Here is a 72,089-nt window from a genome sequence, read left to right on the forward strand (position 1 = left end):
TTATCCACGCTGTTCCCTCCTCCTCCAATGACGTTCCCCCGGAATGTAGCTTGAAGGGCTCTTTCTCAACATTAAATCTCAAATCAAATGTCACTTGCTCAGAGAGCATTCTCTTATGACACAGTGTCCTAAGTGCCCTCTCAATTCTATCCTATGACATTATTCTGTTTTATTATGCATAAGGCACTTATGACTATCTGGAAATAGTCTTATGTCTCTCTTCATTTGAATGCAAACTATTGGAAAGCAAAATATTTATGATTCTTGCTTGTTGTAGCCTGTAGGTTAGCCTGTTATGCTTTTGTGGATACTGGCAGAGGACTAAATACTTCTGGGTCAGAAGCAAAGGATTTTATTAATTATGACACATCAAGCACCTTGAGTTTCATCTTGAGTCAATTCCTCATGCTCCCTCACCCCCAAGTGAGTGCCAGGCAGAGAAGCACAGGTGAATGCTATAGGAGCAGAGAGCTTACCTTACACATAAGAAAAGATCAGCTTGGGGAGTCCAGTGCTTTTACAGTGAGCCATTAGCAAACTTGCTCTTTGTACGTTGCAAATAAAACTGAGGAATAGTTGTATAAGGAGCTGTCAGAAATGAACTTGAATTTAACATGAGTATGTCATCCCAACAACTACTTTCATTAATCTGGCCAACAGAGGCTGGAAACAAATCCATATAATGTCTTATACAGCATCTAACTAAGGCTCCTATCAACGGTACTCCAAAATGAGCAAAATGAGGCCAGCCAGATGAGGCCAAACTGAAGCAATGATTTCACCACACCTTCCTCCCCACACTTAGGTCTAAGACACAGCGAATTGTGTGTAAATCTAAAATTGACTGAGCAGAAAATCAGTTTCAACTTTGCTATGGTGTGAATGTTTGTGTCCCCCCTAAATTCATATGTTGAAATCCTAACCCCCAAAGATGATGGCAATAGGAGTTGGGGCCTTCAAATGGTGCTTCGTCATGGAGTGGAGCCCTGAGGAATGAGATTAGTGCTTTATAAAAGGGGCTCCAGAGAGACCCCTTGCCCGTCCGCTATGTGAGAACACAGTGAGAGGTCTGCAGTCCTCAACTTGAAAGTGGCTCCTCACCCAACCATGCCAGCACCCTGGTCTCAAACTTCCAGCCTCCAGCACCGTGAGTAAATTTCTGCTGTTTCTAAACCATCCAGCCTGTGATATTTTGTTTTAGAAGCCAAAACAGGCTAAGATAAAACCCCCATGCCCTTCGAACAGACTGTCTTCAAGGAGGTTATGTCTCTCTGGTTGACCTGAGATTGCTGTTAGAGGAAGTAAATTATAAATTATAAAAAAATCTAAAATCGAATTTTAAAAATATTAGTTAAATAATTAACAGAAATTTTACCTTAGCAAAATCAATTGGGTTCTAAAGAATATCTAATAATTAAAGAACATCTATCCTAAGATAAATTATACCATATTTTTAGTTATCGAACTTGTATAAAAGACCCTGAAAATTAAGCTTTTGGGTAATCATTTAATCCATACTACCAAGAAAGTTAAAAGTGCATTTTGCTTTTCCACAGTTGGAGGGGGTTACCCTGAGTGTATTATGCCAATTCTGTAACATGTGCATGTGAGAGATAAGGAGGGAGAGACAGAGAGAGAACAGAAACACACAAATAAAGTTTTCTGAGAAGTAAATCTAATGGAATCCCAAGTCCACTCAATTTACTTTAAGCCTTTCTTCAGAGGGTTTACATTTATAAAAATTATAATTGCTTATTTATTTAGAATAATAGGCATGCTAATTGTTTTACTATTCTTGTTAGATCTCATATAAATAAGGGCACTATTAAATATAGTGCATGCATAATACAGGAACAGAATTAGAAGTTTGCGAAGAATTAACTGGCTCTCTGATGAGAAGCATATATATATGTCTATGTACATACTTTTATTATAAATTTCACTAGTGTAAAGAAAGTATACCATAAAATTTGCAAATGATAATAAAACATTTATTGTGCTTTATTATAACTTCGTAAGTCATTTGATTCCCAGAGAATACTTTCATTGATTTTTGTTAAATGCTGTGCCCAAGTCCAAGCAGGAGTTGCAATTGACAAATGAGTAAATTAGTGACGTGAATGTTGTTTGATAGTTTCCTTTATACTAAGGAGTAATATGAAAATGAAAAGTAAATACAGATGTTGAAATGTATCTCACTTGTTAATAATGTAAACAACCTTCAAATACCGGGAGAATATTTCCTTAATTGTTTATGCTGTTCAAAATACAACAGCTATAGATAAACACATTTTAAAGTTTAGGCTTAATTAAACATAGCTTCTTAATATTTTCTTTATCACACTTTAAGTGTAGATAATTAGCAAAACACTAAATCAAGTCTGATTTATACTATTTATCTATTTCTGAGTGTATACACTGACGTCGAGGTTGATTTCTAGATATGCAGCTGATGTGACTGAATGCAAAGTTGAGAAGAAATGCACATTAATACATCATTTGAAGGTATTCTATCACGTAGACTGAAAAGGTGTAAACCTCAAGAGCATAAATACCTTTAAAATGCACTAAACAGTTAAGGAGCAACAAGACACAGCTATTCATTAGCTTTTACTTTAACATAATTATTCAATTTTAACTTTAAATTATATAATTTTTAATAATGGCTGTATTTAACAACCAATTCACAAAAATTCCTGAAAATTTAACAATCAGCTCTCCCAAAGTGGTACAAGCCAGCTCCAGCACACCACTGAACAGAATGAAGACAAATAGAAAAATACATTGCAAACAACTGTAGTAATAGTAATTGTGATGGGGTGGGGGTATTGAGGAGAAAATGTTGTCTTTAAATATTTGAAAAAGTTTATGAAAAGGAACTGTCCTGATTCTGAGTCTAGGGATTTGTTATTCAATTAATGATGCAATTTGAGAGAGATTATCTTCAATTTAATATAGGAAACAACTAAGAAAATTTAATCGTTACAATGCACTGTGAACAGCTGGTTTTACCTGTGAATTGTAGAGAGCTTGGAAGTCTCTCCTGTACTTTCTATACTTCCAACAAGAAAAAAGCTGAACAAATTGGCACCAATAACTTCTCTTGGATACATCAGAGAACCAAATTCACATAATAAACCACCATCACAAAATCTAGAAAGACAGAGAAATCTAGAGAATCATAGTGAGATCTGCTTACCTGGGGCAGAAGTCACTGGAGCCCTAAATTGGTAGGACACTTACATGGTAATTTGGTGGATAAAAATGAAAGTAGGAAACTACTGATGGCTGCAATCTTAGAAGGATTCCAACACTTTTGTGAGGTTTTCCTCCATGAACCCACCAGGTTCTCACAAATGAAAAAAAAAGTGAAAATCCCCTACATCTCTGGCACGGGGAGGAGGAGACTAATATTGTGGAATATACTCAGAGCTTTCTCCATAACAAGAGCCTGCTCTCTGAGGAAACGACCACAGCCTTATCCCAGCTGTAGGAAATGAATCTTCATCCTCCAGCACAGTCCAGCCTTCCTATCTCACCTAAGGGGGCAGTGGAAAGAGGAAGCTGTATGATGGGAGAAAAATTGATAAAAGTAACAGTCCAGAGACACAGACCCATTAAAAGGCTGAGATTTAATCATAAGATTATAGATCCCACCCTCACCCAAAATTTACCATCTCAACTATAGGGCTCCAATATAATAACTGCTGAAAGGTACAGCTTATTTCTGAGGAGGACTAGAGAAGCCCAAAGTCAAGAGGGGAGATTGAAACAGGGACACTAAAGAAATTTGAAGTCTATGGCAACTACAGCTATGGCAAACATTAAAGAAAGCCAAACACCAAGCCAGATTGACATAAAATCTTCTCACACTAAAGGTCAATTTAATTCATTTCCTATTGCCTGTTACAACGTTTCTTAGCTTTCAACCAAAAATTAAAAAGTCTAGCAAAAGATAAGAAAAAACAATCGGAATAGACAAAGCCAGCATCAGAACAAGATTAAGACATGACATAGATGCTAATTTATCAGACAGGGAATTTAAAACAACTGTGATTGATATGTTAAGGGTTCTAGTGCATGTTGACCATGTGCAATGACAAATGGGTAATATGAGCAAAGACATGTAAAGAAGCAAGAAAAAATGGTAGAAATCAAAAACTCTGAAACATAATGAAAAATATCTTTGATGATCTTAGTAGAACTGCATGTGGTGATGAAAAATTCAGTGAGCTTGATGAGAGGACCATAGAAACTCCCAAACTGGAATGCAAGAAAAAGAAATATAATAACCCAGTATATTCAATAATTGTGAGACAATATTCAAAGGTATAACATACACATCAAATCTAACAACATATAAAAAGAATTTTACACCATGATCAAATGGGATTTATTCCAGGAATGCAAGGCTGATTCAACATTTAGAATTTGATCAATGTAATTCACCACATTAACAGGCCTAAAGTAGAAAAAGCATAAGATAATATCAATTGATGTAGAAAAATCATTTGACAAAATCTAACATCTCTTCAAAGTAAAAACTCTCAGGAAACAATAAATAGGTGGTGATTTCCTGAATTTGATTAAAAAGTTTACAAAAACCTACAATTAACATCATGCATAATGAAGTGAAATTGGATATTGTCCTACTAAGACAGAGAAGAAGAAAGGGATGCCCTTCTCACTAGCCTCGTTCAGGATAATAGAGAAAGTTTTATCTGGTGAAAGAAGACAAGAAAATGAAAGAAGGTGTACAGATTGAAAGAAAGACATGAAACTTTAAAAAAAAATTCACAGGTGACATGATTGTCTATGTAGGACATTCCAAAGAATTGACAAAAAACTGTGGAAACTAATAAGCTAGGTCACGTGAAACAAGGTTAATATAAAACATCAACGGACTTCTTAAACACAAACAATGAAGAATTCAAATTTGACATGTTAAAAAACAATGCCATTTACAATAGCACCAAGAAAAATGAATATTTAGGTATAAGTCTATAAATTATTTACAAACTATATATATAGAAAAAGACAAAATTCTGATAAAACAAAACTTAAAATCATTTAAATAAAGGGAGAGTTCTTCTATGTTTATGGATTGAAAGATTCAACACTGCCAATTGCTTCCAACTTGATCTATAGATTCAATGTAATTCCAACCAAAGTTGAAGCAAGATATTTTGTAGAAATTGACACACCGATTCTATAGTTTATACGGAAAGTGGAAAGACCCAGACTAACCAACACAATACCGAAGAACAAAGTTGGAGGACTCACATTACCTGATTTGAAGACTTACTCTAAAACTACTGTGATCAACACAGGATTTTACTGGAAAGAGAGTAGACACATATTTCAATGGGACACAATAGAAGCCCAGAAAGAGCCCACATAAATATCAGTAACCAAGCTTTGATGAAACATCAAAAACAATTTGATTGATACTCGATATTCTTTTCAACAAATGGTAGTGGGAAAATTGGATGTCTACATGCAGAAACACCAAAAACATCTAGATATAGATTTTACATTTTCACAAAAAATAATTCAAAATGGATCAAAGACGTAATTGTAAAATGCAAAATTATAAAGCTTCTAGAAGAAAACATAGGATAAAATCTGTATTACAATGAGTTTGGTAATACAACACCAAATGAGCAGGCCATAAAAAAATGAATTGATATTTATAAATTTGTTAAAACTAAAAATTTCTGCTCTGCATATAACGCTATTAAAGGTAAGCCATAAGTTGAGAAAGTAAATTTGCAAAATACATATCTGAAGAAGAACATATATCAAAAATGTACAAATATCTCTTAAGACCCAATAAAAAATTTTCAAAGAATAATTAAAAATGGACAAAAGATATAAACATATACTTCATCAAAGATAATATAGATGATAATTAAGCATAGTAAAAGATATTGGACATTACTTGTCATAATGAAAAATTCAAATTAAAACAATCAGATAGCACTACACGATTATTAGGGTGGTTAATGTCCTAAAAGTTGACAATGGCAAATGCTATTGAGAATGAAGAGCAAGAGAAACTCATTCATTGCTACTAGAAATGCAAAATGGTCCAGCAACTTTGGAAGACAATTTGGCAGTTTCTTACAAAGCAAAAAATGATTTTATCATATGATCCAGAAACTGTACTCTTAGGTATTTACTCAACTGATTTTTAACTTTCTGCTCACACAAAAACCTGCACCAGAATGTTTATAGATTTTTTCATAATCAACAAAAACTGGAAGCAACCAAGATATTTTTCAATAAGTGAATTACTAAACAAACTGGCACATTTGTACAATGTATTTTCATTGTATAGTGAATTATTATTTTATTATAAGTGAACTATTTTGTCATATATTGAAATATTATTTTTGTTGTAAAATTATTATTCAGCAATAAATAATGAACGATCAAGCTGCACAATGATCCAAATGAATTTTAAATGTCTATTGCTAAGTAAAATAAACCAGTCTGGAAAGGCTAGACACTGCATGATGCCAATTATAACCTGTAAAGAGAAAACTATAGGTTCCAAGGAGCAGTAATTGTCAGGGGTTGTGAGGAGGGTTTAAAAAGGTGAAACACAGGGAATTTTAAAGAAACAATTCTCTATGACATAACACGATGCATTTTCCAAAACCCATAGAAACTTATAGTACAAAGAATGGACCTTGATATATGATTTCTCAAAAATCATTTAGGAAGTTACGGGATTCTAGGATGGAATTCAGAATGTGACAAAACAATCCAACTGTATTATTATGAAACAGCATCTTTAAATTAGGTGGCAGAGAGAGGGGAGACTTCCAATCTATATAACTTTGGAAATGAGTGGAGTGTGTAAATCCAAAGGCAAAGGAAGTGAGTATAAACACTGCACTCTCATTGGCAAAGTTTTTTCTCATAAGAGTAAGGGTTAACAATTCTGATACTGCTGAAAAGTATACTGGAATGAACAGTTAGGAAAATGGATGGCAGGAGGTTGAAGCTATGTTTCTCACTGGTGGAGTAGAAATTTACACTTAAGTGGGAGTCAGCAGTTAGAATGATCCATGTGGTTGTGGATTAGTATGACATCAGTATGAAGTCACTTTTAGCTTAATGTAAATGCAAATGATTACATATAGAAATTTTAATAGACATGCTTTTACACACGGGTTACTAAACAAACATATATTTCCTTTCTGTCAGCTGGTAGGGCCTAGAAGCAATGGCACCCCAGGAGCGATGAGCATACCAAACACCCAGATCTTGGTTTCTAATACCATTCTTCCATAAAAAGAAGCAGTGCTCCTTGTAGAAATATCTGATCTAGGACAGGATCGAGGAACATACAAAATGAGCGTGGAGCATCTTGTAGTGCCAAAAAGTAAGGAACTGTTAAACACACACACACACACACACACACACACACACACATAACTATGAGGGTATGTCAAAGGGAGGAAGGAACCAACTGAAGCATGCATAATGCTGGAACAATTTGAGCAACAAAATAACTAAAAGAGTATTGTGTTATAACTCAAAGCACAAAATGAATATCAGTTAGTCCATACTGATACAAATAAGTAGTTGAATAAATAAATGAGTAAATGAAGGACAATAGACAAATCTCCCATTCAGAATTCCAAATAATGTGTATGATACTCTACCTTAAAAGGGATGGAACGTACCTCCCCACTCCTTAAGTCTGGCCTGCATATAGTGACTTCCTTCTACAGAATACAGTATATAAAGGGGGAAGGAAAGAACAATTTTACAGTGAAAAAACCTGACAAATACCACTGAGATTGGTGATCAAGATCAACATCGACAGTGAGCTGTCATGTCAATAGAGTGTACCCTTAATATGATGTGATGAAAATGACATTTCGCTCTGTAGTCTTCTCTCAAAAACTGCATGATCCCTTTATAATCGTAAGAAAAATGTCAAACAAATCCCGATTGAGGGAGACTCTACAAAATATTTTACCAGTACGCCTCAAAACTGTCAAGGTCATCAAACAGAAGGAAAGTTGGAGAAACTGTCATAGCGAAGAGGAGCCCCAGGAGACATGACAACCAAGAGTGAGGTAGTGTTCTGTATGGGATCCTGAACAGAAAAAGGACATTAGGGTGTAGCCAAAGGAGATTTGAATAAACTGTGGACTTCAGTCAACAACATTGTACCGTTATTGCTTCATTTATTGTAAAAATTGCACCATACTATTGAACGATGGTAACAATGGGGAAAATTGAGTGTAGGGTATGAGAAGTCTCTGTACTAGCTTCACAATTTTTCTATACATCTAGAACAGTTCTAAAATAAAAGTTTATTAAAAAAAAAACCACAGTACTATACTCTTAAGTTCCCCAATATCAAAAATGTTCAAGTAGAGGGTGGATGATTATAGGTTGGGCAATTTCCTGAAATCAATCAAACTTGGACTAATTTCCTCATATAAAATATTTCTTATTGTATTACAAAGTAAGGTCTGCCTTTTACATACCTGAGGCTCAGGAGAGTTTATTTGACTCAGTGTATAAAATGCTGACGTCTCTATCCTTGCCTTCTAGGAACTCACAATATAGAAAAATAAGATATTTAAAGAAAATTCACTAAAACTTTAATACCTGTGATAGGGGCACACTAAGTTTGCAATATGGACAAAATGGAGAACTGAGTCCAGCTTTGGGGGATCAGGGAGGCTTTCTGCAAGAGATGGTTCCAGATTTGACTCTCAAAAACCGGTAGTAACTATTTAGCCTAAGAAGGGAAGAAAAAGCATCCTAGAAAAGAAATCAGGAGGGCAAAAATAGCGAGTAGTGAAAGAGCATTCAAGTAGATAGAAGGCATGGCGTTGATGGACTATTAGATCCCCGGATGGTTCTGAAGGAGTAGGGAAGTGTCAGTGTGTGGTGGGCTCCATCTGTCCTGTTAAATAATTTGTATTTTATCTCTAAATTCAAGCTGATTTGCTCTTTAAGTGTGTGAGTTAACTCTTCCTGTCCTCCAGTATAGCTTTTTTTCTAAAAGTTGTTATAAAAATCAAAATAAGTATTTTTCCCCATTCTCATTTGATGCAATTGTTTAGCATGAACATTTTAGGATAGAGTTTGACTAACATCTGGATATTATTCCAAATTTGCCTTCAGGGATGCATTTCAGAATGGCTGCTATGAAGAATAAGCATGTAAATTTTCTCATTTGAAAGAACACACTAGATTTGGCTTTCCCCAAATAGAGACCAAATCAGGGCACACTAGAGTTAAGCAGATGTCACTTATTCATTAAACATTGTCTCAACCACTTTCTCCAAGAACAAATGAATGTGGAAAGTTGTTTCTCATACATATATTTCATCCTTTTAAAACTCTTTAAGCGACAGTGTGTTTACTCATAGATAGTTTTGAAATCTTTCAGGCATTGATTTCTACTTATTTGCACAGAATGCTAAAGACAGTAAGAAAGTCCTTGAACAATAACTGAAATACAAGCTGCTGATTTTGTAATCCAGAAAAGTTTATATAGACAATAGGTTCTCATCACACTGGCTTGCTTCCTATTACTTTTCTCCATGTGTTCAAATAAACGTTCAATGCATAGCTCTTTTTCTAATTGTAATTTCTTAATTAAGTTAACAGAGACAAGCACTGTGAATGTGTATCTCACGGTGTGAAGAAAATATCACCCACCAAGTAACACATCCCCTACTGAGGTGATTAAATTAACAGAACTGTAATTAAATGAACAGGAACTGTTGGTTTCAGAAGCTTTCTCTTGCACAGTATATCAGAAAGTGATTAAAGGTCCTCTTAAGTAGGCACTGTAGCCTCAATTAGTATTGAATAAACTCTATAGTAAAAGTTATTTTGTCAACTTTATTTACATAACTGTAACTGCTATAGAAAACTTCTTACAAAACATCTAAGATGTATACTCAGAAATGAGCCATGTTCACTGATGTCAAAGCGAAAACATATTTATATCACCTGCCAGCAACAGTTGCTCTATGATCTGTGTAAAACTTTTTGAGGTTCTTGAATATTTGACAATAGATATATTTTCCAAAATGACTATCTTTTATAGTTTTGCAAAATACTGTGCTTAACTATGACTCTTTTGTGATAACAGTTCACTGAGGGGAGGTTATAGAGTTGTATTTATGGAAGTTTATAGAGTTTACATAATGGATTAAATCATAGCCATTCCAGTAAAAAGAATGAGGATGCTGATTGATTGAGAGCATAGATTACTGTGAAAAATATCTGGGTTCAAGTATTGGCTCTGCTAACTTTTTCTGTTAAGACCTTATTGGAGATGAGCATTTATAAACAACCCCTCAGTGTGTTTTCCAAGTGGTACACTCCTATCTAAGGTGGCCTAGATTTTTGTTAGAAACAAAGATGTTGCCACAAGTCATTCCTCACTGTGAGCAGCCAATGGAAACAGAGGTCTCTACTTTTGCATACCCTGTGTCTGTTGTCCTCTGTCTCTCACTGGTCTTCCAGACTTGTGATTATTCTATTAGTTAAGAGTATATTGAGTTTGCCATTACTCAAGTGCGCAAACATTGGTAAATCTCATAATCTATCTGAACCTTGTGTTCTCTGCATGTAAAACTGAATAACCATTATGTCTTAATTTGGGTTACCACTTCCCAAAAAAACAAATCATGAAGGGGACTGTGGCCCAGGAATTTTATTTAAGAGGAGATTACAGGAAACAGGAATGAGGAGTAAGGAGAGTGAAACAAGGAATAGGAAACAACCAATAGAAAATATCATATGCAAAGGGAGTTCAGCTCCACAAGACTTCTAAGGAACTTACAGAATTTCTCCTAGAATTGTCCATCTGTGGAATGGGACGCTGGGAATGTATCTACTAAATTTGCTTCCCTCCTTAGTTAAATCCCACTAAGCTGAAAAACAATGTGTGCTGAAGGGAGAAACTGTCAGTGTGCATCCGAGCTCCTAGGAAAGGCCCACAGTAGCAGTCATTTTTATTGCTGTTATTATAGTGATGCTCATTTTTATTATTCTGCAATGAACTACATGCTTTGACACAGTTTATCTTTACTCATTCTCTCAGATAAATTAAAAATGAAAGACTTTTAATCTGCTGGTTTATAACCTATCTCACATATGGACTGTGCAGGATGTGAAGGAATGGTTATAGTTTATATCTCTTTCTTATCTCCTGCTAATGGTCATTTAAAAACCTAACAATTCTCCTTTAACTCCCACTTCTAATTGGCTGTGGTAATCGTCTGCATTAAATTAGTCTCATTAACTTTGAATATCATTATATATTCTGCTTGTCAAAATACCTAACAATACCATTCAATACCTAAGGAAGCCCTGTTATTACTGAATAAAGTGCTCCTTCCCTGTCACTCTCTCTTCCTTTCTCTCTCCCTTCCTCCTTCACTTCCTCTTCTATCTCCCTTCCACCCAGCACACTTGTGCTGTCTTGTATAATTCCTAACTATGCTATCATTGCATAAGCGCTGTTCTCTGTAGTCTTATATTTTCTACTTCCAGCTTTGTGCTATTTTATCATTTTTTCCCTTTTCCCTCTCACATAGTACAATCTCAGTCACATGTTCTTTTGTGTTATTTTTCCTCTATCATCTTTTACTTCATTCTTTCATTCAACTGTATTCCACATATCTTGCGAGGTAGTTTTATCCATGAAATATGGAAGAGTCAATCTCTACTTATATTCTTTTCCTTCTTTTTTCTTGGACAAGTAGATCAATTGTTAACACACTTTTTTTTGCTTTTACTTCTAGTATTCTTATAACATTTGCAACACTTCTTATATACTGAAAGGAAAGTATTTACATATGATTTATTTGAAACAAGCATGGGACAAAATTTGTATATATATATGTAAAACAGCAAAAAAAAGAAAAAAGACAATTACTACAAAGTTTATGAATGTTTTAGGTTAATACACGAGACTTTATTTGCACATATCTATTCCAGTGTTCTTGTTTTATTTTTATCCTCTATTGCATTTATTTATTTCTTTATGTTTTTTTATATTTATGATATATGACATACAAAACAAAATATTCAAATCTAAACTATACAATTTTGTGGATTTGTATTTCACATCCATGTTAACACAATTCTGAGTGAGAAAACATATACTTTGTATTTTTTATAATTTTTAAATTGTGGATATATAAAACATAAATTATTGCATAGTAATATAAACATTTTTTCAACACTTATGATTCTAATGCAATCTTGATCATTTAAAAATTTATTCCAAATTTATGTTCCAGATTAATAGTTTTTCATATTATACTTCCATTTAATTTTGACCACTAACAGTCATTTACACATTTTGTATCATGTCTTTCCTTTCAGATTCAAGGAATGTGGAAAGCCCTTTTTAAAAGTTATTTTCAAGATTGGTGTGAAGATGGTGGCATAAGCAGACACTGAACTCACCTCCTCCAGTGGACACAACCAATTTACAACTATTCTTGGAACAATAACCCTGTGAGAGAACAGAAAACTGGATAAAAAAGACTCCCCCCCAACAAGAGACAGTCCTGACTGAGGTGAAAGAGGCATAAATTCCTTCCTAAAGAGAAAAAAATGCCACCTCACAAGCCACAGCACTTCATGGCCAGCCGGGAGCAATCCAAAGTTGTGCAATATTCCCTGGATGAGTGGGGGACCTGAGCGGGGGAAGTGTTACCATTGTAAGCATCTTTTGGAATCAGAACAACTGAGATGAGTCTCATAATGTCTGGCTTTGCTGGCTACTAACAACAATGGGAAATAGCCCCAGAAAAGCTTATCAGACATAAGGGAAAAAAGCCAGCTTTTAAAAGGCACACACACAAATTCACCCATTTCAGAAAGCAGCCTAAAATCGCCAGAAAGAAAGTTGCACAGTCCTTTGGTGAAAAGAGACTCACCTGTTAGTCTCTGGGTGCATCTTGGTGAGACGTGAGACCTCTCCAGGGACTGAGACATTGGCAGCAGCCATTATTGTGACCTAGTACAGGGATACTGACACAGACACTGGCAGTTGCCTTTGGACTTCTTCCCCTGACCTGTTAGTCCATGGTCTGCCCTACCCACTAGAGCACCAATTTCATCCAGCACAGCCAGGGTATGCAACCTGCCCTAGGGACTGGCCCCACCCAACAGCAAGCCCTCAGACAGCTTGTGGGCCTGCATATACTGAGAGGCTGGATCCTCTGCAGTCAGGTAAACAGGTTCACCTTTGAGGAGAAGGGCATGCATAAGCAGTGGGTTGAGCATGTGGGGCATTGGTGGATTATGTGGGGCTTCTGGAGTGAAGTGACTGGGTCTGCTTCAGGATGTCAGTGCTCACTCACAGGGCAGGACTGTGTTGACAGGTGTGTGACCTTACAGGTGGTGGGGCTCATCAGCTGCAGCAGACTTGTGCTGTTCAAACAGCCACATAGGGGATCAGTCCCACCTTCCAAAGCCTGAAACAACTGGATGGTCTCATGCCTGGGGCTGGCCCCAATCAACTGCAATCCTAAGAGACTGACAAGAGCCTTGCAGGTTGGAGGCCTACAAAAATTGTAAGCCCCTGAGCTGAACAACTAGCTACACTGGGGACCTACACACTTAAGAGAAAAATTGCAACTGGAATGTGCTATTAGACCTTGCAGCCAACTGTGCTGGGGCTCCCCACACCCAATAATGTGACTGAAGGGTTTATAGCTGCCACACACAGCTGAGCATTACAACCAGCCAGCTATGGGGAAAGCCTAGCTTCCCTGGGAAACTACAGCAAGAACAACCTTGCCTCCACAGAAGGAGACATGTAGCCCACACAGGGGACACCCCTGGAACACTTGGTACTGGTGAAAAGAGGGAAGAACACTGCTGGGCCTCATAGGGCATCTCTTACTTAAGGCCACCCCCCACACCGAGATCAGGAGACATACCTGACCTTCCTAATACATACATATAAGCACAGAGAAAGAGACAAAATGAGGAGGCAAAGCAATACCTTCCAAGTATGGGAACAGGACAAACTCCAGGAAACGAACTAACTAAACAGAGATAAACAATCTACCTGACAGAGAATTCAAACAAAAAGTCATGAGGATGCTCACTGATCTTGGGAAAAGAATAGATGAACTCAGTGAGAACTTCAACAAACTATTAGAAAATATATAAAAGAACCAATCATAAATGAAGAATATAATACTTGAAATGAAAAATTCACTAGAGGGACTCAGCAGCAGAGTAGATGATACAGAAGAACGGATCAGTGAGCTGGATGAAAGACTACAGGAAATCACCCAAGCTGAACAGATAAAAGAGAAAAGAATAAAAAAGAATGAGCACAGTCTAAGGGAGCTATGGGACAACATCAATCAAACCAACATTCATATTATAGGTGTCCCAGAAGGAGAAGAGAGAGACAAAGAGGCAGAGAATCTATTTGAGGAAATAGCTAAAAACTTTCCTAACCTAAAGGAGGAAACAGACATTTAGGTACAGAAATCACAGAAAGCACCAAATAAGATAAACCCAAAGAGGCCCACACCAAGACATATTATAATTAAAAAGTCAAGAATTAAAGATAAATAGAGAATCCTAAAAGACACAAGAGAAAGGCAATAAGTTACATAAAAAGGAAACTCTATAAGGCTATCAGCTGACTTCTCAGCAGAAACTTTATAGGCTGGGAGGGAGTGGCAGGATATATTTAAAGTGGTAAAAGGTAAAAACCTGTAGTCAAGAATACCCTATCCAGCAAGGTTATCATTCAGAATGGAAGGAGAGATAAAGAGCTTCCCAGACAAGCAAAAATCTAAGAAGTTTATTACCAAGAAACCAATTTTACAAGAAATGATAAAGGGATGTATATAAGTGGGAAAAAGAAGACCACAAACAAGAATAAGAAAATTATCAAAAAAAAGCAATAAAACCACTGGTAAAGGCAAAAAATGCAGTAAAGGTAGCATATCAACCACCAATGAAGATAATATGAAGGTCAAAAGACAAACGTACTAAAATTACCTATTTTCATGACAAGAGGATAACACATGCACACCCACACACAAAAGAGGTTAGATATGATATCAAAAACAAAATGTGAAAGGAGGGGAGTAAAAGAATAGAGCTTTTAGAAAGAGGTCAAACTAAAGAAACTGTTAACTTACTATAGGTTGCTATATCTGTAGGTTATTATATTTGACCATCATGGTAATCACAAACCAGAAACCTATGATAAATACACAAAAAATTAAAAGAAAGGACTCCAAACATAATACTAAAGAAAGCCATCAAACCACAAGGGAAGGGAGCAAGAGAAAAAGAAAGGAACAGAGAAGAACTAAAACTCTCAGAGAAAGTAACAAAATGGCAATAATACATACTTATCAAAAGCTACTTTCAATGACAATGGACTAAATGGTCTAGTCAAAAGACATAGGCTGACCAATTGGCTAAAAAACAAAGATCCACTTATATGCTGAATATAAGAGACACACTGCAGATCTAGAGACACTTACAAACTGAAAGTGAAGGGATGAAATGTTATTCCACGCAAATGGCAATGAAAAGAAAGCTGGGGTAACAAGATTTACATCAGACAGAATAGACTTTAAAAGAAAAACTGTAAGAACAGACAAAGAAGGGCACTCCATAATGATAAAAGGAACAATAGAACAAGAGGATATAACACTTTTAAATATCTATGCACCCAACATAGGAGCACCTACCTATATAAAGCCATTATTAACAGACATAAAATGAGAAATAGATAGTAACACAATAATAGAAGGTGACTTTAACACGCCACTTACATCAATGGATAGATCACCCAAACGGAAGATTAATAAGGAAACGTTGGCCTTTAATGACACACGACCAGAAGGACTTAGTAGATATATACAGAACATTCCACCCAAAACCACAGAATACGTTTTCTTTTCAAATGCACATGGAACATTCTCCAGGACTGATCGTATATTAGGCCATAAAACAAGTCTCAATAAATTTAAGAAGACTGAAATAATACCAAGCATCATTTCTGACCATGATGGTATGAAACTAGAAATCAACTACAAAATCAGAAAAGCCACAAATATGTGGAGATTAAACAAAATTCAATGGAACAACAATTGGGTAAATGAAGAAATCAAAGGAAAAATTTAAAAAATCTGGAGACAAATTAAAATGAAAATACTACAAGCCAAAATTTATGCAATACAGCAAAAGCAGGTCTAAGAGAGACATTTATGGCAATACAGGCCTATCTCAATAATCCAGAAAAATTCCAAATAAACAATCTAAGAGTGTGCCTAAAGGAACTGGCAAAAGAAGGAAAAACAAAGCCCAAAATTAGAAGGAAGGAAATAATAAATATCAGAGCAGAAAGAAATGAAATAGAGCATAAAAAACAATAGAAAAAATCAATGAAACCAAGAGCTGGGTCTTTGAAAGATAAACAAAATTGAAAGACATTTAGCCGGACTCACCAAGAAAAAAAAGAGAGAAGGTTCAAATAAATCAATTCAGAAATGAATGAGGAAAAATTACTATGGACACTTCAGAAATAATGCTACAAAATGCTATACACCAACAGATTGCATAAACTAGAGGAAATGGATAAATCCTTAGAAAACACAACCTTCCAGAACTGAATCAAGAAAAAATAGAAAATTTGGATAGACCAAGCACCAATAAGGAGACCAAAAGAGAATTCAAAAACCTCCCAAGAAAAAAGAGTCCAGGACCAGATGGCTTCCCTAGTGAATTCTACCAAACATTCAAAGAAGACTAATAACTATCTTCTCAAACTCTTCCAAAAAATTGAAGATGAGTGGAAGCTTCCTAACTCATTCTACAAAGCCAACATTATCCTGATACCAAAACCAGACAAGGACAACACGGAAAAAGAAAATTACAGGCCAATTTCACTGATGAACATCAAAGGAAAAAATCCTCAACAAAATACTAGCAAACCGAATACAACAATACATTAAATAAATCATACATCATGATCAAGTGGCTTTTATTTCAGGGAAGCAGAGCTGGTGCAACACCCACAAAGCAATCAACATGATGGAGCACATTAACAAAATGAGGAATAAATATCACATGATCTTCTCGATAGATGCAGAGAAAGCATGTGACAAGATACAACATCCATTTATAATAAAAACTCTGAGTAAATGGGTATAGAAGGAAAACACCTCAACATAATATAGGCCAAATATGACAAACCCACAGCTAATATCATTTTCAATGGAGAAAAACTGAAAGCTATCCCTCTAAGAAGAGGAACCAGAGAAGGATGCCCACTTTCACCACTCTTATTTAACAGAGTATTAGAAGTCTTAGCCAGAACAACCAGGCAAGAAAAAGACATAAAAGGGATCTAAATTGGAAAGGAAGAAGTGAAACCGTCACTGTTTTCAGATGATGTGATTTTATATATAGAAAATCCTAAAGAATCCAATAAAAAAAACTCAGAATCATAAATGAATATGGTCGAGTTGTAGGATACAAAATCAAAATACAAAGATCAGTTGCATTTCTATACACTAACAATGAAGTAGAAGAAAGGGAAACTAAGACTACAACTTCATTTACAATTGCAACAAAAAGAATAAAATACTTGTGAATAAAATTAACCAAAGAGGTGAAAGATCTGTACACAGAAAACTATAAAATATTGTTGAAAGAAATTGAAAAGATATAAAGAAATGGAAAGTTATTCTGTGCTCTTGGATTGGAAGAATTAACATAGTTAAAATGTTCATACTTCCTAAAGCAATCTACTCATTCAATACAATCCCTATGAAAGTTCCAACAATATTTTTCACAGAAATAGAACAAAGAATCCGAAAATTTATATGGAACAACAAAAGACCCCAAATAGCCAAAGGAATCCTGACAAAACAGAAGAAAGTCGGAGGTATCACACTCCCTGATTTCAAAATATACTACAAAGCTATAGTAACCAAAACAGCATGGTACTGGCACCAAAACAGACACACAGATCAATGGAACAGAATTGAGAGCCCAGAAATAAACCCAAACATCTATGGACAGCTAATTTTTGACAAGGGAGCTAAGAACACACAATGGAGAAAAGAAAGTCTCCTCAATAAATGGTATTGGGAAAATGAGATAGCCACATGCTAAAGAATGAAAGTAGACCATTATCTTACATCTCACACAAAAAATAACTCAAAGTGGATTAAAATCTTGAATGTAAGACCTGAAACCATGAAACTTCTAGAAGAAAACATAGGCAGTATGCTCTTCGACATCAGTCTTAGCAGCATATTTTCAAGTACCATGTCTGACTGGGCAAGGGAAGCAAAAGAAAAAAATAAACAAATGGGACTACATCAAACCAAAACTCTTCTGCACAGCAAAGGAAACCATAAACAAAACAAAAAGACAACCTAACAATTGGGAGAAGATATTTGCAAACCGTATATCTGATAAGGGGTTAATATCCAAAATATACAAAGAACTCATACAACTCAACAACCAAAAAATAACATTCCAAGTAAAAAATGGGCAAAAGATCTGAACAGACATTTCTCCAAGGAAGATATACACATGGTCAACAGGGACAAGAAAAGATGTTCAATATCTTTAACTATGAGGGAAATGCAAATCAAAACTACAGTGAGATATCACCTCACTCCAGTCAGAATGGCTATGATTAACAAAACAGGAAATAAGTGTTGGAGAGGATATGGAGAGAAGGGAACTCTCATATACTGCTGGTGGGAGTGCAAACTGGTGCAGCCACTCTGTAAAACAGTATGGAGATTCCTCAAAACTGAAGAATAGAACTATCATATGATCCAACTATTCCACTTCCGGGTATTTATCCAAGAACTATGAAAACACGAATGTATAAAGATACATGCACCCCTATGTTCATTGCAGCATTATTCACAACAGTCAAGACTTGGAAGCAACCTAGGTGCCCATTAAGGGATGACTAGATAAAGAAGATGTGGTATATATATATATATGTAGATAGATAGATAGATAGATAGATACACACAATGGAATACTACTCAGCCATAACCAAACAATGAAATCTGGCTATTTGGACAACATCACCGGACCTTGAGGGTGTTATGCTAAGTGAAATAAATCAGAGGGAGAAAGTCAAATACCATATGATCTCACTCATAAGTAGAAGATAAAAACAACAACAAACAATCAGGTAGAGACAGATTGGATTGGTGGTTAACACAGGGGAAGAAGGGTGGGAGGATGGCAAAAGAGGTCATTAGGCACATGTGCGTGGTGATGAACAGTAATTAGTCTTTGGGTGGTGAACGTGTTGTAATCTATGCAGAAATCAAAATATAATGATGTACACCTGAAATTTATATAATGTTATAAACCAATATTACTGCAAAAAAAGTTCTTTTCATTGAAAATACTCAATGCTAAATTTTAAACACAACAATACAAAACTCTTTGCTATGAACATTCATTCATACATACACAACAAAAGTAAATTGCTTATGATAGGAATGTTTGCATTTATTGATTAGAAAATTTTAAATATCTTCACTTTCTTCTGTAGAATATATTAGAAATGATGTTATTAAATAATGATACATATAATCTTGCTAGCTTTTATACAAGATGATCTTTCTAAAAATCCCACCTAATCTAATTTTACCGCTTAAAAACTTTTATTGTTACTTCCTTGCCCACAGAAAAAAATCCATTCTTGTCATTGCATCCAAAATAACTTTTGGTCTGGCCCTCAAACTAGACTTTTTGTCTTCTCAAATCTCAGTCCAACAAATGCACCTAACTTCCCAACTAAAATAAAAACTTTTCAGTTTTCAGCATGTCCTATGTTTTTTTCTTTATATATGTTTACAATTCATTTGCTGCTCCTTTGGCCAAAAATCTGCTTTTTTCTTTCTCTCTCTCTCTCTCACCTCTTTTTGCTCTGCCTGAATATAAGATCCAGCCTAAGGGTTAAAATCTCTGAAGCCATCCTCAGACAACTCAATCTTCCACTTTTGTCTGAGCACCTGTGTTATACACTACCTGCCTCAATTGAACACGGATAACATTAAAGTGTAATAATTTATTATTACACTGATGGTCATTTCCAAGACAATACGAGATAACTAAGGGGAAATACAGCATTCTTTTCATCTGCGTATTCTTAGATGTTGTTGGAATGCAGTGTTTTGGCCAAGTAAAAGAAAAAATGAACACTTCCCTGGGTATTAGTGAATTAGGCTGATGTTTCCCAGTGTTATTTTTTGGCAGAATTGCCTCCATGGAATGTGTGTTTCCTACTTGATTTTCTGGGTAATTTTGAAGAAAGTGTGTATTTAACCATGAAATTGTTTGTCACAAAAAAAAAATCCCTCATCTAAAGTGGGTCATAATAAAACTCAGTATTTTAAAGATGAAAGAAGCAGATTGGAGCTGGAGCATTTCTTGCATAACATTCACTTATGGACTTGTTTTCTAAGTACTTGAATTAATACAAAATGTCCCAAATGATAGGAGATCAGGTTCTCTACATTAGCTAATCCTTTGTGAAGTAACAACAAGTCCAAATGTCATTGAGTTCAAATCAAAGACCTCAGATATTTGGTGAAATACTGAAAAAGGAGAGCTGCTTTGATATGCTAATGAATCAACGTGTTATTCATGAAGTGTCGCTCACCCTGGACGCTGATATCAACTCTAGTAGAGAAAACAGTTATTATACTTTGTTTCATTTAATTTCCCTGCTTTACTTGAAAAGTGATATGAATGAAGAGAATGCTAATCTCTGTTTTTGGAAAACCAAATCTTCAGGGGAATAATAGATCTTTTTTTTTTCTTAGACCCATTTAAGATTTCTAAATGATATATTACTGTTCACAGAAGTATGTGTTTCCATTCCTAGCATGAGCTTTTGCTCCACACATGAGCCAATTTTATTAATGAATGAATTCAATGCTATACTGTAGACCAATTTTTACTAATAGATGCAATTTATTGAATGCCTTTTATAGTAGATATTTTGTGTGCATTAACTCCAATAATAAGAACAATTCTTAGAAAAGCAAGACTCAAACAGTATACACAATTTCCTATAGTCACACACATGAAAATGAGTGGACAAAGGATTTAAACTCATTTTTCCCTTGTGCCGGTGGCCACGTTCTTTCAACATCGTTGTGTTAGTTGGAATGGGCTAACTTTTACTGTAGAATCAAACAAGTGTCCAATCTCAGTAACGTAGCAAAAGATAAGTTTATGTCTTGCTCATGTTTTATGTCCTATGAAGGTTAACAGAGGGACTCTGCTGAGCAGTATGACAGATTTCCTGCATCACCACGGCATTGGGCAGAGAAGGTGGCAAAAGGCACTCTGGTCTTTCAAGTTTCCCCACGTAAGGAGCACATTTCTGTTTACATGGCATCGACCAAAGCAATTCCCATGGTTACTACAAACTCTGAAGAGTGCTGGAGAGTTCAACTTTTCCATTAGCCTGGAAAAACAGAGCTGTAAATATTTGTTAAACAGTATTGATGACTGCTGCGTCATGTTATACCCCAAATGCATTCAGAATCTTGCCCTATTGTTAGCATAAATAGTTCAATAGCCACATATATTTTTCTTCTTTATAAATTTGACAGAAATAAAACATCTGATAAGAAATAGTGTGTGAAAGAAAACGTACGTGTGATATACATTTCCAACACTCCCTAGTAGTGGTCTTTGAATTCTCTGTTCCAGTTTTCCTATTTTATCCCCCCTTTCTTTTGTCCCTTTTTTACAAGTGAAAATTATTTCTTATTCTATGTTCTCCACATTCCAAATAATGCTGACAATGTGTTGCCACATTTACTTCTCTAAAGCTCTGCTTATTCATTTCACTCCTATGTGCATAACCTTCAAAAGTGTCTCATTCATAATATGATTGGTTTGAGTGAGGACTACAAGCCAGGCACATGCTTAATACTCCTGATTCTTGTCAATTTGGCACTAGCGCTCCTGTTGGTGGTAAATATGTCTTCTGAAATCCTGTGGTTTGTCAATAAGAGATGTTCATGTGCAATTTGCAAGGTAGAGTGAAGAAGAGGTAGTATTCTTGAATACTCTTTGTAGTCACACACAGTGGCTTACTCAGACACTGCAGTCCCTATTCACTGCTCCATGAACTCTTGTCATAGTCGAGGCAAATTTCACAAAAACTCCGGATTCCACCTTACCGTCCCAATTTGGTTGGCAAATGGATCCACATTCCCAGACTCTGTACTCTCTAGCTTTTATATTTTCACTGATGTTTGAGGCTGGAATGTTTAGCTGTTGTTTCTCTGATAACTTTACCCACCCTTTTGCAAATTTGTCTCACTTCTCTGCTCACATTCCTGCGGATCCCTCATTCCTTTCTCAGGAACCTATAATACATGTTTTCCACACCAATCACAAATTGGTACAACAGATACAACTCTTCAGCCAGCATGCGTGGTCTTCCATATTCAGGTGTAACTATATTCTCTATTTGTTTCTTACACTTCTCCTTAAGCAAGATATGTTCAAAATAGAATATTCACTGTGCAAAAATCATATCTTACTCTACCCTGCACCACGGTTGTGGTTATTGGTCCTTCTCTGATGATGATTTTCCTACTTACATTTCTATTTATAGAAATCTTACTAATTTTTCATGAGTTATTTTAAATGCTACCTTATTCTGGATATTTCCATAATCACTTAAGATAGAGGTAATAGCTCTCTTTAGCTATTCATAAGGCATCTCACATTCCTTCTTTACCTTTGCATTATCACATTAACATTGTCCTTAAAATAATCATGTCTATATTTGGTAAGAATAAAAATGGGGACTGGGTGTAATATTTCTTGTTTTAATTCTTTTGCTTTTCTAGATTTGTTGTTGTTGGGCTGAGACTTTGGTAGTTGTTGTCACAGTGATTTAGAGTTCTGATAAATTAAAATAATTTCTCAGATAATAAAATAATTTTTATGTGACTTGTCACTTGTATGACTTATTCCCAATCAAGAAAAATATTGTGGCAATATTTTTTTAATTATTTGTATTGCAATTATTTGTAAAAGAGGAGAAAACAAACATTAAACACATTCAGCCTTTTTATAAGATCTGGAGCAAATTCTAAACTTAAAATTATGTTTTTGGAGTATAATGAGTCCTTCCTATCTTTTAATGAAAGCGACACTTTACAGATCTTAGTTTAGTGGCCTCCATAGTATTTGACACTGGTGATCAATTAATCCTTCCCAAGAGACTCTTTCCTTTATTCAATAACAAGCCTTTGGTTGTTCATTTCCAATCTCCTTTGCTAGAATCCATGTTAGGCCTTCAAATCTCAGTCATCAGTTTTCTCATTTTATTCTCTTTCCCTCATAACACTAATGATTTTGGTGATCATTTATCCATACTCTGATAGTACTAGGCTTTATTTGCCTCCATTCTCCCAATATATATAATTTGATGACTCAAATCCCATGAAGGTCATGCAGACACCTTAAATTCAAAAGGTCCATGTTGAGCTCCAGATGTGTACCTACTCCAGCCTTACTTATTTTAGTAAGGAGCCTCAACATACATAGTTGTAAAATCCAGTTGTACGAAGGAATCCACCTTGGTATATTTTTCCCACTCTTCCAAAATAGCTAATGACTTCCAGAATCTTATAAATTTTACCTTATAAATATTTCTTGAAATTGTCCATTTTCTTCCACTTATAGTAGAAACACCCTAGTTTCTCCTGGAATACCACAATAGTCTCTGTTTTTTCCCGTATCTATCCTTACCTCCTTTCAATACATTATTCAACAAGCAATGTCTTATGAAAATGCAAATTTAAATAGGTCCCAGATCTGTAGATGACGTTTTGATTTTATTAATGGAAAACCTGAATTGGTGTCATGACCTTCCAGTTTCTTTATGATCCTTGCTTTCCAAAATTTGCCTGATCCCTTATCAGCTTTGCATGTCTTCCGTTCTCTCATCGCATTTCAGTATCATTGTTTTAAGAAAAAGTCTTGTTTATTTCAGCATCTCAGCACTGTGTTTACTATGTTTTGACTTCTACAGATCCTCAATATCAACTTTATCTATCTTTACCAGCTAGCATCCAATTTTACTCTGGGTGCTATTTTCCCTGAACTTATTTCAGGGCAGCTGTCCTTGACTACCTCCTTCCCACTGAGTCAGAGCTCTAGACTTTTGACACATGGACACATGAAGCATTTTGCATTGGTTATTCACAGCAATATAACAATGGAATTAGTGTATTTTTTATAATAATCTGCATCCTGGATGACATTGCACATACCATGAGGAGAGAAATCTTGGCAGTCTCAGTCATCACGATAACCCTCAGGATAAGCAAACTCTCTTGTACTTGGTGGGAAGTCATTATATGTCTGCCAAGCACATGTTGAAAGTCAGTGCATCTGGTAGTATTTGAATATGTAGAAATTCTTTCTCATTTCCAGGCATTTCCAAAGTAGATTGAAAGTTGAGGTAACTGGTCTGTAGGGAGCAATCTTCATATAAGCTACCATTCAAAACTAATTAAAATTAAGTTAATCAACTGTCTTAAACTTCAACAACTGACCACAGAAGACATTTATTTTTATTTGGCAAATTTCTTGGAAAAGTTTTGAGTTTGAAAGTATAAGATGGCCACACTGGTGGTTAAATACACAACATATAGGAGATATTATCTTGTCCATTTTTCTCTCCCTAGGGTTTTTTCCCAAAGTTGATGTTTACTAAAAAATCCTTTTTTTCTTGGTAATGATCACATCGGTTTTGAAAGATCATAAGGGTTTGAAAATTGTTATTACAAAGAGGTGAAAAAGAGTCCTTTGATGGCTATCTGATTTAAGACACTATTGTTGAGTTGCAATTTGTGAATAGAAGAATAAGCTTCTAACAACCTGACGTACCAAAGGACAGAAAATAACTACGGAGTACAGAAAATATATATTTTTTTACATCTGAAAACCCTGGGGAGTAAATAAAAACAGTGAGATTTGAAAGGGATTTGAAATATGCAGAAACTGCCCAGGATAGTTTAAGTTTCTCATTTTTGTGGTTTTGTCTACAGAACACCTGCAGTCAGGGTGAGGGAAGGTAAATCACTAACAGGAAGATGGTCCATCTCACTGAAAAGCCTAAGGAAAGTTGTCCAAGGCACAAGGGTCACAGAAGAGTGAGGGGCAATTCCATAAAGGAGAAATCCTGAGAAAGGGCAGCCTCATATCCATTATATAAACTTTGATCAAGTCTTTGGATGACTCCTGAACAAAATGTACCCGAGGCAGCAGAAAGCAGACTAAATGAAGATCTGCGCTGCAACCGACTGCAGGTGTGACAGTTGCTAGTTTGAATCAAATCAAGCTAATTTCGAGCTAAAACAAAACATAAACACTCTTTAGAAGACTAGAACAGAATCCACAGTACCCACAAAATAACATTCATAATATCCAGGAAGCAATCCAAAATTATCTGATGTACAAAGAACCAGGATAATTTGGCCGAAACTCAAGGGGAAGAAAAACAGCAGTTAACAGGGACCAACCCTGAGATAGACTTGATGTTGGAAATAAAAGAAAATAAATTTAAAAGATAAAAAAAAAATCTCGTCACAAAAATAGAAAACATAAAAAAGAATAAAATAAAAAAGTAAAATGAGAAAAAGCATCTAAAATAAAAATTAGTAGATGTGGTAGTAACATAATTTAGATAGAAGAAAAATATATTAAATTTAAAGAGAGATCAATAGAAAGGAGAGAATTTTTAAAAAGTTAAAAACATGAACCTAGCCTCAGCTATAGATAATAATATTGAAAGTTACATGAAATACATAAAGTTACAAGTAAAAGAAGTTCAATGAAATCCAAACATAATAAATATGGAGGAACTCACACATAGGCATATCACAGTCAAACTGTTGTAAGCCAAAGATAAAGAGAAAACTTTGAAGGCAGCCAGAGACAAAACAATCCATTACGTACTGGGAAAAAAGGATGTCCTGGGCCAAGGATTACTCATCAGAAACCCTGGAGGCCAGAATACATTGGTACAACATATTTAAAATGCAAAAGAAAAACCCAAAATAAGACAAAACCAAAACATGTCAATCTATAATTATGTATCCATATACCCAGGGTGAATATCTCTCAAAATGAAGGTATAGTAAACACATTTTCAGATAAGAGAAATGAAGTCAATACCAGATTTGCATTAAAAAATATGCCAAAGAAGGTTCTTCATGCTGAGGGAAAATAATAACAAAGGATACTCAAATTTCCAAAAACAAATAAATATTGGAAATGGCAAACATAAACAAACATAAAATAGGATTTTTTCTAATTTAGTTACAATATATATATCCTTTAAAGCAAAAATAATACTATTGATTTGTGCATTTACAATGTATGTAGAAGCAATACATTTTACAATTATAATATAAAGCTTGTGTGGGTAAACACACATACAAGGTTGCAAGTTCTCCTACCTTTAAAGTGAAGGATGAGATATTAAGTTCGAATACACTGTGAAAATTTATACATGTATATTGTCTTCTCCTTAGCAACCATTAAAAATTTAATGCCAAGAAGCATAACTGAAAAATCCAATTAATATATTAAATTGGAATTCTAAAAAAATTCAAATAATCCAAAAAAATACAGGAAAAGGATAAGAAAGAAATAAAAAAAAAAGAAGACACTACTGATAGAAGACAGACACTAACACGGTAGAGTGAAATCTGATAATATCAACAATTACACTAAATGTTAGGGGTCCAAATATTCAAATTAAAAAGCAGAGCTAATCAGCATGAATAAACACGCAAGACCCAACTATAGGCTTTCTACTAAAAATGCACTTTAAATATAAATACACAGCTGAGTTTAAAGTAACTAGATGGAAAAAAAAATATACCATGTAAACCATACGCATGAAAAAGTCAAGGTGACTATATTATTACCAGTTATAATAGATATCAAGGCAATTATCAAAAATAAGAAGGGTATACCGTAATGATAAAAGGGCCTGTTCACCAGGAAAACATAACAATCATAAATGTGAAAATATCTAATAACAAGGCATCAAAATACATGAAGCAAAAATTGATAAAATTAAGCAATAAAGAATTCTATAGTCCAAACAGGAGATTCAATGTACATCTTGAAGCATCTTGTAACAACTAAACAAAAATAATCCATATATTTATAAAAGATCTGAACATTATTGATCACCTTGACCATTTGATATTTTTAGAGCTCCAACAACAAATAGAGAAGATTATGTATTTTTTTCTACTTTTTGTGTTCAATTTCCAAAGATAAGCTATGTTCTGGATGCACCATTAAACAAGTCACATCTAATTTAAAAGGATTAAAATCATATAGAGCATGATCTTTGACCACATCATTATTAAATTATAAATGCATAACAAAAGCATATCTGGGAAAACTTCAAATATGTTGAAATTATACAATCCATAGGTGAAAGAATAAATTAATAAGGTATATTTAAAACTAAATAATATTTAAGTACATACATATATAAAAATCATTGGATGGAGTTAAAACTGTTCCTTTGAAAGAATGTCTAAGATTAATGACGTAAGTTTCCACCTTAAGCGTGTACATAAAAAAATAGTTTAGAACTTAAAGAGATAATACATATAACGAAACAGGGTTTAGATCAGCAATTGAATGATAGTTTAGCATTCAAATGTCAATCAAACCGTTCATATCTACAAAAAGGCTTGGTGGCATTTTGAACAAGATAGCATAAAATTGGGGAAAACTGACATTAAAAAAATATTGAATCATCCTACAATGAACATGGCTCAGCTCTCTACTTATTTGTAGTTTATTTCTTTCAGCACCGTTTTTAGTTTCTACATACAGATCTTGCATCAAATTCATTATTAATAACTTTGATTTTTTTGGTGGTATTGTATTTTTTTTTAAAATTTCAGATTCCAGTAGTTTATTAATGACTTACAAGAATGCAGTTAAGGGGCTGGCCCAGTGGTGTAGTGGTCGAGTTCGCACACTCTGCTTTGGCCGCCGGGGGTTCACAGGTTCGGATCCTGGTGCAGACCTCCACATAGCTCATCAAGCCATGCTGTGGCAGTGTCCCACAATCTTACAAAAATAGAAAAGAATACAGTTGAATGCTTTATACTGACCTTTTATCCTATAACCTAGTTAAACGCACTTATGCGTTTCAGAAGTTCGTTGTTCTTTTGCAGATTCTCTGGCATTTTCAATGTAGACGATCATGTCATTTTCAAATAAGGACAGATTTTATTTTATTCCTTTCCATTCAGTATCCCACTTATTTATTTATGCTTTATTGTACCAGCTAGGATTTACATTATGATGTGGTACAGGAGTGGTGAGAGAGGACCTCTTTGCCTAATTCCAGATCTTAGGTGAAAAGTACTTAGTTTCTCATAATTATGATGTTAGCTGTAGATAGTTTGTAGGTACACTGTGTGAGATTGAAGGACTTTCCTTATATTACTACTAAATAGATAATCATGGCCTTTGTAGCCAGAAAAGGTAAAAATATATTTTGGGGATAATTGAGGGCATTCAAGTATTCACTGGACACTGGATAATATTTGGAAATCATTTTTAAATTGTTAGGTGTGGTTTTGACAATTTTTCATTATTTGCTGATGATTATTACTCATATACTTTATGATGAACATTCTTATGATTCATATATGGTTCAGGCAAAATTTCTGTAAGATATTAAAAATGGATTATCAAAGTGATGTGTATATGAGTGTTTTTTTTTTCTTTACGGAGATTGGACAATCGCCTCCGAGAGAGCGCTGCCATGTTTTATTTATTTATTTATTTGCTAAAAATGATTGGTCCTGAGCTAACATCTGTGCCAGTCTTCCTCTACTTTACACATGTGTTGCTGCCAACAAGTGGTATAGGTCTGCAGCTGGAATCTGAACCCACAAACGTGGGCTGTGAAAGCAAAGTTTCCCAAAGTTAACCACTAGACCACAGGGCCGGCCCCTGTCTCATTTTCATTTTTTTTTTTTTGTATATTTGGTCATTTTCAATCAAAAATATAAAGATATCTGTGCATCTGCTAGAGTATCATAACTGTACTCTATGCTATTTTAGACACATGTATTTTGTTAGTAATCTCTAAACTCTCCAATGGAACATTTTACTGAGTTAGCTCTATTTATGATGTTTGAAACACTGCACGTTATAACACTCAATTCCTCTTTACAAATACATTTCACAACTAATTTCCAGAGAAATCCTTGCTGAGGTATGTTTGTACTTTTAAATATAAACAGTAAATTCTAAACATAAGAAGTTACCTTTAATTTCTAGATTTTGATATATGTGTGTGTGTGTACATATGCATATATAGTATGTATACATATGTATGTATAAAAATATATCTATTAATAATTTTATTTACCTTTTTTAATGTGTAAAACAGGGATAATAAAAACTCCCTGTTGAGGTGAGGTCAAACCGTAGAGATCTGAATTACAGTTCAGGAAATGAGGAGCAGCACGTGATAAGAATGGAGACAAGGAAACTAGTTCAGTCAAACCGTGGTTGTGTGAGGGGAAATCAGAAACAAAAGTCAGGAAATCAGTGTCTGTCATATCAAATATCATTTTCTATCAAAAAACGTGTTCAAATTACATCAAAGAAAGAAAGTTTTAAAACTTGTCTTGAGATTGTTATAGGTTAAAAAACTCCTAGGCAGAGGAGATTGTCTGTATGCAACAAATATGCATCCTTCCACAACTTATATTTATTGCATAGTACCTTTCATTCTGAAGTGCTTCACAAATTGATTTACAAACTCTGTGTACTGCAATCATTTTTATTTTTGAAATACACCTCATCCATTATGCATACATATATGGCATTTCATGAATTTCAGGATATGGCATAGTAATCCCCAAATATCACTTTGAGTTTGAAACCCTATTTTATGGCTTCATGAAAACAACATAACAAATTGCTTACCCTGGTTTCCGTGACAAATCTGTCTTTTCAGTAAGTGGAGCTCTAATTGAAATGTACACTTCAACTTGCAGAAAATAAAAAACAAGAGATATCAACTGGGGGCTCGTGAATGGGTGATGCATTAGTTAGCACAAAATTTACTGGGTTACCACTGTGTATAGAAAAGCTATTTAGGTGTTATATGGGGGAAATAAAAAGTGCAGCCTCTGGCCTAGATGATCATACAAATTAATTTGCACAGACAAAACATATACACATCTAGATTTCAGTATTTTCTTTGAGTAGCATAGCAACAAATGTGAGCAAACGTGGTTCAAGTTCGATCATAAGTGCTGAGTAGTGCAGTGAGAATAGAATAACTGGAGCAGAACTGACTGAAATTCCTGAAGGAAGGAGACTTGAGGCAGGTTTTTATTGGTAGAAAGGTTAAAGTACTCCTAACATTTATTAGAAAACTTATCAATATCCATATAAGCACACTTATCAGTATGTTTATTGTAATAACACTTAAATTAATACCATTTCTTTTTCATTTGTTAGTTCATGTGATGCTTTATTCATTCATTCACGTGTGCATTCTACCACTCAGCCATACATTCAACCATCATTTACCGAACACTTTACATATGTTGAAAAACTGATAGAAGTCAGTGACAAATTAGGAAACAAAACACAAACTATGTACTCAAGAGATGATTACTATTATTAAGAAACGTTTATCACTACCTGATACACTTATAGTTTTAAATAATTAATATATATTTAATATCATAATAGCTAAAGTTTGGACAATATTTGTTTCTATTTATAAATGGTGTTATAGGCTGAATTTTTCTCCCCAAAAGTCACATGTTGATGTCCTAACCCTCTGTACCTCAGACTGTGACTCTATTTTGAAATAGGTCCTTTAAAGTGATATTTCGGTAAAATGAGGTCATATGAGTGGGCCATAATCCACTAGGACTGGTGTCCTTATGAGATGAGGAGATCAGGACACAGCCACGCACAGAACATGTGAGGGCACAGAGAGAAGGCAGCCGAGGAGAGAGACCTCAGAAGAAACCAAACCTGTAGACACCTTGATCTTGGACTTCTAACCTCTGGTACTGTGAAAAAAGAAATTTCTGTCTTTTGAGCCACCAACTCTGTGGTATTATGTTTTGGCAGCCCTAGCAAACCAACAAAGTACTAGATCGATATCTAAATAAAGTCGAATATGATTATTTTTTCCCTGATTCCTATGCATTAGATTTTTACATCAGTTGACAAAGTATTATAGAATGATTAAAAGCTTTAATTGCATCTCTGAAAAGTGTCTTAGTAACAACATCCTTTCAATAACATGAAATGTTAGGAGAAATATTATTTAAAATAACTTTAGAGAAAATTTCAACATAATATGCTACATTTTAAAGTGATTTTCTTTATGAAACTGGAGGTGTATTGCTACAGGAACAATTGTGCCCTCATAATACAATAAATCACATTTTAAAATGCAGAGAAAGGAATAAAAAAGGGCCAGAACCAGGTAAGAAACAGGAGAAATAAGGGATATGGGCTGTGAGCAGAAAACAATTGTAAAATAAATTCCCAAAGAAAGCATGAATATAGTTTTTATTCATATTTATGATAGCTATTTCTAAAATAACATTAGAGGAATAGGTGATAGGGACAACAGAAAAATGAATTTCCCTAGTTGTATTTTACTCCCTGAAAGCGTTCTTCTTTTAGTTTTTCCCTGCCTGTAAGTATATGTTTATCTTGAAAACTTATCTCCTTTTCTTTACAATTTCCTGAGTGTACATAAAACTCTTTGCGTCTACATGAATGCAAATATGGTTTCAGTTATTATGGGAAAATTGCTATATCTGTCATCAGATTTATGACAGAAAGTCAGTATATTGTTTTAAAATATATATGTTCGTGAACAAAGTTCACTTATATAATATCATATTTATAAATAAACATATGAATCTTATACATTATAGAGCTAAACACACAGCATTTCACTCTGGATGATATAATAATTACATTTTCCACATCAATTAAAACACAAAATTGACCTCGGATTTTGTACTTTTGAATTGTTTCTACCATCAAGAGATTGTATCTAAATATCATTGGAAATGAATATTGATTTGAGAAATGAAAAGTTAGAAAAATTTGAGTTGAGAGCATTATATATAGCAATATTTCCAGGTATGAAATGCCAGGTATTCCAAAGAAAAGGACGTGCTTATGCTACAAAAACACAGTCCTCTAAGGAAATCGAGGTAATATATGATTAATCGATACTTGGTGTTTTGGGAAAAATAATTTTTGTTATTGAAAATCATTATTCACAAATAGTCTTCCTATTTTCTTAAGATTTTATGGGGAGCATATTATTAAAACAATATTTTCCATTTCATCCTTGAAACAGATTTAACAGAAACTGTGTTCCAGAGGTGTTTTACTATTACATATATCTTAAAGCTAATAAAACTGAATATAATGCCAAATTCATACTCACAACTTACAATGCTGAAATAATGAAAGAATTGATATATATGTCTTTAAGTTTATTTAAATCAGTCAATAATAAGATAAAACATCTAAGCTCGAAATATGTCAATAATTATAATAATATTAAAATAGCTAATTCTAATGAGTACTTACAGGGCTCCATTCACTGTACTTAGCTATTTATAAATTATTCATGCAATCTCCATTATCATACAATTAAGATGCTCTTATTGACTATTTGAAGATCTCACAACTCCCAGAGGCCTGAAAATTTGCCACAGGTCACAAAAATAATAACAAAGCCAAAATTCAAATACAAAATTGGATAGATACATTGATACAGAGATATAGATGTTTCTCCAAGTGTATTGAGTTCCTGTTTCCTCACTTTTCAGTAAAATCAAAGGACGATTTACTCACATTTAGCAACTATAAAACAGTATTAGAAAGGATGTCTCTTTTATTTTCAAAAATTCATGCCATATATTTGATCTTTAATAATAGCCAACAACCAGCAAAATTATACCTATAAAAGTAAATCTTATGTATCTAAACTGTATTTAGAACTTTTCATTATTGAGAACATATTTTGAATACATATGTATATATCTTTATTGAGTAATTTTTAATATTTTGTGATGTGTCCTCAATATGAAAAGATTGTGTGCATGAGAAAAGGACTCATATATAAGTTACGATAATGTGTTGGAAAAATTAGCTAAAGAAGATTCAATTAAGCAGAATAGTGGCTTTAAAATTTATGAAATATTTGCAAATTTTAACAAAATGTCTTAATTATTGAGTGTTTTAATGAATATAGATTATAAAGGTGGTTCTTCAAGGCTCCTGAGGGACCTTTATCCAGATAATTTTACATGAAAGTCTATAAAGTTTTCAATACTTCAAAAATCTTTTTTTTCTTCTTGTGGTGAGGAAGACTGGTCCTGAGCTAACATATGTTGCCAACCTTCCTCTTTTTGCTTGAGGAAGATTGTCACTGAGCTAACATCTGTGCCAGTCTTCCTCTATTTTGTATGTGGGACTCTGCCACAGTGTGGCTTGATGATCTGTGTGTAGGTCCACACCCGGGATCTGAAGCTGTGAACCCTGGGCTGCTGAAATGGAGTGTGCAAATTTAATCGCTATACCATCAAGCCAGCCCCAAAATTTATTATTTTACTTTTCCATTATCAATGTTAGATGTGTTTGGTGAAAATTATGTGATTGAAGGAAGTGAATGTTAGAATTGTGAAAAAAAAGTATATCCTTCTATATATTTAATATATATTTGTATTCTGACCAGAGGTCAAATTTTAAACTATTTAAATAGAAAAATTATGTATTTTGAAAAGTAGTATCAGTCATAAAATACATTTTATTTATATTTTTATTTATGCATTTACTGTCGCCTAAACCATAAAAGTGGCTACGCTCTGTGAAACGTGTGTGATACCAGGCCAGGATACCTTAGACCCAGCCAGCATATTCATGTTCAAAGCTGAACTTTGAACCGTTTATGCTCTACACAGAGCTAACAGTCATTTACCGGGGGGAGGCTAATGTAGGTTCCTACATGACAATAAAGATACATGACCTTACGTCAGATTATTAAACCTTCAGGGGGCAAGTGAGAAGTGGACCAAAATGCATATTCTCAAAAGTCAGAAGAGCAGACGTATGTACTGAAGAAGAAAGGGTCAAAATACGCAATAGGAGAAAACTCGTAGGGTGATGATTTCATTGAGCTTCAAATCATTTCTGAAATTTTTAAAAGTTGTGTTGTTAGTTTCTTAGCTTTTCCATACAACAGCAGTTAAAGGTGTTGACAGCAGAATAGATGACACTGTTTTCTTAGTGGGATTCTTAGTTCTTTATAGTCGTGCATAATCTTCAAGTAATAATAATGCTAGAGATTATTTGCAAGGTTATCGTTTTACCTGTAATTTCAATTTGAATTTAAGAATATTAAAAAAAGTAATTTTCAGTGCTTCTGAAGACAGGTATTATCCTTGTATTCAGGATTGGTGATTAACCTATACTGCACCAAAAAAGCCATACCAGCTGGTTAGAGTCACTGTCAATTCCGAGTTGATCATTGTTTGTGCTCTAGCAGCTAAAGGATTTATGACCACTGCAGATAAAATATCATAATATTCATTTGAGTATCTGCATCTATATATACTGATAGCAAAAAATAAAAGGTGGAAAACAAATGTCTATTTTCTAAACTTGTTTAAATAGTAATGTCTGAAGTTATATATTTCCCCATCTTATATAGTTTTTTTCCACATCGAATTTGTATTTGTTCATAACAGCAGTGATATTAGGTACGGCAGGTATCAATTGGCTTCTTTTCTAGAAAAGTCTGTAAGGTTTGTGGGGAGTAGAAGGAGAAATCTTGGTGTTCCATGTTTGAGTTCCTGATGATCCTAAAAGTCAACGGTAATTGACTAGTGAGATGCAACAAATTCCCTGATAAAGTCTCGTCAAACGCGATGCTTGAAAAACATCTGAGACAGAGTCAATAGGATTACGTTTAGTGCAGAGGAGAGGGCCTCATTTGGCTTTAAGTGTTCAGTTGATTCTGATGTACACATCTGGCAAAGAACCAACGTACTTTATATTGCTTTCTTCTTAATCAATATAATTTGTATTTACAGCTCCTTATAACTTATTTTTCTTTCATTTGTGAACAAAAGTATGTGATGAATTAAACATCAGATTGGTCCAATAATCATGCTCTCATTCTCAATGAATAATACACATATTTCTTTTGAGGAATTCCACCTTTTTATCTGTTATTCATAAAGATTTCTCATCTTTCTAGACAGTTGACAATATAGAGGCAGGGAACTAACAGTGAACATACTAAGTAATATATTTGAATATTATGTGGAAAGAGATCCTACCGTGTTGTGAACACTGTGTTTATACACCCACAAAAATGTGTATACAAAATATTCATCATATACATGCATGCACAAATATATATCCTCTATTCATATACTAGATTTTATTTACATATTCTAAATTTCACAATAGATGGGAAAATAGTTCATTTTCAAAAGGTTAGCTTGTACCAAGGTAATATTAATTTATTTTTAAGAGATGTACTTTCAACAAGAGAGACAAGTTGTATTCATTCATATAACCAGAGACAATTTATCTCAGGTGTAACGCAGTAAGTCCAAAGGCTTTTTTAGGTTGTAAAAATTACTAGTTTCCTCAACTTCCTGACAGGCTTATATAATGAATGGCAATTAAAGGGGCCATTGAATGAATGTGAAGGATAATAGAAGATGTTAGCTGACTAGAAGAGGAAATTAAAGGGAAATGGAATTGCAGAGAAATAAAAAAGTAAGGAAAGGAGAGTGGCGAATTAGAGAGAAGTCAAGTGGCAAGAATTGAGCCAAGAAAAGGGAGATGGAATATAAATTTACATAAAAATTGCTTAGAGTGTCCTCTCAATATTGAAGGTAAAATTCATCATTAATATGAATTTTGTGACTTCGTCTTCCCTGTTAAAAACTAAATGAGTGGTATTTTCTCTAGGTTATCTTTTACCTTTTGCTATTTAAATTTTCAGATAAATTACATATCTCCATGAAAATTCAGCTAAAGTAAGATAAGTTTATATTACAAGTTTTGATATATTTAATTCTTACTCTTTGTTTACTTTGCTCATTTGATGCCAATCATCATGTGTGTCGAGTTGCTTGCCAATAGCTGGTCAAGAAAATAATGTGGAAAATAAGGCACAACTGAGAGCCTAGGCATTCATATGTCAAGCTTTGTGGAATGTTTTGTCTTCCTAGCTAGAAATGGAGAAACGAGCTCCATCACTGGATGTAGATGGAGATAAAGACATAATAATCCACATAATCTATTCACTTCATTTGAAGTAAGCAAAGAGATATTATACATTATAATTTTCCAAAGTACTTTTGTAGAAGTTACCCTTGAAAACTAAGTCAAAGGAATTCCTAAATCTCTTCTATGATGTCCTCTCACAAGGACATAATAGCACAAGCCTACGAATAGGATTTTCAATCATGACACAAAGGAAACATTGCCTTAATTCATCCTGCAGACAGAATAGATGAGAGCTGAGTTTTCCTTCAAATAATTTTCAAGAACCTGGGGCTTGAGTGCTTCATCAATTTGAAAAAGTGAAGAGACACTTTAAGAACCAATTTGCAACATCAATAACTGGGGTTTGCTATAAGTACTTGAAGTATATCATACAAAAGTGTTTCCTTCCTGAAGGTTCTAGTTCATTGTATTCAAAGAGTCAAATATATTCTTCATCTATAACAGGCAGGCCCTCCTGAAAGATGCAATTTTTTAAAGTATGAAGCAGTCATTTCCCAGTTATTCCAAAACCAGGTAAACTTCTACCTTAAACTCATAAATCCATCCAAATAAATTTCCTTTTGACAATTAAAAACAGTCCACATGGGACATGAAAAAAAGTTGTGCTTAACAGTCAAATCTTAAGCCAGAAGCCATACCTAAATTATGTTATTTTTCCTAAAATTTAGACAATCAGGTACAGTATTTCTTATTAATCGTACAGTCAAAAGTGATGACAGCTCAACTTAGAAATAGATGTATTTTTCCCATTTAACTTTTGCCAATAATCTTGATTATGAGCTTAAGTTTGAAAGATATTACATAATCCATGCTTTTCGATTTGAGCATCACGCAAGATAAAAATTGCCATCCTTCAATTGAGTTATAATTCCTTCAAGTTTGTGTTCTGTTACCACAAAGACACCAAGGAAAAAGGAACTAAATGTACTGAATGCTTTCTTAAATATTTCAGTCATCTTCATTATGCAGATAATGAATCTAAAGATCTGAAAGAAACCTGGAGTAAATACAGTCAGATTAAAATCTCAGCTCTCCGTCCATAACAGTATTTATATTCTATTAACTGGACCACATTTCATAGTTCTCTTCTCTGATAAGAATAATTGCAATTAGATGTATGTTTTAATTTTTTTATGGTTTATACTCATTCATATAGCCATTAAATCAATTAAACACATTTACAATGTTACGTTAACAACTTTTTGAAGATTAGGACAATGTGTTTCATATCCATCTATGTATATTAGTATGGTACATGAAATATATTTTTGTCATTTGTTGGCTAATTATTTGCCTTTATCACCTGTTCTTGATGCAGAGGTGTTTCTTTTTTTAAAATTTTAATATTTACCCAACTTACATTCACTTTGTAATACTTAAAACTTTAATATTTTCATCAGTACCTCAATTTTTCTGCTTGTAGAATATGAAAGCTTTCTGCCTACTAGGCCACTAGCTATCAATCCTATTAGGAGCAGAGTTGCCCCAAAAATATGTTTGAGTCTTGAATTTCGTAACTCTAGAACTTTGTAATACTGAACTCATAAACATTAATTTCATACAATACGGAGACTTTACTCTTTATTTTGTAAAATAAAAGAAAAAGTAGTGCACCCTTCAGTTTTTATCAAGTTTGACCGTAGTAAATGTCATACAAATCCCATTGGTTTACAAGGCAGGTATTTATAACAGTCTTGGGCATATTCTGCTCATGTGGCTTGGCTGCGCTCCATGTGTTTCATTTACAACATCCATACTGCCTAATGCATATTTTTAATAAGAGAATTATTGAGATCATTGACATGCCATAAAATCCACCATTTTAATGTGTACAATATAGTGATTTTTATAATATTCACAGAGCTGTGCAATCATCACTAATTTTAAGACATTTTCATTCCCTGAAAAAGAAACCTCATACCCATTACCAGCCACTCCCCATCCTACCACTCCCCCACTCCCCATCCTCCCAAGACCATCTGTCAGACCCTGAAACCAACTCATCTATTGTGTGTGTACATTTTTGCCTTTTCTGAACATTTTATATAAATGAACTATGAGGCCATTTGTGACTGACTTCTGTCACTTAGCATAATGTTTTCTCTGGTTCATCCGTGTTATGGCATGTTTAAGAACTCCATTCTTTTTCATGGTTGAATACAATTCTATTACATGAATATACAATATTTTGTTTATCCATTCATCAGTTAAAATACAATAAGTTTTCCATTCATCTAAGTATAAAGCATGGAGTGGAATTTCTGGGTCATACAGTAATTGTTTAACCATTCGAGCAATGGTCACACTGTACTGTAATTTTTCCACACCTCACCAACATTGATTGGTGGAGTTTTGGAGAGGTTGGAACACTTCCACCCTGTTGGTGGGAATGTAAAGTGGTACAACTGCTGGGAAAACAGTATGGAGCTTCCTCAAAAAATTACAAATAGAATTGCCAATGACCAATCAATCCCACTTTTGCAGTATACACCCAGAAGATTTGAAATCAGGATCTCGAAGAGATACCTACACTCCCATGTTTATTTCAGACTTATTCAGAATAACCAAGATATGGAAACAACCCAAACGTTCATCGACAGACAAACGGATTTAAAAGATGTGTTCTATACCTGGCGCGGAATACTATTCATGCTTAAAAAAAAGAAGAAAATCCTGCCATTTGTGACAGCACGGATGGACTTGGAAGACATTACGATGAGTGAAATAGTCACAGAGGACAAATATTGCATGATTAAGAAACACCTGAGGTGGTTAAAAGCTCTTCCTCGGGTCACCCCCTTCAATGCAGTCAAATGCAATGATAGCAGAACCATCGTGAAGACCCTGGCTGACGTCGGGACAGGGTTTGACTGTGCCAGCAAGACTGAAATACAACTGATGCTGAGTCTCAGGGTGCCTCTAGAGAGAATTATCTGCGCAAATCCTTGTAAACAAGTGTCCCAGGTTAGGTATGCTGCCAATAACGGAGTCCAAACGATGACTTTTGATAGTGAGGTCGAGTTGATGAAAGTTGCCAGGGCACAAAACCAGCAGGCTTCTTTTGGAATGGGCTAAAGAGCTAAATATTGACGTCATTGGTGTCAGCTCCCATGTGGGAAGTGGCTGCACTGACCCGGAGACCTTTGTGCAGGCCATCTCTGATGCCCGCTGTGTCTTTGATATGGGGGCTGAAATTTGTTTCAGCGTATATCAGCTTGATATTGGTGGTGGCTTTCCTGGATCTGAGGATGTAAGGCTTAAATTTGAAGAGGTCAGCAGTGTAATCAACCCAGCACCAGACAAGTATTTTGCGTCAGACTCTGGAGTGAGAGTCATAGCTGAGCCAGGCGGATACCATGTTGCATCAGCTTTCAGGCTCGCAGTTAATATCATTGCGAAAAAACTCATATTAAAGGAACAAACAGGAGCTGATGATGATGAGTCGAGTGAACAAACCTTTGTGTATTACGTGAATGATGGAGTATACGGATCATTTCATTGCATCCTTTATGATCATGCACACGTGAAGCCTCTTCTGCAAAAGAGATCCAAACCAGATAAGTATATTCGTCCAGTATATGGGGACCGACCTGTGACAGCCTTGATTGCATTGTTGAGCGCTGTAACTTGCCCGAGATGCAGGTGGGCGATTGGACGCTTTTTGAAAACATGGGTCCTTATACTGTTGCTGCTGCTTGTACTTTCAACGGATTCCAGAGGCCAGCTATCTACTATGTGATGTTGGGGCCAACATGGCTCGACTTCCCACATGAAGTGCAGGAGCAGGACGTCAGCACTCTGCCTGTGTCCTGTGCTTGGGAGAAGCGGCACCCAGCAGCCTGTGCTTCGGCCACCATTAACGTGTAGATACCGTTCTTGGAGCCGTTAACTGCGAGGTTACCTTGAATTAGGGGTTGGGGGGACCACTGAACTTGATTCCTGGTAGTTTTGAAATGTCTTTGTCGGTAGGGTTGGCACAGATGCAGCAATACAGAAGACTAGGAGATGGGGTCACACTTATCTGTGTTCCTATGGAAACTATTTGAATATTTGTTTTATATGGATTTTTATTCACTTTTCAAACATGCTACTAAAGAGTGCCCCTCAGCTGCCAAGCAAGCGTTTGTAGCTTGTACATTGGCAGAAGGAGCCAAAAGCTTAGTGTGGTGACCTGTTTTAAAAATAAAGTATCTTGAAATAATTGGGCATTGGGAAATTTTTAGTGTGTCCATTCCAGAGGGCTCACCTTGAATGTGTTTTACAAATAGGACTTGATCTTTTTTCCTACAGGCTGAGGAAAGTGTCCCGAAGGGCTTCAAAATATTTTCAAACTTTTGAAAATCCATGGAAATACCTTCTTCCTGTTTGGCATTTTTAATTCAAATGTGTGAGTCCCATATAAAGTTTGCTGTGGATTCTTACAAATAGTAGATCTAGCCCACATGCAGGTAGAAGGAAAAGGATGGATGAGACAGTGGCCATACCCCCTGCTGCCAGCAGTGGCCAACATTTGCCGTTAGTGGCTCAGCCCACCCGAATGTCTGCAGAGGTGGCTGGGAAGTTGGAATGCCCAGAGAGAGCCCCTTGTTCACTGACCTGTTCCTGTCACAACCAGTGCCCAGGGAAGAAGGCACACAAGGCCCTCTGATTCCTGCCCACAGAGGCCAGAGTCATTCCCTTGAAGCTTGCCTTTGCTCCCAGGACAAGTCGCATGGTTACAAACAAGTCAGGAAAGGAACACATTTGGCAGTCACTTAATTTTAATAAATCTCAATGACAATTCTAAAAGAAAATTTGTTAAGAAGATAACTCCTATTTTAAGTATTCTTATTATAAAAAAGCACAAAGGAACACAAGTAAATATTTGGACGTTATGAACATGTTATTATCATGGTTTTGGTTATAATCTCACATATGTATGCTTATGTCTGAATTCATCAAATGGTATATATTAAATCTATGAAGTTTTTTGTAAACAAAAAAAATTGCATTTCAAGGTGACTGTGCAATTTTACAATCCCACCAGTAATATATATGTGGTTTCCAATTACTTCACAGTCTTTTTTTTAAGCAGTCCTGGTGGGTGTGAAGTATATTGCATATGGTTTGATTTGCACTTCCCTAAACAACCAGTGATGTTAAACATCTTCTGATGTGCTTACTGCCTGTTTGTATATCTTCTTTGGAAAGATGTTTCTTCAAGGCATTTGCCCATCTATTAATGAAGTTCTTTGTCTCTTTTATTGAATTGTAGAACTCTTTATATATTCTGGACACATGTCCCTTATCAGATACATGATTTGCAAATATTTTCTCCCATTTGTGCATTACTTTCATTTTATTAATGGTTTCCTTTGCAGTACAAAAGTTTTGATTTTGATGAAATCCATTTTTATCTAGTTTTTTCTTTTGTCACAAATGAAAGTGCTTCTAATATATCTAAGAAACAGTCATCAAATCTACAGTCAAGAAGATTAACACCTATGTTTTCGTTTAAGAGTTTTATAGTTTGAGCTCTTATACTTAGGTTATTGATCCAATTTGAGTTAATTATTTTATATGATGTGATGTAGAGGTCAATCTGAATTCTTTTTCATGTATATATCGACTTGTCCCAAAACTATATTTGGAAAAGACTATTTTTCTCCATTGAATTATCTTGGTACTGTAGTCGAAAACCAATTGACTATAAGTGTAAGGGTTTATCTCTGGAATCTCAATTATATCCCATTGATCCCATTGATTTATATGTTTATCCTTATGTCAGAACTCTACTATCTTGTTTACTTACAGTAGGTGTATAGTATGTTTGTTTTTTAATTTTTAAAAATTTATTTTATTTTTTACTTTTTCTCCCCAAAGCCCCCCGGTACATAGTTGTATATTCTTCCTTGTGGGTCCTTCTAGCCATGGCATGTGAGATGCCGCCCCAGCGTGGCCCAACGAGCAGTGCCATGTCTGTGCCCAGGACTCAAACCAACAAAACACTGGGCCGCCCGCAGTGGAGTGCACGAACTCAACCGCTCAGTCACAGGGCCGGCCCCCTATAGTATGTTTTTAAATTGGGAAATGTATGCCCTCCAACTGTGTTCTTATTCAAGAGTGTTTTGGCTATTCATGGTCCCTTGAATTTCCATATACATTTTAGGATCAGCTTGTCCATTTCTGTATAAGAAACCCAACAGAGATTTTGATGAAGATCTGATTGAATCTCTAAATTAATTTGGAAAGTACTACTAACTTAACAATATTAAGTTAATATTAATATAATAGTATATGCTATATATATTATATATGTTATATGTACGTTATATATAATAATATTAATATAATAACAATATTAAGTCTTCTGATCTATGAGCGTGGAATGTCTTTCCATTTATTTAGATCTTCTTTAATTTCTCAGTGTTTTTAAATTTTCAGTGTGTAATCATCTACTCATTTTGTTAATTATTCTTAAGTATATATTTTATTAATGCTATTATAAGTGGTATTGTTTCCTTAATTTCACTTTTGCATCATTCTTTGTTATTATATAGAAGTCCTATTATATTTTTCTGTTGATCTTGTATGCCACTATCTTGCTGATGTAATGTATTTTATACAATAAGTCATGATGTGGATTCTTGAGGATTTTCTATATATAATATCATGTCATTAAATAGAGATAATTTTACTTCATACTCTCCAATCTGGATGCCTACTCCTCCTCACCTCTAAACACCCTGGATAAAACATTCAGCACAGTGTTAATGAAAAGTGGCAACAGCAGATATACTTATATTGTTACTGATCCTAATGAAAGGCATTTAGTCTTTCATCATTAAGTTTGATGACAGTTGCGGGTTTTCTATAGACGCCCTTTATCAAGTCAAGAGAGGTCCCTTCAATTTCCATTTTGTTGAGCATTGCTTTCATGAAATTTTGCTGGGATTTGTCAAATGCCTTTCTATATTTGTTGAGACAATCATGTGATTTACTTCTTTATTCTGTTCATATGACATAATATGTTGATTGATTTTTAGATGTTAAATCAATCTTGCATTCCTGGAGTAAAGCCCACTTGGTTATGGTGCATAATCATTTTTTATATGTTGCTATATTCAAATCATTAGCATTTTATTGATGATTTTTGTACCCATTTTCACATGGAATATTGGCTTGTAATTTTATTTTCCTGTGATGTCTTTGTCTGCTTTTGCTATCAGTGTAATACTGGTCTCACAAGTAAGTTGGGAAGTATTCACTCCTGCTCTATTTTTGGAAGAATTTGTGAAAGATTGGTCTTAATTTTCCTTTAAATGTATGGTAAACTTTTTTACAATGAGTTTGCTGCCAGAACACAAGTATCATGCAAACCACTGCTAAATCTAAGTCACAATGGGAAAGGAAAACATTTGTATCAACATTGCTGTCATTGGACATGTAGATTCAGGCAAATCTACCGTTATTGGCCATCTGATCTACAAATGTGGTGGAATCGACAAAAGAACCACCGACAAATTTGAGAATGAGCCTGCTGAGATTGGAAAGGGTTCCTTCAAGTATGCCTGGGTCTTGCCTAAACTGAAAGCCGAATTGAGTATCACCAGTTCAATGGTGTGTCACTGGTATCACCATTAATATCTCCCTGTGGAAATTCAAAACCAGCAAGTATTATTTGACCATCAGTGATGCTACAGGACACAAAGACCTTTAAAAAAAGTAGATACAGGGACATCTCAAGCTGTCTGTGCTGCCCTGATGGTTGCTACTAGTGTTGGTGAATCTGAAGCAGATATCTCCAAGAATGGACAGACTTGTGATCATGCCCTTCTGGCTTACACATTGGGTGTAAAACAACTAATTGTTGGTGCTGACAAGATGTATTCCATGGAGCCACCCCACAGGCAGAAAAAATACAAGAAAATTGTTAAGGAAGTCAGCACCTACATTAAGAAAACTGGTTATAATCCCAACACAGTAGCGTTTAAAGTCCTCCTTTTGAAATTTCATAAGATGAAATTCGGCTACTGTGAAAATTACCTCATCTAGATAGATATAGCCTTGTTAACTGTACCTTCTCTGACAGGTATTGTTTATTTTGTTTTTACCAGTCAATGTGGCTGAATTTGAAGGCAAAATTAAGGTTATGTATATCAAGCCCACTTACCTACATCATATATGCAAAGAACATCAGACTTCATGAAGATTACATTTAAATTAAGAAAGAAAGCTTTGTTATCTAGGATAAAAACAGTGTATATTTTGTTCCAACACTAGGTTAGGCATAATCATATGCAACAAATGAGAAATTATATTATAGTCACCATCTGTTAAATGTGCCTGCCCAAAACCTCATTTTGGTCTTTCTCTTTATTATGAATCACACGTTCCCCAGGTAGACTCGAAGAGTGATATTTCCCAGGATGTCTTGCTACAAGATAAGGCCAAACAGCAGCATCCACTTCCAAAGAAGACTTGAAAGTTGTAGTGAAGACAGACTGTGCTCTCAGCTCTCTTAGCCATGTTTGTTGTGGAGGTTGTTGCTTTCTCTGTAGGGTCCTTGGCATAAATGCTGGCTGTCTGGTATTTGGTCCCTGGCTTTTTGAGTGTCTAGGGGTGTGCAGTGGGTCAAATTATTTCTGTTAAAATCAAAATGTGCTAGGTTTGGACACAAGTAAGTCCTGGCTATGTGTCACAAAGTTTGATTTCCTGGTACTTCCAAAAACTGTCAGCCAAAAAAATAGCCTATAATAAGACCTTTTCTGTTTAAGCTAGATGAAGCAGATTCTGCAACTGAATCTTGGCAAATACATAATTAGGCACATCCATTCAATGCTGAGCAACTGGCAAAAATACTTAGCCATATGTGGCAAAGGTAACTGTCTTTGTTTGTGCCTGATGTGACTTCATATGCTGTGTCCAGAGAATTAGTGCTGCTAATTCACTCCTACACATCCTCAACTGCTCTTGTCCTCAATTTGTATGCACTGGGATGACCCATTCTTATCGTTTTTCCTTGAGTTTGTTCATATTCACTTTAAATGCCAAACCTTTATTAACTATATACCTAAGATTTGTCTCCTTTTGGCTCTGTAAAATGCTTGTCACCCAACATTTAGCCTGTTGAGGTGGTTCCCCATTTGCACAGCACTGCAGCTCACCTCACAGAATTGGCTGCTCTCTGTACAATAAGCAGGCAGACTCCATGTTCTTGGCCAGCTGTGTTTTTGTTAAATGTACATACTGGTGATGGCAGGAGTATTTTATACTCTATCCCCTTCAGAAGAAAGAATATATTTGTGAGTTGAGTGGGGGTTAAATTTAAGACTAGTTCTTCACTGTGGAGAAATATTTATATCATGATGCTTAATTCTTCATCCATAGCAGTATTTAGCATGATGCCTCCTCAGCTTAATGCTTCCATTTTCATGGAGATGAGGAAATGAGTAAAGAGCCTGGACCAAGAGGAAGCTTCAGGACAGAGGGCTCATGATCACCATGGCTAAACAAATGAGAAGACTCTGGGAATATCCCCGAGGTGCACACTACAGGCTATTTTCAGCATTCTAAAATCACCTGTTTAAAAAATTTATTTTTGAGATATACTTGACATATAACATTGTGTATGTCTAACGTGTACAATGTGTTGATTTGCTAAGATGTATATTGCAATATGATTGCCACCATAACATTAGCCAGTACCTATATCATGTCATACAATTATCATCTCTTTTTTCTGGTGGGAAAAATTAAAATCTAGTCCTTAGCAACTTTGAAGTTTATAACACTGTATCATTGTGTTTAATCACTATGCTATGCATTAGATCTCCAGGAATTATTAGTTCCAAGTTTATACCCTTAAACAGCATAACCCAATTCCCCCAACCCCCAGACTCTTGTAACCACCATTCTTCTACTTTTTTTACGAGTTCAGCTTTTTTGGATTCCATCTATAAGCGATATCAAACAATATTTGTCTTTCTCTGTCTGACTAATTTCACTTAGCATAATGCCCTCAAGGTTTATCCACCTTTTGCAAATGGCAGGATTTCCTTTTTCCTCATGGCTAGATAATATTCCAGTGTGTGTGTGTGTGTGTGTGTGTGTGTGTATATATATGTATATATATATATATATATATATATATATATATATATATATATACACCACAACTTCTTTATCCATCTAATATCATCTTGAAAAATTCAAGAACTATGAAATGGGAGTAAAGATATGCAACCAAGATCACTGAAGGAAGCAACTTAGAAGTCGGTGAAGTGACAGCAATATGGAGAAATCCCCAAGCTGCCATATGGGTTCCCAGAAAAATGTGACATAATTCCCAGGGTTTCTTTGGTAGACATATAAAGTTTACCAGAAGAGGCTGAAATAGAATACAAAACAGCAGTTGGACGGGGGTTAAATTTTTCATGCTTCTTAACTCTTAGATTCCATAAGCAACCCAAGAAGTTGTTTTTCAAAATAAATAAATAAATACAAGTATCCTCCTATGCACTGCCCTCTATTTATTTTAATTAGAAAAGATATAAGGATAAATAGACTACAGTTATGAAAAGGTCTAAATTGTTGATTTAGCTAGAATTAGTGGAGAAACTTACTTAGGGTTCCAGAATTTTCCTCTATGATGGCAAAACAGATTTTCTGAGCTGAAAAAGTTGTTTCATAAAAGCTCAGTCATATGTTGACAGTAAGAAGGGAATAAATATTATATATAATATATAACAAGAATATTTTATAAATGTATCATAAATATATATAAATATATATTTCAATATGTTAATATTAAGTATTTAGAATAGTGTAAGGCATATAGTAAAAGTTCTATAATGGTTAGGTATTTCTCTGACATCTCAAATAGGATCTAGTCATTCTTGGATTATAATTGATGTGCAAGTCACTCTTTATATAGAAAAATGCCAAATATCTCTTTATTGAGATCCTGAGCTTATAGAGCAACTCTAGTCAGTATAAAAACACACACACACACATCCATGTGTATAGTCTAGACAGACCAAGTTTGGGTTATCTATTCATCATTTGATGGGCATTGGGTTGTTTCCACATTTTTGCCCTAATGAGTAAAGTTACTACAAACATTTCACATAAAAGTTTTTGTGACAGACATACGTCTTGTTTATTCTTATGTAAACATTTAGGAGTAGGATAGCTAGTTTTATGGTAAATATAGGTTCAACTTCATATGAAACTGCCAATTTTAAGTTGCAGTGACAGTTACCTTTTGCAATCTGATGAGTGGAGTATGAGTTTTAGTTGCTCCACTCTCTTTATTAGCACTTTTAATTGTCCATTTTTTGTTGTGCTTTTTAAAATTTTGAGTGTTCTACTAGGTTACGTAGTGGTATCTCCGTGTGGTTTTCAATTGATTTCCCCTAATGAACATTTTTTTCTCATGATTATGTTTCTCCTATATATCTTCTTTAGTGAAGTGGCCCAATTTTTATTGGGTGCTGTCTTATTGCGTTATAAGAATTCATATAAGCTTTTGTTTTGCCCATATTTTCTTTCAGGTTGTGACTACTATTTTCATTTTGTTAAAAGAACATATATAACATATTTGTTAAGTGAGCATTTGGTTTCAAATAACATAAGTTTTTAATTATGAAATTCAATTTATTAAACTATTTATAAATCTTAATTTTTTTGCCTTAAGTAATTATTGTCTAACTCAAGGTTGCAAGGGATTTCTCCTATATTTTCTACTAGACATTTAATAGATTTTGGTTGTATATTTAGGTCTATGATCAATTTGTTTTGAATAAGATTTAGTTTCTGTTGAAAAGTATGTGTGAAGGCCCAGAGTTGTGTTTTTTTCCCCATAAAACGGTCCAATTTTTCTAGAACCATTTATGAAAAAGACTATACTTCTCACATTGAGTTTTCTTGGCACCTTGGTCAAAAATCAATTGGCCACACATATCTGTCTTTATTTCTGGACTTCATGCATAGATCAACATAGCGACCCTAACAGAATCTCTTATTTAGACTAGCTACAAGGCCAGTCTCTTTGGAAATCAGTCAAATAATTTAATTATGTGGGTTTCAGGGTTACAGGGTAATTTATTAAGTTTCTGAGGTAAATGTTAAGGAAGCAAAATAGGCCTGAAACTATAAATCAAAATTATAAAAGTCTACAATTTACTAATGCTGAGAATTTATTCTTTGTACAGAGAGAAAAACTGAAAAAGAACTTGTGCTTTTTCCATTGACTCAAAATATCATGTGAGTTTTATATGATGAAATACATTTTATATGCTAAAATAACCTATGAGGTTTTCATTTTTCTCTACTTAGGGCATCCTTTGAGTATGCCCGCCAAGAGTTCACCATGAGACAATGGTGGAGATGATGAGGAGCTGACCCACTCACATCAGAAAAAAAGAGTAGTGAAAAGAGAAGAAAAATGGTTCTGCTGTTGAAGTGCAGGGATCATGCATTCTATACCATCAGAAAAGAGAATGTTGTATTTTGCCATTCACTCAAATAAGCATATTTTAATAATTAAAGCAAAAGAGAAAGTAGACATTAAGTTTTTCTGAACTATAAACCAATCTCAATGTAACTTGAAAATTTTGACAAAGAGTGTGTACTAATTTTTCCTCACAAACTTGCAAAATCTGATACCTAATAACACGAAAACATCTCTAAAAGTTTTCTCTATTTCCTCTGGGGAAAATGCTATTACAAAATAGAAAGTCAAATCTGAAGTGAATTGCAAGTAAGGAATACAATTTCTATTGCGTGTAGTGACATTGTTCCTTTGTGTAGGATGCGGGAGGAGTAATTATCTTAGACTAATTCCAATGCATGCTGGTTCAACTAACTAGAGAATATATGAATTATAGTGTTAATATCCATGGGAAAAGAAAAAGTGAAAAATGAACAATTTCATTGTTGAAAAACCAAAGGAAATACCGCTTGGTGACAATGCAGGTGGTATCATACTGCATACAATCAAATTTTTACTATACAACATTTTGGAACAAAATTGAATTCTGTCACATATGGTAGTTCATTGTATTATGATCTGAAACTCTCTATGGTGTAGGTAAACCACATTTCCAGATGGCAGAAGTAAATATGGACTCCCTATGATGAAAAAACACTAGGCAATTTTAGTTTTGGCGTACAACATAATTGTGAAGCAGCACACAAAGATGAGAACAAAGAGAAATTTTTGGAAAGTTTATTGATTGCTTTTATTATTTCCTGACTCAATAAGTAACACATGCTGGTGTGGAATATTTTTGAAAGTCGAAATATTTGGATTTCTTGGAAACACAGTAGACACGAAAGAGAAAATAAAAGTTAGCTCTAATCGTACAATATAGAATTTATTGTGAGTGCATGCAGGTGTCTGTGTTTGTGTGTGGTGTCTGCTTGTGTAGTATAAATGTCATTTATATATTTAATGTAAACTTGGAACATACTGAATACAGGATTTTATACTGTAAATGTTTTCTAAATACCATATCGTATAATGTTTGAAAATATAGCTTAATGGTTAAATACTGTATGAATTTTCTTGTAGTACAATATTGTAATATCCTAAACAATCCAGTAATGTAGATAAAATTATTATCTCTACTTTATAGAAGTCAAAATTGGATAAATAACTTGCACTTGTCACACAGCTAGATGGTGGGGAGTCTTTCTTCAGAGCTAGTTTCCTTAATTACTATGCTATAATAGATCTTGAATAAAGTTGTACAACTAAGCCAAACAATATAAAAATTGCTGAAATAGGTCCCAAAGAGATACTAATGTGCACATTTTGTGTAACCAATGAAAAGAGAGTTAAAAAATGTTCAGAAACAATTTGAAGAAATTTAACTTTCTTTTAGTTCAATCAGACATTTGTATACTTACTTTAGAGAAAAAAAAACTTCATTATTTATCCATTTATCATACAATATATTGTGTAGATTTTTCTTAAGTCATTTAGGAGCTACTTATATAATAGAAATATTCCTATTTTTTTGTTTTGCTTGCTATAGTTATTTAATATCAATATTTCCTTTAATATAAATTTTATTTTGGTATGTTTTTCACATAAGAAAATTTTAATTTTCTATTTGTAAAAATTACCAATTATTCTTCTTGAATTCTCCTGTTCTTTCTATTTTTAAGAATTTCTTTCATATTTCAAGACCTTGCAAGAATCTGCTCAATTTTTTACTAGTTTTTCACATTCACTGTAACAATTATTTATCTCAAAAGTATTTAGCTCTGAAGCAAAAGCCAACCTTTATTTTTTTCTAGATGACTAATCAACTGCTTTCATGCTATTAATTGAATAGTTTTTATCCAAAAATTTTTACTTTTAAGTGTATATTTATTCAAATATAGAAAGGGTTTATTTTTTCTGAGCTATCTTTTCTGTTCTATTGTTTGCCTGCTTTTTAATCTGACAGAAATGGGCCTATATATATGCTAATATATTATTGGATAAAAACTACTTACTCTTTTTTTCTCCTCATTTTCCTTACTATTTATATTCCAAAATTTTGTGTACAGAACATGTTCATATCAACCAAGTGCATTTTCTATATATAAATATCCATGTTAGAGATAGAAAATAATGCAAAAATGCACAAAAGAGAAAAATAATACCTATTGTTCTATCAATAAGAGATAACTGCAAAAAATAATAGGGCCTCAGGATTTGTGAGACAATATCAAAAGGTCTAATGTGTGTATTTGGAATCCCAGAAGAAAACAGAAGAGGGAAGAAAAAATACTTGAAATACCATCTGAAAATTATTCATATTGGTTGAAAAATAGAACCCACAAATACAAGAAGCTCAATAAAAACCAATGAGAAGGATTTACTCTGTGGAACATCAAAATTAAATTATTGTTTCTGGTTCCAAGCAAGGAAGTAGACATTAGACCTATTTCTTCCTATTCTTCCTGCTAAGTACAGCTAAAAATTCTGCACATAATATTATACACATAAACACTCTATAAGTTAAGATGAAAAAGCCATCATAGCTTGGAAAATTGGTGACCAAAACACAGCAGAGCAGTTACTTTCCTGGGCTTGCTATGTACCTCATATATCCCAGACTTAGAGCTGCAGAAACCAGCAAACCAGAAACACCATTGAGCAGAGCCAAAAAAAAATAAAATTAAAAATAAACAAAAGCCTGCTCCCTCTAGCCAAAAGACCAGGACAGGGCAAGTCTAACAAGGCAGAATACCTGTAGACAATAACTGCCTTACTCCAGCCAATACCACGAAAAAATGTGCCACACTCTGTCCCTGCCAGCAAAGGCTGAGTGGGGGGCCCTAAGACTATCATCAGTATCTGGCTGTAATGAAGCATACCTCTTTGGTGTGGTATCAGACAAGTCCAAATGAAAGCTGGAAATTTCTTCCCTTCTCAGTGGTAACAAGACTCCCGTGCACACACATGCTATCACTTGAGACTATTTGAGGAGCTTAACTTTCACATTCAATGAGAATCATCAGGAAACCTCTCCATCTCACTCCCTCATGTAGTCAGAGGAGCTTGAGGGGAAGCCAGAACTTTCAAGTGCCCAGAAGCAACTAAGCCCTCAACCTCATGTTGTTAGTGGAAACCACAAGAAGAGCAGCAAGAAGATGGCCTTCTTTCTCAAGTCAGGGTGTATCAGTAGTGGCTTAGTGGGAAGCTTTGAATTTTACCCCTCTGACAACAATAAGGAAGGGCCCCTTTCCCCAACTTGTGCAATGCAAGAGAAAGCCTTCTATTAAAAAAGGATTCAGATAAGACCCACTGCCACAAAAAATAACACCCAAAATTTCCAGGATACAATATAAAAATCAGTCATTATATCAAGATCCAAGAACATATCAACTTGAAGGAGAAAAGAAAATCAGCAGATGCCAACACCAAGATGACACAGATATTGGATTATCTGACAAAGATTTTATAGAAAAGATAATAAAATGCTTCAATGAACACATTTGAGCATGCTTGAAACAAATAAGAAATAGAGAGTCTTAGCAAATAGATAAGTATAAAGAAGAACCAAATAGAACTTTTAGAAGTGAGACATATAATTATAGAAGAAAAAAACTTGAGTGGATGGGCTCACCAACACAACAGAGATACAAAGGAAAGACTTATTGGACTGGATAATGGAAAAATAGAAGGTAACCAGCTTGCAAAGCAGAGAATAAACTGAAAAAAAAAAAGAAATATAGAATCTCAGGAATGTACGTAAAATTAAAAAAGGATCTACCGTTCATGTCCTGGAGTCCCAGAAGGACAAGAAAAGAGAGTGAGGTTTAAAAGTATTTGAGGAAATAAAGACTAATTTTCCCAAGTTTGGCAAAGGACATAAACCTATGTGTTCATGAAACTGAGTGAAACCCAACCAGAATAAACCAAAGAAATCCACACTAAGAGACATCATAAGGAAACTAATGAAAACTATAAGAGAAAAACAAGTCAATAGACATCAGATTTCTCATCAGAAAACATGGAGGACAGAGGGAAGTGTCATTTTTTTCAAGTGGTATTGAAAAGAAGGAGATATCAAACCATTCTCAGGTGAAGGTTATTTAAGATTTTTTTCCAGCTGTCCTACCCTAAAAGAATGATTAAGCCATGTTTTCTAGAAAGAAAAGATATAATAAAAAAAAATCTTTAAACACTATGGAGGAAGAAGCTACGACAGTAAAACTCAGAGAACATACAATAGAATTTCCTTCTCTTGAGTTTTCTAAAGTATGCTCAACAGTTGAAACAAAATTATAACACTGTTTGATGGGGTTCTCAGTATATGTAAAGAAAATATTTGATGAAATGTTATAAATGGGGAAGGGTAAAAAGATGCAAAGTGAAGTAAATTTTATACATTTCATTGGTAAAATGTTGACACCAGTAGCCTATGATACCTATACCAACAACTAGAAAAATCATACAGAGATACACTAAAAAACACTATTGATACTTCAAAATAGAATTCTAAAACTGTTTACATAGCCCTCAGGGAGGTAGAAAAAAGTAGGCAGAGAAACAAAAAAAAAAAGAATACACACAGAAAATAATAAATAAATGCTAGCTAGACATAAGCCTTAACATATCATTAGGAACACTGGAGGCAAACATTACAAATATACTTTTTATGAGACAGAGATTGGCAGAGTAGATAGAAGAAAAATATATCCCAATTATATACTGTCTACAAGAAATACATTTCAAATATTATAATATAGGTAGGTTTCATAAAAGAACTGAAAAATTTAACATGTCCATATTAATCCAAAAAAGCAGAATAGCAACATTAGTATCAAATAAACTTCATAGCGAATAAAATTACCACAAAGAGGGACATCATACAATGATAAAAATCCAGTGAGAAGATATAATAATTCTAAATTATTTTATCAAACAATAGAACTGTTATATGCAGGAACAAAACTTCAAGAAAAAGAAAGAAGAAATATATAAATCCACAAATATAATTTGAGAGTTCCTTAGCCTTTTTTTCAACAATTGGTAGAATAATAAGGCAACTGATGGAATACAGATAAAACTCATCAAGAAGCAGAAGGACTCAACATCATTTTCAACCAATAGGATCTAATTCTCCATTATAACACTTCACCTAATAGCAGAATGCACATTCTTTTCAATTTTCCAGAGAACATTTAAGACAGACCATAACCTGTCCCTTAAAAAAAAATCAACGAACAAAATAATTGAAATCATTCAGAAAGTGCTCTTTAATCACAATGGAAAAAACTAGAAATCAATAACAAAGAGGCAGTAGGTAAGTCTCCTGGAAATTAAACGACATATCTCTAATAATACCTCTTCAATGAGGAAGTCTCAGGGGAAACTTAAAAATATATTACGCTGAATAAAAATGAGAATGTAACATATTAAAATTTATTAGATGCAGCTAATGCAGTGCTGGAAGAGAAATTAATAGTACTAAATATATACATTAGATAAAAAGAAAAGTCACAAAATAATAATCTAAGCTTTCACCTCAGGAAACTAGATAAAGAAGAGTAAAATAAACCCACAGCAAGCAGAGGAAAGGAAATAATAAAGATAGGAGCAGAAATAAATGAAATGGAAAACAATAAGGAAAATAAATGAAACACAGTTGGTTCTTTGGAAAGATCAATAAAATTGACAAACCTCTAGAATGGCTGACAGGAAAAAAAAACAGAGAAAAGAAACAAATTACTAATATCAGGGATGAAACAAGGTATATCACCATAGACCCTGAAAGTGAGGGGGTGCACTTTGCACTTCAGGGAACCCTGAAGCAGAAAGGATTTGGGAGTGCTACAAAATAACCTGAGAACTTCTAATGAAGCATCTCTTATTTAATTTTACTTTCCGTCTCTTAGCTTTCTGCCATCTACCTCATTCCAAAAATGAGGCAAAATTGAGTAGCAATATAACAACTAATACTACTACTTTCTGCTTAAATTTCTCCCTTGGAACTCTGGGTATTACATACAGATTATTCTATGAATCTTCATAACATTGCAAATAAGAGCATTGACATTCCAGGAACACTGGGAAAGAAGAATGAGCACTATAAGTGTGATAATGGAAATCTGAAATTTTAGATTAGTTCTAGTAGCTACGTGAAAGCTCATTAGGCAAAGATTTGGCTTAAGAACTATATTTTACTAACTTTGTTATGAAAGTTGAACATTCATATCAATTAATTCACAGTCTCTCTAGTCTCCCTGTCTCACTACTGATTTTAAGAGAAGGTCTCTGATATGGGCCAGGGAATAAAGAAAAAAAAATAATTAATTGATTATTTTCCAAGTGTTATTTTCTCCCTTTTTGATTAATTCTTGAGGCATTTCTAGTCTGATGGAATATTAATATTGCATGATATTATTCATTCTTGGGGAGTTGGCTGAAGCGTTTGGAAAGCAGGATCGAAGAAGCCATCAGAGGGAAGGCCATGTATTGGAAAATTTAAGCTCATTATCTTCTCTGTGATTTGTCCTTTCACATCTTTGAGTGAGAAACTTCAGGGGGCCAACACCAAAATTTGAGTCTAAGGGCTGTGAGAGCCAGATGTCTGGTACAGGCGAAAAGAGTTTCCACGGATTATTCATGGTTTAGCCAAGTTCACTGAGGTAGCAGAGTGGATAGGCCTTGCCGGTCAAAAATTCAAATGTCCTTGTCAGTCTTTTTGTGGAAGGATCTGATACAAATATGTCTGCACGGTGTCAATTAAGAATGTATTGGCCCTCTGCAATATAGGGAATTATGAGAATTACAAGACAATTTGAAGTGTTCCCTTCTCCTTTATTTTCTAAAATACATTGATAGAATTCATCAGCGTTCCCAGCTGGAACTGAGTGTCTTTATGTGGAAGTGTATTTTATTAAAAACTCAGTTTACTTAACAGATATAGGGCTATTCAGATTTTCTCGTCCATCTTGATCAGCTTTGGTAATCCACATCTCTCAGTGAATCTATCCATTTCATCTAACTTGGTAAATCTATTGATATAAATTTGTTCATTACATGCCTTATTATTTTTAACTGCTCTGTGATATGAAGTGATTTCCTCTTTCTTATTCTTGACATTGGTAATATTTCATCTCACTTTTTTTCTTGTCTGGTGTGGGTAGACGTAACCAAGGCGAAAAATCTGGCAATTATTATTGAATTCTTTGCCTTTCCAAGCCCTCCTATTCTGCCTATTTAGTCACTTTAACATTCCTCAAATCAATTCATCCCCTGTGTCTCCCCACAGCAAGTCTTAGTCGGGGCTGTAATGATGTCTTGAATAAATCATGCAATGATTTTGAAGTGATTCTCTTATTTAAAAACACCACCCATCACACATTCAAAGTGACCTTTCATGACTCCCCCGTTCTTATGTAATAAAAACTGAACCACTTTAGCACACATGGACCTCACTTATGTCTCTTTGCATACACGGGGTGTTGTGTTTTGCTACACAGACGTTCTATCTTAATACCTCCAACTTCTCTTACCTTCCCAGTAGTTCAGGCATTCTGAATGACTATTTCTCTGAATGTCCTAGCCTCCATTTGCTAGTTCATAGTGATTTTTTCTCTGGAATGACATTAACTAGTGCCCTCCACCATTATTCCCAATCACTTGTGCATCTTTTAGTTTCAGCTCATATATTTTCTGATTATCTCAGAAGAATTAACCTCCAAGTCAGAATACAAACATACGTCATGTGCCACCCCAGAAAGACACAAAAATCTGTCTTACAACACCTCTCTAAGAGAAGAAATGCAATGTAATGGCTAAGAGATGAGAAAATAAACCAAATTTCAAAGATCATCTTTTCTATTTACCAGCTGTCTGACTTAACCAAATTATTTAACTTCTCTTTGCCTCAGTCTCCCCATTTAGATAGGCATAATTATTGTAGGCATTTTTGTTAGGATTTAATGCATTAATATATGTTAAGCATAGAAGACTTTGTTCTTATTTCAAATAGCCATCATTTGTAATTAGATTAAAAGTAGCAGCAATGTCGTGTGTACACGTGTGTTTGTGCTCTTAGCACATAGAAAAGTTCTCTGTACACAGTATGAGTATAACTAAATAAGGAAATACTAAAAAGAAAAAAGTACTTGGGAAATCATTTTTTGGTTCTTAGACAATCTTTTTCTTTGTAAATGTTAGTTCCAAGAAATACAATGTTAAATTTTTATTTTGTTTTGGGTGAGTATAAAATTGACTTCATATGAGGAGGTGAGGAGTTCAAAGACGATCTCTATTAACAATAGGAATACTGCTATTTATAAATCCAGAAAGATAAACTGCTTAAAATTGAAACACTAATTTAAAAAATTCGATGAGTTTTACTTTTAAACTTTCTACTCCACAAGCTGGGCAGCTGCAAACATTCCCTTAGAACGAATACCCACTGCTATGAGAGGAGTGCTTAGGAAGCCAGGATGCAAGGCGTGATGCCTTTTCAATCCCTAAATTGAAGAAACGCATTTCTCTTTTCATTTATTTCCTTGTGTTTTGCACAAGATCTTGAACAAAGCATACAAGGTAAATGATAATAACTCTGGGTCAATGTTGCAACACGCTTTACAGCTACTTTCAAAGCACTAGAGCAGAAGGTGTAAGCCTGTTAACCTCAGAAATTCTTCATAATTTAAGAAATGCTAAAAGTGACTTTCATATAATATCAAAGAGAAACTATAAGAATCTGTTGAAAAGTCTGTTATGAGGAATGATACAGATGTGAAACAGAGATGGTTTTAATTTTGAAAAGACAGCAAGATATGACAATTAATATAACAAACTCATATTTTCAATATAATTGGTTACAAGAGCAAAGTATACCACTACTGCGCGATGTGGTTTCTTTTGTTTACAGGAGATTAAACCATGGGAACCACTGAAAATGTTAATGCAAAGGACGTGATGGCAGGGTTGACTCTGCTCTACTCTCCAAAATCACCCACAGGTACCTGCCTAGAATAGACTGTAAACAGTTCTTATTTAAGGTAAAAAGCCAACTAAAGCAAACAAGAATGAGGAGAAATGGCATGAGACTGAGAACATCTCCACAGTTTGACCTCTGCTAACCTAGAAATGACGGTCCTTAAAGTGTTCCTTAGCTGAATTTTCTTTCCATGTACTATATTAAAAAAGCATTTGCTTTAGGCCAAGGTGTAAAAATGAAATGTGGTATATTCTCAAGATATTTAAAAGAAATCTAACATATCTCCAAACACTAGAAGCATTAGTTAAAAGCCAATTAGGTCAATTAGTTGTAATTATGCATTTATTCTTTCATTCATTCATTCAACAAATGAATTGAGTCACTATTAGGTGCTGTTATTGGTGAACGAAAAAGTGCTCAAAATAGTCAGATTCCTAGACTCCCTTAGAGCTTGTATTTTACTTTAGCTTTAGTTATTAAAAATAAAACAAACAGGGGCTGGCTCGGTGGTATAGCGGTTAAGTTCACATGCTCCACTTTGGTGGCCCGGGGTTCGAGAATTTGGATCCCAGGTGCAGACCTAGACACCTCTTGTCAAGCCATACTTTGGTGGTGTCCCACATGAAAAACACAGGAAGATTGGCACAGATGTTAGCTCAGGGACAATCTTCCTCAAGCAAAAAGAGGAAGATCGGCAACAGATGTTAGCTTAGGGCCAATCTTCCTCACCAAAACATAAAATAAACAAAATAAAAAAACAACAAAAATGTAAGTGTATAAAGGTGGTGATAAATGCAATGAAAAAAAATAAGGCAGAGAAATCAGGTTGGAAGTGACGGATGATGGGTGCTATTTTAGACGGGTGGGAGGGAAAGGCCTGTTTAAGGAGGTGATATTTAGTCAGGAACCAGCCTAAACTGATGGAGTAAACTAAGAAGCTAACTGGGGGATGGGATTCATAGAATGAAAAGGAAGTTCAAAGCCACTAGAATGGACCATTTTTGGAATATCTGAAGAGAAAAGAGGCCACTGTTGCTCCAGGGTCCTCAGCTAGGGGGAAATTGGTGGGCCACATCATCACAGCCTAGATATTTTAGGTCCTTGTAGACCACAGTAAGAACTTTGCTTTATTCTGAGTGAGATGAGAGTTTGAAGCAAAAGAATGATATGATCAGATGTGCAATTTCAAATTATCTCTACAACTACTGTGTAGATAACAGGGTGTATACAGTGGGGTGAACACTTGCAAGACCATTGCAATAATAGAGGTAAACAATTACCATATCTCGGTTAACACAGTAGCGGAAGAGGCAGTGAGAAATGATTAGATTCCAGGTATACTTTAAAGGTAGAGCCAATAGCGTTTGAGGACTCGGTGATGGCTTGATAGTAAAATGTTTGAAAACACAATCATAATTCCACATTCTCCCCTCCACAGATTAACTAGAACAATGTAGTGATCATTTGCCGAAACTAAACACTGCAGGAAGAGCAGATTTGTGGTGGATTCTGTTTGGTTTGGGGCATGTTGAGTGTGAAATGCCTATGAGATATCATGTGGAGTTAATGAGGAATATGAGTTATATGAATGAGTCTGTATTTCATGAGAGGTGACTGACTGGGGAAAATGATTCAAGGTCTTTCAATTTGAAATCTTTAGTGTATAAACAATGTTTAATACTGTGTTAAGATTGCCAAAGAGTAAGAAAAGATAGATAATACGGGCCCTGCATGCTATGGGCACAGATCAGGGCTGTTAGCAATGCTATGGGAAACAAGAACACAAACTCAGAATTTAAAAATAAGACTACTTTATAAAATCTGCATTTCAGATACACAGAGGAATTTGTAGGGAGGAATTCACCCTCCATAGTATGTGATTGCCACACCTCAGCTCCTTCACACATCATGGCCCCAGACTTTCTTTTCCATTTGGGGACGGAATGAAATCTCTTTGAAAATTGTCTTTGGAAATGCTCAGGTAGGAATGAGGAGACTGTGATGTGCTCACATTGTATTGTGGCTGCCAATGGCCCATTACACAGGCAATACATTTACAATTCGTTGAACAGCTAAATAGGAAAGAGAGTTTCAGTGATGTGGTGTAAGATCTAAAATTAACATCTGCTATTATGTGCCACCTTGGCATCTGGTGAACGTGGGAGGGCCTTGAATAGCCTTACTACAAGTTCCCCTCCCTACTTTGTTCCTGTGGATAAAGTCCCCTAGCCAAACCACCCTCCTTATTACTTATCCCTAAGTAGTGGGTGTCAGTTACCTGCCAGCTCCAGGAATTATTCCAACAAGCCTATGGCATCTTCCTGTGGGACCCAGGGGTCACTTCACCCTCTTGATGTGACAAAGCCTGCTTCCCACAACCCTTGGTTGTTTACTCTGTTCTTGAGCGCAACCCCCATATGGCCCTGTCTGGTGTGTGGTGTTCTTCACCCCAGACTGTGAGAGTCCATGACTAATAAACCATTGTTGATCTCATCCGTCTAGTGTTGGGTGTTTTGTGTTCTGGGCATCCTCAAAATTCTCAGGCAGGAATTCCTTCCTCACGGGGAAATAGAACGTGATGAAAATAAGAGAATCTGCCCAGACTTCTTTTGGTGGGTAAATAACAGCCCTAGATAGAAGAACTCTAAATCAAAAGTAAAGAATAACCAGAAAAAAAAATCCAGCACGGGGAAATACACCCCACATCCCTAAAACAAGAAGGAAAAAAAGTGTAAGGAATTGATGCCATACAAAAATGGGGAAGAAAAATACAAGAACTAGTCTTGCAAACACGACATATTCTTTAGAGAAAATACACTCTCAATAACCATATTAAGGAAAAAAAATCTTTTACATAAGAGTTTGACAAAGTAGGGCTGATAAGTAAAGCAGAGACTATACATAATAGAAAGATATCAAAATAGAGGTAGCCGTTCTAAAAGAATAACTGACGTTTAACTTTTGCATTCGAAACAGCAAGAAGTATAATTGAAAGGGCTGGATATACATACTTTAATATGGAGGACCGGCTCGAGAAAATGGCACAGAATAATGAGGAGAACAACACAGAAAAGAACAAATGTTAGATAGATGTAAAAACACAAAAAAATTAGCTTCATTTGAATTTCCCAGAAGCGTATATTAAGATGAGGTTCTACGTATAAACGATTTATTAAGGAAGCATTCTCAGAGGGAACCAGATCGGGAAGAGGGTAGAAAACAAACCACAGTCGGGTGTCAGGAAAAGGTCCTACAGAGGGCAGGCTTGAGCTCGACCTGACACAAGAGCTGTGAAGTGTAACACACCCTACGGTTTCCGAGAACAAGGAGGTGGGATTTCACAGGAGGACAGAGCGGGCACTGTTTGCTTCCCAGGGAGCAGATGTGGTGAGGAAAGGCAAAGATGTAAACTCCTGGGTATATTACTGGTAAAATGGCTCCAGGGGCCCAAGGCGGTACTCCAAAGAGGAGATACAGATGCTGCCTTCCTAAAGCCCCCGGAAGCACCGGAAGTGCGCAGAAACGGTAAAATCGCCAAGAATACGGGCGGAATAATGACATGTGTGCCACAAATGTAATTGCTGGGGTGGAAGGAGGAAATAAAGGAAACCACCCTGAGAATAATTTATGTTTCTGGACAGTCAAGCAAAACAAATAAAATAGAAAAATAAATAAAAACTCAAGGGAAAAATACATTGTAAATATGCTGCCAAATCTGTAGATACAAAAAACTTATGTGTTCAGGGAAAAATAAATAGAAATAATCAAGATTGAAATGTCTCAACAAGTAACATTTATAAACTTGCAGCACCAAGCATGTGAAATAGGTCAGCTTTCTAGGAAAAGTAAAATAAGATAAAATAAAATATTTCATATTAACTTTAGAAATCTGAGTAATATTAGATGACAGGACAATGGAATTACGTACCAGATATTATTCACATGTCAAGATAGAAGAAAGCATTCTCAATTATCTACATAATGTAGGAATTTAATATTTATGAATCTTTTTGGAAAATATACTTGAAGTCGTAATCCAGCCAGTTAAAAAAAAAGTAGAATTTAAAAATCATAAATAGTGGAGTTTTGAAATGAATTGATTGATAGACTTCCGATCTAAGATAAAAAGAAAACTACATATCATTTATTGAATAGTATAACCATATGAAGACTGTAACTGTTAATATATTTTTGTAGGAAAATCAGACAAAAATAATTTCATAATAGATATAAACATACTGTATAATCTGTGAAGAACTCGAATCTATTAATCAACACTGTCCAACCAAAACAACCCACAGACCAAGGTGGCTGCACTGCTGAAGCCTAAGTCGTATTTAATGAGAAAATAGTACCAAACTTATGCAGACTTTTCCAGTAAATAAACAAACAGGTAACACTCATTTTTTTTATGGCTTGTATAATCTTGGTTCAAAAACCATGCAAGTGGATTATAAGAAATATTATATGAGAGTTTCTATAATGAATATAGATGGCTCAAGAAGCAGAGGCTGCAGATGGATTTCTGGATTGAGTTGTTCACACATTTTATGAGCACATGGAAGACTCTTTCTGATTAGAAATGTGACACTAGTAATGTATCAAATGGTGCCATTGCAATCATCTACATTTACCTTGGTAGCAGCATGGGATGTTACTAGATTACTAGAAAGAAGGACATTAGAAGACCAAGTGACCATGGAAAAGAAAAAAAAGAAAACACATATATGTAGAGATTTGAACTTTCAACTCAACCACTATGGAAAAGAATGGTCTTGTGTGTGTTTGTATGTGTGCTGACCTGAGAGAACTCACTAGTGCCATGATTGGGCACAGGACCTGACGGTTTGGCTCCTTGATTGCAAAATCTGTTAGAGGTACAATCTAGCCACATGTGGTCATTTGTTAGAACCAAATGGGACCTTCACATTGGGTTAGCGATGCTTGGATAGAGAAAAACAAATTGGAGAAACAAACACTCAAGCTTCAAAATTCGTGTCTGCCAAAGCCAGCCTTCCTCCAAATTGAGGCAGCATTATTTTCATGGAAAAAAGGACAAATACATTTTGATTACTTTAAGGGAAGTGACACTCAAAGGGCTATCTATTCTTCTCAAGGCCTACCATCCACACATCTGATAGTTTCTAGAACCAAAACACAATCTCAGCAGAGCCCAGAGAAATATAAAACTTTCATATTGCTAAAGCCACGGTCTCTGAAAACTGCCTCCTAAAGATCAAATAAAGATAATAATGCCAAGTTTAAGAAAAAAATTCATTTCTTTTAAATTGGCAAATAAAAAAATAAACTGTGCAATATTAAATTCATGTTTACAAATATTGGCATATACATTCATCATATATGTAATGAGAGTGTAGCATTTAGTGTATTTGCTAAGGTTTAAAGTACTAACCCTAATGTACTTAGAAATTTTAGACCCATAAAAAGCTCTCTGAATCAAGATCATATTTTTGATTACTAAAGATAATCAATATCAAGACAGAAAACAAAAGAATGAGAGTTGCAGAGAGTGTATAGTTATTCTAAAATGAACATTAGAATGACTAGCAAAGAGTGAAGAAATAAAAATGTGATGAAAATTGTAATTATTATTATAAGTAAAGAAAAAATAAAGTAACCATTATAAAAATTCAAGGAGAACTCTATTATGTATAAATTCTTCCCAGGGAAAAATAGTGGTGTTTGAGATGAAATAGAAATTAGAAAATGAGTCTACAGGCTCCTGTCTGACCTTTTTGCCTTTCCTGCTCTTGGATCTAAAGTTCATGCTACCTATCAAAATTCCTGCGTGGATTAAATGGGCAAGAAGATATCACCTTGATGTTGTATGTTACAGTGCATAGCTCTCATCAATGACTCATAAATCTGAGCCAGCACAAGTGCATTTACATAGAGACAGCGCTAAGTTCAAGGACAAAGTTAAGCTGTACTCTCAGGAAAATCAGGGTAAACGTCAGGAAAAAAATGCACACCAGCCAGTTTATTTATTTACTTTTTTACTGCTGATATGAATGAATATTTTCTAACAAAATTTGGATTGTTTATATTTCTAAAATGTCATGGATATGTAAATGTAGCTTCTCTTTTTTATATGCTTCCCTACCTTGCGATTATTGGTTCAAATTTATTGCTATTCCTTTATTAAGGGAAAAATTATCATCATTACATAAACATTTTTATAAATTGATAAAAATATTGAGACTTTACTTTCATGTGATTGAAATAGATTCTAAGCAGAATGTTGCAGATTTTAAGCTAAATGCTATTATACATATTTTTTTCTCTCAGTAACTTCTAATACTTGAAATGGTTTCTCAGACTTTTGAAATTGTTTGATCTGATTTATAATTTTTATGGTGTTTTTATTTAATATTTGTTGCACTTTCTAAAGATTTTATCTTTTCCTTTTTATCCCAAAGTCCCCTGGTACATAGTTGTATATTTTAGTTGTGGGTCCTTCTAGTTGTGGCATGTGGGATGCTGCCTCAACATGGCCTGATGAGTGGTGCCATGTCCGTGCGCAGGATTCGAACCAGCGAAATCCTGGGCCGCCAAAGTGGAACGTGCGAACTTAACCACTCGGCCATGGGGCCAGCCCCATGTTGCACTTTCAATGTCAACTATTTTAGCAGTAATTTTAGTCCATTCCAGTTTGGTTTTGATTTAAGCTAAAAATGAAAGAAAAATAAGGCATAGAAGTTGTTACATTATATGAACAACATACCTATGAGAAAATCATGCAGGCTATACTTCTTGGATCTTTAATCTCTGGTGGGCAGGAGTGGATATCTTTTTGGCTTACAGTAAACTATTTTTTGAGTTATTGCTACTTGAGATAAAAATAAAGATCATTTGAAAACTGAAGTTTATAGGTGTTCAACTGACTTCTCTTTCTGTTGATCATATCTAAACATGTCTAGAGTAGACCTGAGATAGAATATTTTCCTTGATGGATAGTATATTAAATAGTGGTCCAATGTGCAGGAAGTTTTTAACACCTGTTAACATTAGGCATGGTTCTAGATGATGAAAAGTATGGCTAAAACATTTCATTAATTTAATTCAGATAATAGTGGTTCCTGGTGCTTGATCATATATTCAAGTCATTAAGGATAAAGCTAGGTTAACATTCTTTCTAAAATTCATATGAATATTCAACCTTATTATTGAAACAGATTTACCACAGTGTGCTTAAATGTTAATGTTTCCTTCTGGTTTTGCAATAGAAGCATTAGAAGATAATTAAGAATAATTCTACTTCTTGACAGTTTTGAAAACATATTTTAAACGTTAATATGATATGTCCTTCATTGCCTATGAAAAGAAAGTTGGAAAAATGTGTAAGAGTAGATGATCTATACACAAGTCTAGTTACAAATATATAGATATGCATATGTATATAACTAGAGCACTGTGGTAGACATCTGGATTGATGAGCCAAACTCCATTCTACCCCGGTTCAACCAGCAGGCCCTATTTGGTCTAAGTATATCATGGTGATCATATAATCTCTACAGATGATTGGTTCAGGATGTCAGACTTAATTTTCAGCTATATGCATTATTAACTTAGGAAGAGACATTTGATCTTATCTAGATCAAGAGAAGGTTTTCATGAGGGCTTATGGGAAAACTTTCTTTGCTTCTCTTGAGTAAGATCATGGGAAGAAAAGTCCTCACCCTCTCACTTATTGCCATGTGTAGATATGAAGTCTAGGCATGAAGTTGGAAACTGCTGAAAGATTATATACAGCAAGGAACCTAAAGATGAAGGAACAAACAAAAACAAAGGATAGCTAAAATGCCCATAGGAAAACCAGTCTAGATTACTAGATTAGATCACATTTGAAGGCTGCCCAACTCTGGATGTCTCAATGTGCATCCAATACTTTTCTTAATTAAAAAATATCAAAGCACATGATCTAGTTATTCCACTTCTGGGTATTTATCCAAAGGACACAAAAACACTAATTCAAAAAGATATGTGCACCCCTATGTTCATTGCAGCATTGTTCACAATAGCTGAGACTTGGAAAAATCTAAATGCCCACTGACAGATGAATCAATGTAAAAGATGTAGTGTATATATGTAATATTGTAATATATATTATATATCTAATATATATATAATGGAATACTACATAGCCATAAAGAAGAAGTCTTGCCATTTGTAACAACATGGATGGACCTTGAGGGTATTATGCTAAACTAAATACGTCAGACAGAGAAAGACAAATACCATATTATTTCACTCATATGTGGAAGACAAACAACAAACACATAGATAAGGAGAACAGATTGCTGGTTACTATAGGGGAAGGGGGTGGAGGGAGGGTGAAAGGGGTAAAAGGGCACATATATACAGTGACAGATGGCAACTAGACTTTTAACGGACAATGTAGTACATACAGAAGTCAAAATACAATGGTCTACACCTAAAATTTACATAATGTCATGTAATGTTATAAAACAATGTTACCTCAATTAAAAAATATTGAATTAGTGCATATATACATTTTCTCATTTTAAAAAATGACTTTGGATTTTCTCTCAATTGCATTTAAATCCTCCTAACAGATTTACACAGAAATTAAGAAGATAGGCATTGTTGATAGTAAACTGCTCTTCTGATACCAAAACAGCTTCCCTCCAGCTTAAGTTTAGTTCTAGGAAAACATATGAAAACTTGGTAAAGACTCTCTGGCAAGCTTCCTCCCACCAAAGATAAAATTCACCAAAATATCCACTCATATTCTCTCTCCTTGTGGACTCCAAAATTATTATTGAATAGCTTTTATGTTGAAACTTATCTACTATATTACAAAATTGTAGAAATTTATTTTATTTCATTAACAAATCCAGCATTAATTATGTGGTAATAAGAAAGAATGCATTAAGCAAAATAAGTCTGATAAGGGAAGCCAATAGTTCAACAATTCTTGCGCAGGAAAATATTTTTTAAAAAAGATTTTATTTTTTAAAGCAGTTTTAGGTTCGCAGCAAAATCGAGTGGAAAGTACAGAGGGTTCCCATATACTCTCTGCCCCCACACATGCACAGCCTGCCTGAGTAGTACATTTGTTACAATCAATACATCTACATTGACACATCGTTATCACCCGAAGTCTATTGTTTACATTAGGGTTCACTCTTAGTGTTGTACATCTCATGAGTTTTGACAAATCTATAACAATTTGTATCCATTATATTATCATACATAATAGTTTCACTGCCCTAAAAATCCTCTATGTTCTGCTTCTTCTTCCCTCCCTCCCCTCCAAACCCTGGCAACCACCTATGTTTTTTCTGTCTCCTTACTTTTGTTTTTTCCAGAATGTCACATAGTTGGAATCATATAGTATGTAGCCTTTTCAGATTGGCTTCTTTCACATAATACTATTCATTCAAGTTTGTTCCATGTCTTTTCATGACTAGCAAGCTCATTTGTTTCTTAATGCCGAATGATTTTTCATTGTCTGGATGTACTGCAGTTGATTTATCCATTTACCTACTAAATGATCTTGGTTGCTTTCAAGTTTTGGCAATTATGAGTAAAGGTGCAATAAACATCCATGTTCAGGTTCACATGTGGACATAAGTTTTCATTTGACTTGGTAAATACCAAGGAACATTATTTCAGGATGCTATGGTAACAGTGTGTTTAATTTTATAAAAACCTGCCGTCTTCCAAATTGTCTATACTATTTTCCATTCCTACCAGTAATGAATGCAAATGCTTGCCAGAATTTGGTCTTGTCAATATTTTGGATATTCACCATTCTAATAGGTGTGTATTGGTATCTCACTGTTTTAATTTGCAATTCCCTCATGACATATGAGCCAGCCCTGGTGATCTAGTGGCTAATATTCAGCGTTGTTATGCAGCCTGCGTTCACTTAGTGGTCAGAGAACCAACCACACCACTTGTCTGTTGGTTGTCATACTGTAGTGGCTGCCTGTTGCTGTACTGCTGAAATCTATGGCATTGGTATTTCAAATACCAGCAGAGCTACCCATGGTGGACAAGTTTCAGTGGAACTTCCAGACTAAGATAGACCAGGAAGAGGGATTGGCTACCCATTTCCAAAAATACTGGCTATGAGAACTCTCTGAAGCGCATTGGCTGATATAGCACTGGAAGGTGAGAGGATGGTGCGAAAAGACCAGTCAGGGTTCCATTCTGCTGTACACAGGTCGCTAGGAGCCAGAATAGACCGATGGCACAAACATAACATGACGTATAGTGTTGCACATGTTTTCACATGCTTCTTTGACATCTGTATATCTTCGTTGATGAGGAGTCTGTTAAGAACTTTGGCCCATTTCATAATCAGGTTCTTCATTTCTTTATTGTTGAATTTTAAGAGTTCTTTGTATGTTCTGGATAACAGTTCTTTATCAGATATGTCTTTTGCAAATATTTTCTCCCAGTCTGTTGATTGTCTTCTCATTCTCTTGACAGTGTTCTCAGGACAGAAGTTTTTAATTTTAATAAAGTCTAGCTCATCAATTCTTTCTTTCATAGATCAGGCCGTTTGGTGTTGTATCTAAAAAGTCATCACCAAACTCAAGACCATCTAGATTTTATTTTATGTTATCTTCTATGAGTTTCATAGTTTTGCATTTTTATTCAGGTCTACGACTCATTTCAAGTTCATTTTTGTGACAAGTGTCAGGTCGGTGTAAATACTCATTTTTTTTTACCTGTGGATCTCCAGTTGTTCCAGGACTATTTGTTGAAAGTGCTATCTTTATTCCATTGTATTCCTTTACTCCTTTTTTAAAGATTAGTTGGCTTTGTATGTGTGGGTCTCTTTCTGGGCTCTCTATTCTGATTCATGATCTATTTGTCTATTCTTTCTCCAAAGCCACACTGCCTTGATAACTGTAGCCTAGTAGAAATTCCTGAAGTCAGGTAGCATCAGTCCTGCAGCATTGCTCTTCTCCTTCAATATCACATTGGTGGTTCTGGGGTTTTTGTCTCTTCATATAAACTTTAGAATCAGTTTTTTGATATTCACAAAAAAGACTTGCTAAGATTTTTATTGGGATTGCATTAAATCCTTAGATCAAGGTGGGAAGTACTGACATCTTAATATTGAGTCTCCCTATCCATGAAGGAGAGAGATTTTTACACATGATTTTTCTGACATTCTTTCATTTATATTTCAAGGTCAACACAAATTTACCTTAGAAAAAAATGTGGTTTCATTCTTCAGACCTGTGTCTTCAGCGCCTGGCAAAGTGACCTGCACAATACATTTGGGAATGTATCCCCTAAGCAGCTATCCAGGATTCACATTAGAGAATATAGAAAGCCATTTTCAGAAAAACAAAGATGGACTATATAATGCATGTAGCTTTATTTTCCGCGTTATTAAACACAGATTAACAGTTTTATTTCAAGTGTATTACTCCAGCTATGATCAGATAACATGTCATCAGTTACCTTCCCAGTATTTTCCACAGTCTCATGTTAATTTAACTACATCTCGGCTTTGAAAAATAATGACTCATTTGGATGCAACAGAGAATGAAACAGAAAGAAGGATGGCAGATAATGTCCAAACTCCAAAAATTATGGTGCAAAAAAAGTAAAAAATAATAATCAGTATGTATTTAGCTTGTTAAAACAGAGGATGATATAGATAATTAATATATGGATAGATATAGATAGATAGATAAAAGATGAGAATTATCAGTAAATATTACAGATAACCAAGGACAGGGATAGACTAGAGGCTTTGAGGATTGGCAGCGGTCTCAGATTTTACTTGAGATCAAAGTAGTAGCTTTGATATTCACACTACAGAGGCGACTTTAATTAGTTATATTAAGTATATTAAGTGACCTTTCTCATGAAAGTTAGTGGAAAAAATCTTGTTAAACAGAATGAAGAAACAGACTCAGAGGCAGATAATTGTATTTTGTATCGAGGGTAAAAATACCCAAAATTAGCATGTCCATCTATAATAATAAATTAGTAAGGGAAAATATTGATACTATAAACAGGAAATCTTCAGAAAGACAATTTTCTTGCCAAGATATAATGCAAAAAATCATGGTAGTAAAAAATGTAGCGCTTACTGACACAAGTGCAAGGCAATCATCCTACAAAGACGATGCTGAATAGGGCATCTTTGATATATGACACACTCCCTCCCGAATTTAAGAAGCGCTAGTTAACAGATATTGTTACTGCATCTTCTAGCTCTCCCTTCCAAAATACTCATTTTGTATTTATACATATTCCTTACTCTGACACAAATTATTTTTCATCCTCTATGTGCATCGAATCATGTAACTTTTATTCAATATGGATTCTGAGCCAGGTACTTTAGTAGGCACGGGTCATGAAAATAAAAAAAAGAAGAAATATTTCCTAGTTTCGGGAAACCCATAGCTTGTTTGGGAGGTAGATATTCATTGTTTTTTGAAAGAACATGTGAAGATGTGCTCAACCTCATTAGCAATCAGGGAAATTAAAATTAAAGTTAAAACCATGGTGTAATATTTCATACCCATCAAAATGGCTAAAGTGTTATTTTTTTAAAAAGACATAAAAAAATGCCAAGATTTGGCATGGATACAGAGCTGATGAGATTGTAAATTTGTAAAATCACTTTGGAAAATCTTTTGGCAAAATCTATTAAAGCTGAACAAATGCGTACTATCTAGCACATCACCACATCAGAGAACGTTTGTTTTTGTTTTACATTTAGAAGTAAAAATAATAAGTTACTTTTATATATTTGCACGATGATGGCAAAACAGCAGTCTGTATTTTTACTTGAAAATATATTGAAAGTTAGAGATATTTAGATTTTCTTACATACCATTCTAATTATTCTCTAAAATTTATTTTCTGAATATTGCTTTTTGACTATGGTTTTTGCTTTGCCTTCCTAAGACTTTCTATTCTCTCATTTTAAGAGCATAAAGACCTGTGTTCTGTTATAGCCATTAAGCTTAGCAATTTACCTGATTCTTTTATTCCAGAAAAATTCATTTCTGTATTGATTATAGAGACACTATGTTTCATACCACTAAATACATAGAATCAGTGTATGAGCTCGTGAGAGCTTTGGGTAGAAGGGTTTAAAACTGTACTGATGATCAATAATCACAGTTTTAGAGGACATGCCTTATTCAAACAGAACTTTTACTGCCGTAGAAAAAGCAGAGACCTCATTCTCATGCATAAATAACACACCTTATATAGGTATACATATAAGAATTCCATTTGAAAAGTATATATATGTGTATGCATACTGTTTCTGTGCATGTTTATATACTCCTTTCACTTATGAACATGCAGGAAAAACCTTCACAATCTACTCTTACTCTTCATGAAATAAATGTATTGAACAAATATTTCACCTGAGGAAATCCAGGTTGATCAAACATTAAAACATTTAGTAATTCAATATTGTGCACTATTGGATAAAGAAAAAATGGCATGGCCATTCAATAAATGTGGAGAAAGCTTTCAGCAAAATTCAATGCTCAATGTCCCAGGAAAGTAACAAAATGGAGTCCTTTCTACATCATCATAAAATATTTATCACAAATGTCATTGCTTTAGTGACTGTCACATCAAGAAGCAGTGAAACCTGAACACTTCACCAAAAGAATTCAATTCTATATGCAAAATTTTAACAAGGAATGTCATCATCTGGGACTCTGTACAGTTGTTAGTCCTATATTAATTTTTATTAAATAATAAGACTAAATTGGGTTCTAATTGTATAAAATGTAGTGGGCATATGAGGTCTTAATTTTTGATTTCTTTTAGGAAAAGGAGTAGGATTAGAATTCTGGGAGATCAAAGACAGAGAAAAAATACCTATTTTTATGAGTGTACACCACTATATACTATTTTTGAACGATTACAGGATATCTATAAATGCTAACTGAAGAGAGACTTATGGATGGCTGAACTAGTAATTACCTTCTCAAAAATTGGTGGTTGATGTGGGTAGAATTTTATGATGATCTCTGGCATCACACAAGGAGCCATGAATTTTTTCCATATTACCACCAGAAAGACTCAGAAATGTGCACTTGTGATATATTTTATAAAACCAAAATTCACTTCCTTTCCAAAGGCCTCATGCATACATTATGCGGTTGCTATCCTATCAGACTTAATCATTTGTTTGCTGGCATTTTGTTAGTA

The 72,089-nt window shown here is 34.6% G+C and overlaps 2 pseudogenes; both read left to right on the top strand.

The window, feature by feature from the left end:
• The first annotated feature begins 38,862 nt into the window (after nt 1–38,862).
• Nucleotides 38,863–40,308, top strand: LOC106822691 (ornithine decarboxylase pseudogene; annotated as a pseudogene).
• A 3,513-nt stretch (nt 40,309–43,821) lies between these two features.
• On the top strand, nt 43,822–44,475 carry LOC106822690 (elongation factor 1-alpha 1 pseudogene; annotated as a pseudogene).
• Nucleotides 44,476–72,089: the final 27,614 nt, after the last annotated feature.

Source organism: Equus asinus, chromosome 7 (assembly GCF_041296235.1).
Source record: "Equus asinus isolate D_3611 breed Donkey chromosome 7, EquAss-T2T_v2, whole genome shotgun sequence".
Taxonomy (NCBI): Eukaryota; Metazoa; Chordata; class Mammalia; order Perissodactyla; family Equidae; genus Equus; species Equus asinus.